This window comes from Anomaloglossus baeobatrachus, chromosome 10 (genome assembly GCF_048569485.1).
Source record: "Anomaloglossus baeobatrachus isolate aAnoBae1 chromosome 10, aAnoBae1.hap1, whole genome shotgun sequence".
Classification (NCBI taxonomy): domain Eukaryota; kingdom Metazoa; phylum Chordata; class Amphibia; order Anura; family Aromobatidae; genus Anomaloglossus; species Anomaloglossus baeobatrachus.
Window position 1 is genome coordinate 210,456,218 of NC_134362.1, and position 72,089 is coordinate 210,528,306.

General features: G+C 50.4%; 2 protein-coding genes across 3 annotated transcripts in view; both read left to right on the forward strand.

Moving 5' to 3' along the window:
- LOC142254894 (dual specificity protein phosphatase 22-A-like) overlaps positions 1 to 16,728 on the forward strand; it is a 74,414-nt gene extending 57,686 nt beyond the window's left edge. For both annotated transcript variants that reach the window (XM_075326251.1, XM_075326250.1), the window contains exon 8: positions 15,417 to 16,728. In XM_075326251.1, coding sequence (XP_075182366.1) covers positions 15,417 to 15,611 — 195 coding nt within the window. In that variant the 3' untranslated portion in view covers positions 15,612 to 16,728. The remainder of the gene's footprint in view (positions 1 to 15,416) is intronic.
- Positions 16,729 to 35,025: 18,297 nt separating this feature from the next.
- On the forward strand, positions 35,026 to 57,982 carry IRF8 (interferon regulatory factor 8). The gene is made up of 9 exons (XM_075325307.1): positions 35,026 to 35,074; positions 39,845 to 40,018; positions 43,277 to 43,460; positions 43,885 to 43,949; positions 47,527 to 47,635; positions 49,657 to 49,713; positions 52,943 to 53,323; positions 53,712 to 53,827; positions 55,903 to 57,982. The coding sequence occupies exons 2-9, from the start codon at positions 39,845 to 39,847 to the stop codon at positions 56,074 to 56,076; spliced, it is 1,260 nt and encodes a 419-aa protein (XP_075181422.1). The 5' UTR covers positions 35,026 to 35,074; the 3' UTR covers positions 56,077 to 57,982.
- The last annotated feature ends 14,107 nt before the right edge of the window (positions 57,983 to 72,089 follow it).

Here is a 72,089-nt window from a genome sequence, read left to right on the forward strand (position 1 = left end):
ACTGACCCCTGTGGTACCCCACTATGAACTGAGACCCAGTCCGAGTACGTACCATTAATAACCACCCTTTGTTTCCTATCACTGAGCCAGTTTTTAACCCAGTTACACATATTTTCCCCTATCCCCATTATTCTCATTTTATGTACCAGCCTTTTGTGTGGCACCGTATCAAAAGCTTTTGAAAAGTCCATATACACAACATCCACTGCATTTCCCTGCTCCAGGCTTGAACTTACCTCTTCATAGAAGCTGATTAGTTTGACAGGATCGATCCCTCATAAACCCATGTTGATCTCTGTCATAAGGGTATTTTTCTTGAGATACTCCAGTATAGCATCTCTCAAGAAACCCTCAAGGATTTTACCAACCGTAGAGGTTAAACTTACCGGCCTATAATTTCCCGGCTCAGTTTTTGTCCCTTTTTTGAATATTGGCACCACATTTGCTATGCGCCAGTCCTGCGGTACCGACCCTGTTATTAAGGAATCTGAGAAGATTAAAAATAATGGTCTATCTATCACAGAACTCAATTCCTGTAGTACTCTGGGGTGTAGCCATCCGGGCCCGGAGATTTGTCACCCTTAGTGATTTCGAGGCGGCGGCGTACTTCCTGCTGGGTTAAGCAGGTAATATTCAAGGGTGAATTTATGGTATCACTGGTCATGTCATCTGCCATGGCATTTTCTTGTATAAAAACCGTAGAAAAAAAGTCATTCAGCAGGTTGGCTTTACCCTCATCCCCTTCCACCATTTCACCAAGACTATTTTTAAGGGGGCCAACACTATCGCTTTTCAGTTTTTTACTGTTTATGTAGTTAAAGACTATTTTAGGATTATTTTTACTTTCTCTCGCAATGAGTCTCTCTGTCTCAAACTTAGCTAACTTAATTTGCTTTTTACATATTTTATTTAATTTTCTATAATTATATAATGCCTCATCACTACCTACCCTCTTTAATTCTTTTAAGGCTTTCTGTTTTTCTTTTATTGCTTCCCTTACAGCTCTATTTAGCCATAGGGGTTTCCTCCTATTTCTAGCATGTTTGTTCCCATAGGGTATATTTTCTGCACAAGCCCTATTCAGGATGCTCATAAAAGTCTGGGGGGGTTGTGTTTTGAGCACTTATGTATGGGGGTTGTGTTTTGAGCACTTATGTATGGGGGGTTGTGTTTTCGGCACTTTTATGTATGGGGGGTTGTGTTTTCGGCACTGTTATGTGGGGGGGTTGTCTTTTCGGCACTGTTATATGGGGGGTTGTGTTTTGAGCACTGTTATGTGTGGGGGGTTGTGTTTTGAGCACTGTTATGTATGGGGGGTTGTATTTTCAGCACTGTTATGTATGGGTGGTTGTATTTTCAGCACTGTTATGTATGGGTGGTTGTGTTTTCGGCACTGTTATGTATTGGGGGTTGTGTTTTCGGCACTTTTATGTGTGGGGGGTTGTGTTTTCGGCACTGATATGTATGGAGGGTTGTGTTTTGAGCACTGCTATGTGGGAGGGTTGTGTTTTGAGCACTTATGTATGGGGGGTTGTGTTTTGAGCACTGTTATGTATGGGGGGTTGTGTTTTCGGCACTGTTATGTATGGGGGGTTGTATTTTCGGCACTGTTTATGTATGGGGGGTTGTGTTTTCGGCACTGTTATGTGTGGGGGGGTTGTGTTTTCGGCACTGTTATGTATGGGGGGGTTGTGTTTTCGGCACTGTTATGTGGGGGGTTGTGTTTTCGGCACTGTTATGTGGGGGGTTGTGTTTTCGGCACTGTTATGTATGGGGGTTGTGTTTTCGGCACTGTTATGTATGGGGGGTTGTGTTTTCGGCACTGTTATGTATGGGGGGTTGTGTTTTCGGCACTGTTATGTATGGGGGGTTGTATTTTCAGCACTGTTATGTATGGGGGGTTGTGTTTTCGGCACTGTTATGTATGGGGGGGTTGTATTTTCAGCACTGTTATGTATGGGGGGGTTGTGTTTTCGGCACTGTTATGTATGGGGGGTTGTGTTTTCGGCACTGTTATGTATGGGGGGTTGTGTTTTCGGCACTGATATGTATGGGGGTTGTGTTTTCGGCACTGTTATGTATGGGGGGGTTGTGTTTTCAACACTGTTATGTATGGGGGTTGTGTTTTCGGCACTGTTATGTATGGGGGGTTGTATTTTCAGCATTGTTATGTGGGGGGTGTGACGACATGGACTCTCATGGGTTAAAGTTTCTTAAAATTCAGCCAGACAGGATGATAGATTGTTTATAGACGGGGGATAAGTCCCTCATTGTTTTTACAAGACTCTTTTGGACTCATGTAATTGTGTTGGCCACTGAAAGCCAGACGTATTGTTCTTATGTGTCCTAAGTCATGTTTGCTTAGCTATTGTTTCTCCAGACTCTTTTCCAGTAATCATTGTATTGTAGTTGTGTATTGCTAATGTGATTACCTTAGCAGCCATTGTGTAGTCGGTGACTTCCAGACTACATGTATACCCTTAGTCTTTCTGTAGACATCATTTGGATGAACATTGTCCATGCAGCTTGAGAATTATCCAATGGGAGAGGCGATCTTGTCCAACCAATCGATGAGGACGCAGTGTATCCAAGTGGAAGGCTGTGGCTATAAAAGGGATTTCTTTAAGCCACCAGGTGGTTGATGGATGCTGATGGATCCAGTCTAAGCTCTTAGGAGCTGACTAGAGGATCAGGATATCTTATGGGTTCAATCTAGGGACTCCGGTTCCGGTTGGAGACCATATCCACAGTCTAGGGATTTCGACCCCGGCTGCCAGGATTATATCATCATACCATGACTACCTAAGGAGGACACTCAGGTTGGGACAGTTCAGTCACCTGTTAGAGACTTTGCAGACCTCACACAGCTTCATACATCTGGCATTATTCTTCTCTCGATGGGTGTCCACCAAAAGCGGGGTGCTGCTGGATTGGAGTAAATAGCCCTGGAACCTCTGAGGCAAGGACATTCTAATCCCTGGTGAGCAGCGGAAGGGTGAGACTCTGTTGCCTGTTACATTTGTGTGTTTTGCTGGTTATGTGTTATGTGCTGTTAATTGTTTGGGGATCCAATAAAGTCTAATTATTGTGGTTCCCTCACCCTGTGTTGTCTGAGTAGTGTTACGCCCACGGTTAAGGAGGCCGGCGTTCAGTTGGGATGAACCCTGAGCCACGCTGTCTTTCTAAAGGCGGTGGGTTTTAGTGGACGAGAGCACCCACTGAGCCCCGTGTCTCCACATGGGGGTTGTGTTTTGAGCACTGTTATGTGGGGGGTTGTGTTTTCGGCACTGTTATGTATGGGGGGTTGTGTTTTCGGCACTGTTATGTATGGGGGGTTGTGTTTTGAGCACTTTTATGAATGGGGGGTTGTGTTTTGAGCACTGTTATGTATGGGGGTTGTGTTTTGAGCACTGTTATGTGGGGGGTTGTGTTTTCGGCACTGTTATGTATGGGGGGTTGTGTTTTGAGCACTTTTATGAATGGGGGGTTGTGTTTTGAGCACTTTTATGAATGGGGGTTGTGTTTTGAGCACTGTTATGTGGGGGGTTGTGTTTTCGCCACTGTTATGTATGGGGGGTTGTGTTTTCAGCACTGTTATGTATAGGGGGGTTGTGTTTTGAGCACTGTTATGTATGGGGGGGTTGTGTTTTGAGCACTGTTATGTGGGGGGTTGGGTTTCGGCACTGTTATGTATGGGGGGTTGTGTTTTGAGCACTGTTATGAATGGGGGTTGTGGTTTGAGCACTGTTATGTATGGGGGGTTGTGTTTTGAGCACTGTTATGAATGGGGGTTGTGTTTTGAGCACTGTTATGTTATGGGGGGGTTGTGTTTTGAGCACTGTTATGTATGGGGGGTTGTGTTTTGAGCACTGTTATGTATGGGGGGTTGTGTTTTGAGCACTGTTATGTATGGGGGGTTGTGTTTTGAGCACTGTTATGTATGGGGGGTTGTGTTTTGAGCACTGTTATGTATGGGGGGTTGTGTTTTCGGCACTGTTATATATGGGGGGTTGTGGTTTCGGCACTGTTATGTATGGTGGGTGTGGAGACACGGGGCTCAGTGGGCGCTCTCGTCCACTAAAACCCGCCGCCTTTAGAAAGACAGCATGGCTCAGGGTTCATCCCAACTGAACGCCGGCCTCCTTAACCATGGGCGTAACACTACTCAGACAACACAGGGTGAGGGAACCACAATAATTAGACTTTATTGGATCCCCAAACAATTAACGGCACATAACGCATAACCAGCAAAACACACAAATGTAACAGGCAACAGAGTCTCACCCTTCCGCTGGCTCACCAGGGATTTAGAATATCCGTGCCTCAGAGGTTCCAGGGCTACTTACTCCAATCCAGCAGCACCCCGCTTTTGGCGGGCACCCACCGTGACTGGAATAACTCCAGATTTAGGAAGATGGCTGAGGTCTGCAAAGTCTGTACCAGGTGACCGATTTGTCCCAACCTGAGTGTCCTCCTTAGGTAGTTCTGGTATGATGATACAATCCTGGCAGCCGGAGTCGAAATCCCTAGGCTGTGGATATGGTCTCCAACCGGAACCGGAGTCCCTAGATTGAAGCCATAAGATATCCTGATCCTCTAGTCAGCTCCAAAGAGCTAAAGGGGGCTTTACACGCTGTGACATCGCTAAAGCGGAGTCGTTGGGGTCACGGAATTTGTGACGCACATCCGGCCGCATTAGCGATGTTGCTGCGTGTGACACCGATGAGCGATTTTGCATCGTTGCAAAATCGCTCATCGGTGACATGGGGGTCCATTCTCGATTATCGTTACTGCAGCAGTAACGATGTAGTTTGTCGCTCCTGCGGCAGCACACATCGCTCCGTGTGACACCGCAGGAACGAGGAAGCTCTCCTTACCTGCCTCCCGGCCGCTATGAGGAAGGAAGGAGGTGGGCGGGATGTTCCGGCCACTCATCTCCGCCCCTCCGCTTCTATTGGGCGGCCGCTCAGTGACGTCGCTGTGACGCCGCACGGACCGCCCCCTTAGAAAGGAGGCGGTTCGCCGGTCACAGCGACGTCGCCGGGCAGGTAAATATGTGTGACGAGTCTGGGCGATGTTGTGCGGCACGGGCAGCGATTTGCCCGTGTCGCACAACAGATGAGGGCGGGTACCCACGCTAGCGATATCGGGACCGATATCGCAGCGTGTAAAGTAGCCTTTAGACTGGATCCATCAGCATCCATCAACAACCTGGTGGCTTAAAGAAATCCCTTTTATAGCCACAGCCTTCAACTTGGATACACTGCATCCTCATCGATTGGTTGGACAAGAGCGCCTCTCCCATTGGATGAATCTCAAGCTGCATGGACAATGTTCATCCAAATGAGGTCTACAGAAAGACTGAAGATATCAACATGGAGTCTGCAAGACACAGACTCAACAATGGCTACTAACGTAATCACATTAGCAATACACAACTACAATACAATGATTACTGGAGAACAATACGTCTGGCTTTCAGTGGCCAACACAATTACATTGAGTCAACAAGAGTCTTGTAAAAACAATGAGGGACTTCTCCCCCATCTATAAACAATCTATCATGCTGTCTGGCTGGATTTTAAGAAACTTTAACCCATGAGAGTCCATGTCGTCACAGGGGGGTTGTGGTTTCGGCACTGTTATGTATGGGGGGGTTGTGTTTTGAGCACTGCTACGTGGGGGGGTTGTGTTTTCGGCACTGTTATGTGGGGGGGTTGTGTTTTCGGCACTGTTATGTATGGGGGTTGTGTTTTCGGCACTGTTATGTATGGGGGGTTGTGTTTTCGGCACTGTTATGTGGGGGAGTTGTGTTTTCGGCACTGTTATGTATGGGGGTTGTGGTTTCCGCACTGTTATGTATGGGGGGTTGTGTTTTGAGCACTGCTATGTGGGGGGTTGTGTTTTCGGCACTGTTATGTATGGGGGGGTTGTGTTTTCGGCACTGTTATGTATGGGGGGGTTGTGGTTTCCGCACTGTTATGTATGGGGGGTTGTGTTTTGAGCACTGCTATGTGGGGGGTTGTGTTTTCGGCACTGTTATGTATGGGGGGTTGTGTTTTCGGCATTGTTATGTGGGGGAGTTGTGTTTTCGGCACTGTTATGTGGGGGGGTTGTGTTTTCGGCACTGTTATGTATGGGGGGTTGTGTTTTCGGCACTGTTATGTATGGGGGGTTGTGTTTTCGGCACTGTTATGTATGGGGGGTTGTATTTTCGGCACTGTTATGTATGGGGGGGTTGTGTTTTCGGCACTGTTATGTGGGGGGTTGTGTTTTCGGCACTGTTATGTATGGGGGGTTGTATTTTCGGCACTGTTATGTATGGGGGGGTTGTGTTTTCGGCACTGTTATGTATGGGGGGTTGTATTTTCGGCACTGTTATGTATGGGGGTTGTGTTTTTGGCACTGTTATGTATGGGGGGTTGTGTTTTCGGCACTGTTATGTATGAGAGGTTGTATTTACGGCACTGTTATGTATGGGGGTTGTGTTTTTGGCACTGTTATGTATGGGGGGTTGTGTTTTTGGCACTGTTATGTATGGGGGGTTGTATTTACGCCACTGTTATGTATGGGGGGTTGTGTTTTCGGCACTGTTATGTATGGGGGTTGTGTTTTCGGCACTGTTATGTATGGGGGTTGTGTTTTTGGCACTGTTATGTATGGGGGGGTTGTATTTTCGGCACTGTTATGTATGGGGGGTTGTGTTTTCGGCACTGTTATGTATGGGGGTTGTGTTTTCGGCACTGTTATGTATGGGGGGTTGTGTTTTCGGCACTGTTATGTGTGGGGGGGTTGTGTTTTCGGCACTGTTATGTGGGGGGTTGTGTTTTCGGCACTGTTATGTATGGGGGTTGTGTTTTCGGCACTGTTATGTATGGGGAGTTGTGTTTTTGGCACTGTTATGTATGGGGGGTTGTGTTTTCGGCACTGTTATGTGTGGGGGGGTTGTGTTTTCGGCACTGTTATGTGGGGGGTTGTGTTTTCGGCACTGTTATGTATGGGGGGTTGTGTTTTCGGCACTGTTATGTATGGGGGGTTGTGTTTTTGGCACTGTTATGTATGGGGGGTTGTGTTTTTGGCACTGTTATGTATGGGGGTTGTGTTTTCGGCACTGTTATGTATGGGGAGTTGTGTTTTCGGCACTGTTATGTATGGGGGGTTGTGTTTTTGGCACTGTTATGTATGGGGGGTTGTGTTTTTGGCACTGTTATGTATGGGGGGTTGTGTTTTTGGCACTGTTATGTATGGGGGTTGTGTTTTCGGCACTGTTATGTATGGGGAGTTGTGTTTTCGGCACTGTTATGTATGGGGGGGTTGTGTTTTCGGCACTGTTATGTGGGGGAGTTGTGTTTTCGGCACTGTTATGTATGGGGAGTTGTGTTTTCGGCACTGTTATGTATGGGGGGGTTGTGTTTTCGGCACTGTTATGTATGGGGGGTTGTGTTTTCGGCACTGTTATGTATGGGGGTTGTGTTTTCGGCACTGTTATGTGGGGGGTTGTGTTTTCGGCACTGTTATGTATGGGGGGTTGTGTTTTTGGCACTGTTATGTATGGGGGGTTGTGTTTTTGGCACTGTTATGTATGGGGGTTGTGTTTTCGGCACTGTTATGTATGGGGGGGGTTGTGTTTTTGGCACTGTTATGTATGGGGGGTTGTGTTTTCGGCACTGTTATGTGGGGGAGTTGTGTTTTCGGCACTGTTATGTATGGGGGGGTTGTGTTTTCGGCACTGTTATGTATGGGGGGTTGTGTTTTCGGCACTGTTATGTATGGGGGGTTGTGTTTTTGGCACTGTTATGTATGGGGGGTTGTGTTTTCGGCACTGTTATGTATGGGGGGTTGTGTTTTCGGCACTGTTATGTGGGGGAGTTGTGTTTTCGGCACTGTTATGTATGGGGGGGTTGTGTTTTCGGCACTGTTATGTATGGGGGGTTGTGTTTTCGGCACTGTTATGTGGGGGAGTTGTGTTTTCGGCACTGTTATGTGGGGGAGTTGTGTTTTCGGCACTGTTATGTGGGGGAGTTGTGTTTTCGGCACTGTTGCACGCACCGTACGTTGTCTCTGATATTACTCAGTGTTTGTTGTTGTTTGCTGTGTATTACACCCGCGGTGGTCACATGATTCTGACTTTGCTCCTTTTCGGTCACACGAGGGGTTACAAATCCTCTAGAGATTTTCCCGGGTCGTGATCCGTTCACCATAAACTGAGCATCACATGAGCAATAACTGCTGACGAGGATTGCGACACCATCCAGACGAAGCCTTTCTGGTATTGTGACACTTGTGGATGTCCCCGCAGCGTACGCAATGCAGCACGCACAATGCAGCGCGCACAATGCAGCGCACACAATGCAGCGTACACAATGCAGCGTACACAATGCAGCGTACACAATGCAGCGCACACAATGCAGCGTACACAATGCAGCGCACACAATGCAGCGCACACAATGCAGCGCACACAATGCAGCGTACACAATGCAGCGCACACAATGCAGCGCACACAATGCAGCGTACACAATGCAGCGTACACAATGCAGCGTACACAATGCAGCGCACACAATGCAGCGTACACAATGCAGCGCACACAATGCAGCGCACACAATGCAGCGTACACAATGCAGCGCACACAATGCAGCGCACACAATGCAGCGCACACAATGCAGCGCACACAATGCAGCGTACACAATGCAGCGTGCACAATGCAGCGCACACAATGCAGCGCACACAATGCAGCGTACACAATGCAGCGTACACAATGCAGCGCACACAATGCAGCGCACACAATGCAGCGTACACAATGCAGCGCACACAATGCAGCGCACACAATGCAGCGCACACAATGCAGCGTACACAATGCAGCGCACACAATGCAGCGCACACAATGCAGCGTACACAATGCAGCGCACACAATGCAGCGCACACAATGCAGCGCACACAATGCAGCGCACACAATGCAGCGCGCACAATGCAGCGCGCACAATGCAGCGCGCACAATGCAGCGCGCACAATGCAGCGCACACAATGCAGCGTACACAATGCAGCGCACACAATGCAGCGTACACAATGCAGCGTACACAATGCAGCGCACACAATGCAGCGCACACAATGCAGCGCGCACAATGCAGCGCGCACAATGCAGCGCGCACAATGCAGCGTACACAATGCAGCGTACACAATGCAGCGTACACAATGCAGCACACACAATGCAGCGTACACAATGCAGCGTACACAATGCAGCGTGCACAATGCAGCGCGCACAATGCAGCGTACACAATGGAGCGCACACAATGCAGCGTACACAATGCAGCGCACACAATGCAGCGTACACAATGCAGCGCACACAATGCAGCGCACACAATGCAGCGCACACAATGCAGCGCACACAATGCAGCGCGCACAATGCAGCGCGCACAATGCAGCGCGCACAATGCAGCGCGCACAATGCAGCGCGCACAATGCAGCGTACACAATGCAGCGTACACAATGCAGCGCACACAATGCAGCGTACACAATGCAGCGTACACAATGCAGCGCACACAATGCAGCGCACACAATGCAGCGTGCACAATGCAGCGCGCACAATGCAGCGCGCACAATGCAGCGTACACAATGCAGCGTACACAATGCAGCGTACACAATGCAGCACACACAATGCAGCGTACACAATGCAGCGTACACAATGCAGCGTGCACAATGCAGCGCGCACAATGCAGCGTACACAATGGAGCGCACACAATGCAGCGTACACAATGCAGCGCACACAATGCAGCGTACACAATGCAGCGTACACAATGCAGCGTACACAATGCAGCGCACACAATGCAGCGCACACAATGCAGCGTACACAATGCAGCGCACACAATGCAGCGTACACAATGCAGCGTACACAATGCAGCGCACACAATGCAGCGCACACAATGCAACATACACAATGCAGAACATACATAATGCAGAACATAGACAATGCAGCGCACACAATGCAGCGCACACAATGCAGCACACACAATGGAGCGCACACAATGGAGCGCACACAATGCAGCGTACACAATGCAGCACACACAATGCAGTGCACACAATGCAACATACACAATTCAGAACATACACAATGCAGAACATACACAATGCAGCGCGCACAATGCAGCGCACACAATGCAGCACACACAATGGAGTGCACACAATGGAGCTCACACAATGCAGCGCGCACAATGCAGCGTACACAATGCAGCGCACACAATGCAGCACACACAATGGAGCGCACACAATGCAGCGTACACAATGCAGCGTACACAATGCAGCGTACACAATGGAGCACACACAATGCAGTGCACACAATGTAACATACACAATGCAGAACATACACAATGCAGAACATAGACAATGCAGCGCACACAATGGAGCGCACACAATGGAGCGCGCACAATGCAGCGCACACAATGCAGCGCACACAATGGAGCGCACACAATGCAGCACACACAATGGAGCGCACACAATGCAGCACACACAATGGAGCGCACACAATGGAGCGCACACAATGGAGCGCACACAATGGAGCGCACACAATGGAGCGCACACATGCAGCGCACACAATGGAGCGCACACAATGCAGCGCACATAATGCAGCGCACACAATACAGCGCACACAGTGTGATTGTCTGAGGTAGAGAACCCCCTCCATTGTGGGGTGCACTTTTCGGTCTCTCTGGGCTACGCTCATCATGTTGCAGGGTCCAGAGCGGCCGCTGTCAGAGTAGGAGCTGATGCCCATCACCTTCCTCCTGAGGCTTCTACCACCAGAGAGAATCCTCTCCTTAGTGAAATCTCAGAGCTCTGTTATGCAGATTTTGATCTTCATGATCGATATGCGGGGTCTGTGCAGTGTGAATGTGCGGGGTCTCTGCTGTGTGAATGTGCGGGGTCTGTGCTGTGTGAATGTGCGGGGTCTGTGCAGTGTGAGTGTGCGGGGTCTGTGCAGTGTGACTGTGCGGGGTCTGTGCTGTGTGAATGTGCGGGGTCTGTGCAGTGTGAATGTGCGGGGTCTGTGCAGTGTGACTGTGCGGGGTCTGTGCAGTGTGAATGTGCGGGGTCTTTGCAGTGTGAATGTGCGGGGTCTGTGCAGTGTGAATGTGCGGGGTCTGTGCAGTGTGAATGTGCGGGGTCTGTGCAGTGTGAATGTGTGGGGTCTGTGCAGTGTGAATGTGCGGGGTCTGTGCAGTGTGAATGTGCGGGGTCTGTGCTGTGTGAATGTGCGGGGTCTGTGCAGTGTGAATGTGCGGGGTCTTTGCAGTGTGAATGTGCGGGGTCTGTGCAGTGTGAATGTGCGGGGTCTGTGCAGTGTGAATGTGCGGGGTCTGTGCAGTGTGAATGTGCGGGGTCTGTGCAGTGTGAATGTGCGGGGTCTGTGCAGTGTGAATGTGCGGGGTCTGTGCAGTGTGAATGTGCGGGGTCTGTGCAGTGTGAATGTGCGGGGTCTTTGCAGTGTGAATGTGCGGGGTCTGTGCAGTGTGAATGTGCGGGGTCTGTGCAGTGTGAATGTGCGGGGTCTGTGCAGTGTGAATGTGCGGGGTCTGTGCAGTGTGAATGTGCGGGGTCTGTGCAGTGTGAATGTGCGGGGTCTGTGCAGTGTGAATGTGCGGGGTCTGTGCAGTGTGAATGTGCGGGGTCTGTGCAGTGTGAGTGTGCGGGGTCTGTGCAGTGTGAATGTGCGGGGTCTTTGCAGTGTGAATGTGCGGGGTCTGTGCAGTGTGAATGCGCGGGGTCTGTGCAGTGTGAATGCGCGGGGTCTGTGCAGTGTGAATGTGCGGGGTCTGTGCAGTGTGAATGTGCGGGGTCTGTGCAGTGTGGATGTGCGGGGTCTGTGCAGTGTGAATGTGCGGGGTCTGTGCAGTGTGAGTGTGCGGGGTCTGTGCAGTGTGAATGTGCGGGGTCTGTGCAGTGTGAATGTGCGGGGTCTGTGCAGTGTGAATGTGCGGGGTCTGTGCAGTGTGAGTGTGCGGGGTCTGTGCAGTGTGAATGTGCGGGGTCTGTGCAGTGTGAATGTGCGGGGTCTGTGCAGTGTGAGTGTGCGGGGTCTGTGCAGTGTGAATGTGCGGGGTCTGTGCAGTGTGAGTGTGCGGGGTCTGTGCAGTGTGAGTGTGCGGGGTCTGTGCAGTGTGAATGTGCGGGGTCTGTGCAGTGTGAGTGTGCGGGGTCTGTGCAGTGTGAATGTGCGGGGTCTGTGCAGTGTGAGTGTGCGGGGTCTGTGCAGTGTGAATGTGCGGGGTCTGTGCAGTGTGAGTGTGCGGGGTCTGTGCAGTGTGAGTGTGCGGGGTCTGTGCTTGGATCGCTCTTTTTTGGGTTCTCCTTCGCTCGGGGGAACATCGCGTGTCTGTGGCTGCGCTGATCACCGGCAATGGCCGAGCCGAGTCAACAGGAAAGGAGAAAACCTCAGTGTGCAGAACTGCAGAAGGTGGAAGATGGTGAGTGGCGGAGGCTCCTGTGCCGCAGACACCGCCGGGGACCAGGTGCCGCAGACACTGCCGGGGACCAGGTGCCGCAGACACCGCCGGGGACCAGGTGCCGCAGACACCGTCGGGGACCAGGTGCCGCAGACACCGCCGGGGACCAGGTGCCGCAGACACCGCCGGGGACCAGGTGCCGCAGACACCGCCGGGGACCAGGTGCCGCAGCGGAGGCCAGGACTGCAGCTTCTCTATAATGAAGGGGAAGGGGCTGGACATTGTTACTTTGTCATATACATGTCTCCCCTGGTATAGCTTTCCTGTATTCCTGCAAAGACCCCACATGTAGCCGGGGTGCTGCCGCCCCGCTGCTTATTGGGTGTCATCCGTCACTCCAGCTCTACTCCCCGCTGAGCTCCGCCTCCTCCTGCTGGATGGACAGCCTCACTTTAGGCAAATGGCAGAGCTGAGCGGGGAGTAGAGCTGGAGCGACAGAGGCTTCAGATCTACACATAGCTCTTCAGCCTGATTTATCAATAACAGAGCAATGGATCGGCCATGTAGGGTATTGATAGCGCCACATGCACATATACAGTGCTGGCCAAAAGTATTGGCACCCCTGCAATTCTGCCGAGAATACTCAGCTTCTTCCTGAAAATGATTGCAGTCACACATTCTTTGGTATTATCTGCATTTATTTTGCTTACAATGAAAAAACACAAAAGAGAATGAAATAAAAATCAAATCATTGATCATTTCATACAAAACTCCAAAAATGGGCCAGACAAAAGTATTGGCACCCTCAGCCTAATACTTAGTTGCACAATCTTTAGCCAAAATAACTGCGCACAACCGCTTCCGGTGACCATCAATGAGTTTCTTACAATGCTCTGCTGGAATTTTAGACCATTCTTCTTTGGAAACTGCTCCAGGTCCCTGAGATTTGAAGGGGCCTTCTCCAAACTGCCATTGTTAGATCTCTCCACAGGTCTTCTATGGGATTCAGGTCTGGACTCATTGCTGGCCACTTTAGTAGTCTCCAGTGCTTTCTCTCAAACCATTTTCTAGTGCTTTTTGTAGTGTGTTTTGGGCCATTGTCCTGCTGGAAGACCCATGGCCTCTGAGGGAGACCCAGCTTTCTCACACTGGGCCATACATTATGCTGCAACATGTGTTGGTAGTCTTCAGACTTCATAATGCCATGCACACGGTCAAGCAGTCCAGTGCCAGAGGCCGCAAAGCAACTCCAAAACATCAGGGAACCTCCGCCATGTTTGACTGTAGGGACCGTGTTCTTTTCTTTGAATGCCTCTTTTTTTTCCTGTAAACTCTATGTTGATGGCTTTTCCCAAAAAGCTCTACTTTTGTCTCATCTGACCAGAGAACATTCTTCCAAAACGCTTTAGCCTTTCTCAGGTAAGTTTTGGCAAACTCCAGCCTGGCTTTCTTATGTCTCGGGGTAAGAAGTGGGGTCTTCCTGGGTATCCTACCATACAGTCCCTTTTCATTCAGACGCTGACGGATAGTGCGGGGTGACACTGCTGTACCCTCGGACTGCAGGGCAGCTTGAACTTGTTTGGATGTTAGTCGAGGTTCTTTATCCACCATCCGCACAATCTTGCGTTGAAATCTCTCGTCAGTTTTTCTTTTCCTTCCACATCTAGGGAGGTTACCACAGTGCCATGGGCTTTACACTTCTTGATGACGCTGCGCACCGTAGACACAGGAACTTTCAGGTGTTTGGAGATGGACTTGTAGCCTTGAGATTGCTCATGCTTCCTCACAATTTGGGTTCTCAAGTCCTCAGACAGTTCTTTGGTCTTTCTTTTCTCCGGGCTCAATGTGGTGCACACAAGGACACAGGACAGAGGTTGCGTCAACTCTAATCCATGTCAACCCCCTGCAAGTGTGATTTATTATTGCCAGCAGCTGTTAGGTGCCACAGGTAAGTTACAGGCGCTGTTATTGCACAAATTACAGAAGCAGCACAGGATTATTCACACAGCGCCAATACTTTTGTCCACCCCCTTTTTATGTTTGGTGTGGAATTATAGCCAATTTGGCTTTATCACAAATTTTTTTTCTTTTCATTGAAGACAAATTAAATGAAGATAATACCAAAGAATTTGTGACTGCCATCATTTTCAGGAAGAAACTGAATATTATCTGACAGAATTGCAGGGGTGCCAATACTTTTGGCCAGCACTGAAATTAGCGGGAGGGGGGGATCCTGCTGATGGACTCCCTTTATAGCGGTCTCGGCTTTGGACAATCCCCTCGCTAATTGCCTTCTGCACGGACCCCCAGTGATCAGCTGTAATCAGAGGGGACCTGGCAGTGTTTAATCCCCCACAGCGCCACCACAGGGGACACTTAGCATTGCACTGCGTCCGATCACATCAATGGTCTTGGGTGCATCGTGAGACGTTCCTGCAGGACTTTGTCCATTACTTTTATAGGGTATAAATAAACTCAATTTGGCTACCTGGAAACCATCAGCATGCAGGGTGCGTGAGTGACCACCGGAGGTTACATGTACACATGAGCTCCGGATCCTCATTTTTGCTCCCCTTTTGTGCCTTTAGTATTTGCGCCTTATTCTTTGTTCATTTTGTGACATTTTTAAAGTTTTGTTTTCTTTCTTAAAACTTTTTATTTTTTCTGGACAACTTTATCCAGATTCTCCGGGCTGCACCGCGCGGCGAGTGCGGGGGATTGTGGCGAGTGCGGGGGATTGTGGCGAGTGCGGGGGATTGTGGCGAGTGCGGGGGATTGTGGCGAGTGCGGGGGATTGTGGCGAGTGCGGGGGATTGTGGCGAGTGCGGGGGATTGTGGCGAGTGCTTGGGATTGTGGCGAGTGCGGGGGATTGTGGCGAGTGCGGGGGATTGTGGCGAGTGCGGGGGATTGTGGCGAGTGCGGGGGATTGTGGAGTCACTTTGCTGCTTTCCGGGGTCTAATGTCAGATTTTGTCCCCGCAGTACAGAATGTGGCTGCTGCAGGAATATGGAAGAAGCTCCTTCAAGGACCGGGAGCGGCTCCTGGGATTAGTGTCCGAGCAAGAGCAGAAGGAGCGAGCGAGGCAAGCACAGGAGCGCTGGGCCAACCGGCCGCAGATGGACTACACTCTGCCGTACAAAGCCTATGGCTCCAAGAACAGGTGGAGCAGCGTATAGGACCACTGGGGCAGCGGAAGAATAGTGACATGGTAGATTGTGGACCTCACTGGCCGCTGCGGGGGAAAACCAGGGGGGGGATCAGCAATCAGCAGCTACACAGACTGACAGCTCATCACTTAATGGTTCAATACTTCACCAATCCCACCGGAAGAGAGGCCACGGCCTAGCACTGCGTCCACCTGCCCCACCACTGTGGCCACCACCTCACCACTGCAGCCACCACTGCGGCCGTCTGCTGCAGCAATACAGCCACCTCCCCAGCACTGCAGCCACCTCCCCAGCACTGCGGCCACCTCACCAGCACTGCGGCCACCTCACCAGCAGTGCGGCCACCTCCACAGCAGTGCGGCCACCTCACCAGCAGTGCGGACACCTTCCCAGCGGTGCGGTCACCTCACCAGAAGTGCTGCCTCCTGTCCCAGCACTGTGGTCACCTCACCAGAAGTGCGGCCATCTATCCCAGCAGTGCAGCCAACTCACCAGGATAGTGGATATCTCACCAGAAGTGTGGCCATCTGTCCCAGCAGTGCGGTCACCTCACCAGTAGTGCCACCACCACCCCAGCACTGCAGCCAGCTCACCAGAAGTGCAGCCATCTATCGGAGCAGTGCAGCCACCTCCCCAGCAGGGCGGCCACCTCACCAGCACCGCAACCACCTCACCAGCAGTGCGGCCACCTCACCAGCAGTGCTGCCACCTCCACAGAAGTGTGGCACCTCACCAGCAGTGCTGCCACCTCCACAGAAGTGTGGCACCTCACCAGCAGTGCTGCCACCTCCACAGAAGTGTGGCACCTCACCAGCAGTGCTGCCACCTCCACAGAAGTGTGGCACCTCACCAGCAGTGCTGCCACCTCCCCAGAACTTTGGACACCTCACAAGGAATGCGGCCATCTGTCCCAGCAATAAGCCACCTCCCCAGCACTGCAGCCAGCTCACAAGAATTGCGGCCACCTCCCCAGCAGTGCGGCCTCCTTCCTCCGTGGCGTGAGAATATCAGCACTGGGCACTTTAGTTTTGGGTCACTGACCTCCACCTCCATATTCTGAAAATTATTTGAACTTCCCTTTTCTTAGAAAATTTATGAAGTTGCAATAAAATGTTATTTGCACAAATTTCTTTTACTTTCAGAAGTCGCTGGTGAATGTGACTGGTAATTGCCGGACCCCCCCCCCCCCCCCCGATATTCCGCCGGCTCCTTATATACAGTGTATACAGTGTATCAGCTATAGTCGGGTTATCAGTGTATCCTTCTGTGGCTCCAACACAAGGGACAAAGCTGACAACAGACACGAGTCCATCACGTCCTCGCAGAGACCGACCCAGAGGAAGACAAGCCTCCATCAGGCGGGGGCTTACTGCCCGAAATCAGGGGACGCGTCCCCCCTGCTACAAATCAGGCATCAGACTAAATCATTGTGTTACCATCCAAATCTCCAGAATTTACTACCCATAACTTGTAATATAGTCTCGTAGACCGGCATCGAGCACCATCTACAACTCATTAAGTGAATTGCGGCGTCTTGTAATGTCAGGGCATCTTCTAATGGGGTGGTTTTCTCATGTTGGGGCGGTTCCTAATGTTGGGGCATCTTCTAATATTTGGGGGTCTCCTAATGTTGGGGGCTCTTCTATTGTTGGGGCGTGTCCTAATGTTGGATTGTCTCATGTTGGGTCATCCCCTCATGTTGGGTCATCCCCTCATGTTGGGTCGTCTTCTAACGTTGGGTCGTCTTCTAACGTTGGGTCATCTTCTAATGTTCGGTCGTCTTCTAACGTTGGGTCATCTTCTAACGTTGGGTTGTCTCCTCATGTTGGGTTGTCTCATATTGGGTTGTCTCCTCTTGTTGAGTTGTCTCCTCATGTTGGGTCATCTAACGTTGGGTCATCTCCTAACATTGGGTCGTGTCCTCACGTTGGGTCGTGTCCTCACGTTGGGTCGTGTCCTCACGTTGGGTCGTGTCCTCACGTTGGGTCGTGTCCTCATGTTGGGTTGTCTCCTACTGTTGGGGAATCTCCTAATGTTGGGTCATCACCTCCTGTTGGGGCATCTTAAGTTGGGGTGTTTCCTAATGTTGGGGTATCTTCTAATCTTCGGGCGTCTTCTAATGTTGGGGCGTCTCCTAATGTTGGGACGTCTCCTCATGTTGGGATGTCTCCTAATGTTGGGGCGTCTCCTCATGTTGGGATGTCTCCTAATGTTGGGGCGTCTCCTCATGTTGGGACATCTCCCAATGTTAGGACGTGTTCTAATGTTGAGGTGTCTCTTAATATTGGAGGGGGGGGTCTTCGAATGTTGGGATGTCTACTCATGTTGGGACGTCTCCCAATGTTGGGACGTCTCCCAATGTTGGGACGTGTTCTAATGTTGAGGTGTCTCCTATTGTTGGGGCATCTTCTCATTTTGGGACATCTTTTAATGTTGGAGGTCTCCTAATATTCGGGTATCCTCCTAATGTTGGGGGGTCTCCTAATGTTTGGGTGTTCTAATGTTGGGGGGTCTCCTAATGTTGGGAGGTCTCCTCACGTTGGGTCGTCCAGCTCATGCTCCATCCACTGTAATATGTGATCAGTAATTGTGTCAGGTCCCCTTTAAGCTGCGTCCTTCCGCTCTGCCATTTCGGGTCTTCTCACCTGCCCCCACCATTTGCCAAGGTAAAAATGGCTTTTGTGGCTTTTCGACCCATCATAAAGAAACTGCAAAAAAAGGATCCGAGACCCCCGCCGGCTTCTCCTTCACACTTTCAGGTTCAGAATGGAGCAAAATTAGCTGCGATGGAAGCGAGTAGGAGATGAATTTCCAAAAAACATCACCTCCCCGGAGCTGCAGACCAGGCTGAGTTTCGATGTGGTCACGGTAAAGGGATATCCAGGTAGTGAAATGAAACCTGGATGATATTTTGGTGCTGCGTGTAGGGGAAGTTGGCAGCCCCCGTCGCGTGCTCCGCTCTGCTGCATCTTCTCACATCTTTTCCATGTATTTTGCTCTCGTAACTTCCCCTTTTATTTTTCCTTGATCTGGATTTTTCTGCAGTTTTTCGTGCTCGGGTTCTGCACCTTTTTTCTAAACCAAACCAGTGTCGGCTGCGATGATGATATTTTATATTTCCTTGTCGCCCTCCGACGTTTGTGTCAGATGGAAAAGGACTGGTGATAGCGATAATTTATCCTGTATAGAGTTCACTGGTCCAGGTTTTTCCTCCTCTCTCTATACAGACACATCTGCAGGTTTTTCCCTCCACTCTCTATACAGACACATCTGCAGGTTTTGCCCTCCGCTCTCTATACAGACACATCTGCAGGTTTTGCCCTCCGCTCTCTATACAGACACATCTGCAGGTTTTTCCCTCCGCTCTCTGTACAGACACATCTGCAGGTTTTTTCCTCCTCTCTCTATACAGACACATCTGCAGGTTTTCCCTCTGCTCTCTATACAGACACACCTGCAGGCTTTCCCCTCCGCTCTCTATACAGACACATCTGCAGGTTTTGCCCTCCGCTCTCTATACAGACACATCTGCAGGTTTTGCCCTCCGCTCTCTATACAGACACATCTGCAGGTTTTTCCCTCCGCTCTCTGTACAGACACATCTGCAGGTTTTTTCCTCCTCTCTCTATACAGACACATCTGCAGGTTTTCCCTCTGCTCTCTATACAGACACACCTGCAGGCTTTCCCCTCCGCTCTCTATACAGACACATCTGCAGGTTTTTCCCTCCGCTCTCTGTACAGACACATCTGCAGGTTTTTTCCTCCTCTCTCTATACAGACACATCTGCAGGTTTTCCCTCTGCTCTCTATACAGACACACCTGCAGGCTTTCCCCTCCGCTCTCTATACAGACACATCTGCAGGTTTTGCCCTCCGCTCTCTATACAGACACATCTGCAGGTTTTTCCCTCCACTCATTATACAGACACATCTGCAGGTTTTTCCCTTGCTCTCTATACAGACACATCTGCAGTTTTTTTCCTCCTCTCTCTATACAGACACATCTGCAGGTTTTCCCCTCCGCTCTCTATAGACACATCTGCAGGTTTTCCCCTCCGCTCTCTATACAGACACATCTGCAGGTTTTTTCCTCCTCTCTCTATACAGACACATCTGCAGGTTTTCCCCTCCGCTCTCTATAGACACATCTGCAGGTTTTCCCCTCCGCTCTCTATACAGACACATCTGCAGGTTTTCCCCTCCGCTCTCTATACAGACACATCTGCAGGTTTTTTCCTCCTCTCTCTATACAGACACATCTGCAGGTTTTTCCCTCTGCTCTCTATAAAGACACATCTGCAGGTTTTTCTACTGTTTTAGGTCAATTAAGAAACAAAATTATTTCTATTTGCCAAATGTCAGAATAATAAGAGAATGTTTTCCGGCATTTTTCTTCCTTTCTGCACAGTGACGTTTCCTCCAGGTCATTAGTATTTGGTGGCATTGCCCTTACACTGTGTGACTTGGGGAAAACGTTTTGGATCCTTCTAGAAGCTTCTCACAATAGTTTGTGGGATCTGGGCCGATTCCTCCTGACAGATCTGGTGTAGCTGAGCCATGTTTGGAGGTCGCCGCTCGCTCCTGCCTTTTCAGCTGTGTCCATACATTTCCCATAGGATTGAGATCAGGGCTTTGTGATGGCCACTCCAAACATTGATTTTGTTATCCTTAAGCCCTTTTGTAACCAGTTTGGCAGTAGCTTCGGGTCATTGTCCATTTGGAAAACCCATTGCCGCCCAAGCTGTAAGTTCCTTGCTGATATCTTGAGATGTTCTTCAATATTGCACATAATCTTCTTTCCTCATGATGCATCTATTGTGTGAAGTCACCAGTCCCTCCTGCAGCAAAACAACCCCACACCATGATGCTGCCGCCCCCCGGGTGTCACAGTTGGGATGGTGTTCTTAGGCTTCAAAGCTTCTCCTTTGTCCTTCAAACCTAATGATGGTAATTATGGCCAAACAGTTCAATGTTAGTTTTGTCACACCACAGGACATCTCCAAAAATTAAGGTCTTTGTTTTGTTCAGTTGCAAACCTTAATCTGGCTTTTTCTGTGTCTTTTGGAGTAATGGCTTCTTCCTGGCAGAGCGGCCTTTCAGCCCATGTTGATACAGTCCTCGTGTCACTGTGGATAATGACACAATCTTACCAGCTTCCGCCAGCATCTTCACAAGGTGTTTTGCTTTTGTTCTTGGGTTGATCTGCACATGTCTGACCAAAGCACATTCATCTCTGGTGCACAGAACCCGTCTCCTTCCTGAGCGGTATGATGGCTGGACATGCCCATCTTGTTTGTACTTGTGTATAAGTGTTTGTACAGATGAATGAGGCACCTTCAGGTATCTGGAAATTGCACCCAAGGATGAACCAGACTTGTGCAAGTCCACAATTCTCTTCCTGAGACCTTGGCTGATTTCTTTTCACTTTCCCGTGATGCTGCACAGAGAAGCCGTGTGTTTCAGGTGCATTACAATACATCCACAGGTGTGTCTGTAATTAACTCAGATGTTGCCAATAAACCTATCAGAAGCTTCCAAAGACATGACATCTTAATAAAGTAATAAAAATGCCTGAAAACATTCTCTCTGGAGGGAAACTAAGGGTTTCAGCTGTATTTGTTTGTTATGGGGTTTCCACCTTCTCAGCCTTCTCCTTGGTGATATCTTGTTATTTGGAGCAGAAGACCGGTTTCATTCCTATTGATTCCTCCTGGAGTAAACTCTGAGGATTAAAGGTGCAAATAGGGTTTTATCGGATGATCAGTTGTCCAGAGAGCGATTCACTACCTTGCTGTAGTTGTGCGATCCCGAGGAAAAAGCTGAAGATGGTCTGACAAGTAGACGCAAGTAACAAGGCGTGAGAAGGAGGCGCAGGTAACAAGGTGTGAGAAGGAGGCGCAGGTAACAAGGTGTGAGAAGGAGGCGCAGGTAACAAGGCGTGAGAAGGAGGCGCAGGTAACAAGGCGTGAGAAGGAGGCGCAGGTAACAAGGCGTGAGAAGGAGGCGCAGGTAACAAGGCGTGAGAAGGAGGCGCAGGTAACAAGGCGTGAGAAGGAGGCGCAGGTAACAAGGCGTGAGAAGGAGGCGCAGGTAACAAGGCGTGAGAAGGAGGCGCAGGTAACAAGGCGTGAGAAGGAGGCGCAGGTAACAAGGCGTGAGAAGGAGGCGCAGGTAACAAGGCGTGAGAAGGAGGCGCAGGTAACAAGGCGTGAGAAGGAGGCGCAGGTAACAAGGCGTGAGAAGGAGGCGCAGGTCCCCGGCTGCGGGAGGAGGAGGCACAGGTCCCCGGCTGCGGGAGGAGGAGGGCGCAGCTGCCGGAGATTATCACTTATTAATTATTTACTAATATTGTTACTCTTGCCCTGTTCCTCCTCCGATCGCGGTGCGGGGGTCACAGCCGCCTGCTCTTATCTGTCATCAGAAGTAAAGAGTTTTTGTTACTTTTGCAGATAAATACATTGACATTTGTGAATGGAGATTGTTCAGTAGGAAATAGAGGATGAAAGCGTTTCCTCCGCCGTGACTCATCCGCGCCTCCGATACGATTCCTTCACGACTTCCTCCGGGTGAAGTAAGGCCATGACCAGAGGGTGACATAAAATAATATGGACACGTCTGAGCCCGGACACATCAAGTCAGAAAGGGAAGAAAAACAACATTAACGAGATTACTCCCAACAATGCGGGTTATCCAACCACTGATCCGCCAACACAAAGCGCAGGGGCGGTGCACGGACGACTGCTGCATCAGCCGCCTCTGGCAGATCAGAGTCCTCCTCTGCGGACTAGTCCGGCTCCAGCGATCTGCAGGTCACCACATATAATAGGACGCACCGCACCACTACAGCTCCATTGTGCTCCATGGTGCAGGCGCCACCCTGTATCTTTATTCATCTATTCTAGGATGATTCAGGACATTTGTGCCCCCACCCCCCTCCCCCCGTCATGTCTCCTCTGACTGGATCACGAGCCATCGAGCTGCAATTGCACAATTCACATTTATTTATTTAGTAAAAGCAGGAAACTCGGTGATGAGAATCATTCTCAGGAATCAGCAGAGTGATCTCCGGCTTCTGGCTGCAGCGGATCCATTACTCCCAGACTCTATATACAGTAAAGTCTGTACATAGGATAAACACGGCCGATATCCTGCAAAATAGCACAATACGCACAATGCCGAGCCATACATCACCAAGCACAATGCCGAGCTGTACATCACCAAACACAATGCTGAGCCATACACCACCAAGCAAAATGCCGAGCCGTGCATCACCAAGCACAATGCCGAACCATACATCACCAAGCACAATGCCGAGCCGTACATCACCAAGCACAATGCCGAACCATACATCACCAAGCACAATGCCGAGCCGTACATCACCAATCACAATGCCGAGCCGTACATCACCAAGCACAATGCCGAGCCGTACATCACCAAGCACAATGCCTAACCATACATCACCAAGCACAATGCCGAGCCATACACCACCAATCACAATGCTGAGCCGTACATCACCAAGCACAATGCCGAGCCGTACATCACCAAGCACAATGCCTAACCATACATCACCAAGCACAATGCCGAGCCATACATCACCAAGCACAATGCTGAGCCGTACATCACCAAACACAATGCTGAGCCGTGCATCACCAAGCACAATGCCGAGCCGTACATCACCAAGCACAATGCCGAGCCGTACATCACCAATCACAATGCTGAGCCGTACATCACCAAACACAATGCTGAGCCGTACATCACCAAACACAATGCTGAGCCGTGCATCACCAAGCACAATGCCGAGCCGTACATCACCAAGCACAATGCCGAGCCGTACATCACCAAGCACAATGCCGAGCCGTACATCACCAATCACAATGCCGAGCCATACACCACCAATCACAATGCTGAGCCGTACATCACCAAGCACAATGCCGAGCCGTACATCACCAATCACAATGCCGAGCCGTACATCACCAAGCACAATGCCGAGCCGTACATCACCAAGCACAATGCCTAACCATACATCACCAAGCACAATGCCGAGCCATACACCACCAATCACAATGCTGAGCCGTACATCACCAAACACAATGCTGAGCCGTGCATCACCAAGCACAATGCCGAGCCGTACATCACCAAGCAAAATGCCGAGCCATGCATCACCAAGCACAATGCCGAACCATACATCACCAAGCACAATGCCGAGCCGTACATCACCAAGCACAATGCCGAGCCGTACATCACCAAACACAATGCTGAGCCGTACATCACCAAACACAATGCTGAGCCGTGCATCACCAAGCACAATGCCGAGCCATACATCACCAAGCAAAATGCCGAGCCATGCATCACCAAGCACAATGCCGAACCATACATCACCAAGCACAATGCCGAGCCGTACATCACCAAACACAATGCTGAGCCGTACATCACCAAACACAATGCTGAGCCGTACATCACCAAGCACAATGCCGAGCCGTACATCACCAAGCACAATGCTGAGCCGTGCATCACCAAGCACAATGCCGAGCCGTACATCACCAAGCAAAATGCCGAGCCGTGCATCACCAAGCACAATGCCGAACCATACATCACCAAGCACAATGCCGAGCCGTACATCACCAATCACAATGCCAAGCCGTACATCACCAAGCACAATGCCGAGCCATACACCACCAAGCAAAATGCCGAGCCATTAGTGATGAGCGAGTACTAAAATGCTCGGGAGCTCGAGGCTCGGGCCGAGCATCTCAAAATACTCGTGTACTCGGCCCGAGCACCGAGCCCAATGTTATCCTATGGGAGACCCGAGTATTTTTCTGAAATGACCCCCGGCAGCATGTAGAAACCATAAAACTGTAAATTAAAAAAAAAAACGTGCGTGTGTGTGTAAGCGTGCATATATATATATACACGCGGAGTGGAGTGCGGGAGGGGCCGTAGCCGAGCGGGGAAGTGTCGGGCTAAAGGCACGGTCACGCTGTGCGGGCTGGCCAATCACTGCAATTCCACAAGTAACAGGGCTGTGGCATTGCAGTGGTCTGCCAGCCAATCCCTGCATAAGGGATGGCTGTAAAAAGAGCGCCAACATGAAGACCACGAGTACAGCACGAGTATCGCGAGATTACTCGGTCCCCGCCGAGTAGCCCGAGTACATTGATACTCGTGCGAGTACCGAGTAGTAACAAGCATACTCGCTCATCACTGGGAGCCATACATCACCAAACACAATGCTGAGCCGTACATCACCAAGCACAATGCTGAGCCGTACATCACCAAACACAATGCCGAGCCATACACCACCAAGCAAAATGCCGAGCCGTGCATCACCAAGCACAATGCCGAGCCGTACATCACCAAGCACAATGCCGAGCCGTACATCACCAAGCACAATGCCGAGCCGTACATCACCAAGCACAATGCCGAGCCGTACATCACCAAGCACAATGCCGAGCCATACATCACCAAGCACAATGCCGAGCCGTACATCACCAAGCACAATGCCGAGCCGTACATCACCAAGCACAATGCCGAGCCATACATCACCAAGCACAATGCCGAGCCGTACATCACCAAGCACAATGCTGAGCCGTGCATCACCAAGCACAATGCCGAGCCATACACCACCAAGCACAATGCCGAGCCGTACATCACCAAGCACAATGCCGAGCCGTACATCACCAAGCACAATGCCGAGTCGTACATCACCAAGCACAATGCCGAGCCGTACATCACCAAGCACAATGCCGAGCCATACATCACCAAGCACAATGCCGAGCCATACATCACCAAGCACAATGCCGAGCCGTACATCACCAAGCACAATGCCGAGCCATACATCACCAAGCACAATGCCGAGCCGTACATCACCAAGCACAATGCTGAGCCGTGCATCACCAAGCACAATGCCGAGCCATACACCACCAAGCAAAATGCCGAGCCGTGCATCACCAAGCACAATGCCGAACCATACATCACCAAGCACAATGCCGAGCCGTACATCACCAATCACAATGCCGAGCCGTACATCACCAAGCACAATGCCGAGCCGTACATCACCAAGCACAATGCCGAGCCGTACATCACCAAGCACAATGCCGAGCCGTACATCACCAAGCACAATGCCGAGCCGTACATCACCAAGCACAATGCCGAGCTGTACATCACCAAGCACAATGCCGAGCCGTACATCACCAAGCACAATGCTGAGCCGTACATCACCAAGCACAATGCCGAGCCGTACATCACCAAGCACAATGCTGAGCCGTACATCACCAAGCACAATGCCGAGCCATACACCACCAAGCACAATGCCGAGCCGTGCATCACCAAGCACAATGCCGAGCCATACACCACCAAGCACAATGCCGAGCCGTACATCACCAAACACAATGCCGAGCCATACATCACCAAGCACAATGCCGAGCCATACATCACCAAACACAATGCCGAGCCGTACATCACCAAGCACAATGCCGAGCCGTACATCACCAAGCACAATGCCGAGCCATACATCACCAAGCACAATGCCGAGCCGTACATCACCAAGCACAATGCCGAGCCATACATCACCAAGCACAATGCCGAGCCGTACATCACCAAGCACAATGCCGAGTCGTACATCACCAAGCACAATGCCGAGCCATACATCACCAAGCACAATGCCGAGCCGTACATCACCAAGCAAAATGCCGAGCCGTACATCACCAAGCACAATGCCGAGCCATACATCACCAAGCACAATGCCGAGCCGTACATCACCAAGCACAATGCCGAGCCATACATCACCAAGCACAATGCCGAGCCGTACATCACCAAGCACAATGCCGAGCCATACATCACCAAGCACAATGCCGAGCCGTACATCACCAAGCACAATGCCGAGCCATATATCACCAAGCACAATGCCGAGCCATACATCACCAAACACAATGCCGAGCCGTACATCACCAAGCACAATGCCGAGCCGTACATCACCAAGCACAATGCCGAGCCATACATCACCAAACACAATGCTGAGCCGTACATCACCAAGCACAATGCCAAGCCGTACATCACCAAGCACAATGCCAAGCCGTACATCACCAAGCACAATACCGAGCCGTACATCACCAAACACAATGCCGAGCCGTACATCACCAAGCACAATGCCGAGCCATACATCACCAAGCACAATGCCGAGCCGTACATCACCAAGCACAATGCCGAGCCGTACATCACCAAGCACAATGCCGAGCCGTACATCACCAAGCACAATGCCGAGCCGTACATCACCAAGCACAATGCCGAGCCGTACATCACCAAGCACAATGCCGAGCCGTACATCACCAAGCACAATGCTGAGCCGTGCATCACCAAGCACAATGCTGAGCCGTGCATCACCAAACACAATGCCGAGCCGTACATCACCAAGCACAATGCCGAGCCATACATCACCAAACACAATGCCGAGCCGTACATCACCAAGCACAATGCTGAGCCGTACATCACCAAGCACAATGCCGAGCCGTACATCACCAAGCACCATGCTGAGCCGTACATCACCAAGCACAATGCCGAGCCGTACCTCACCAAGAAAAATGCCGAGCCGTACATCACCAAGCACAATGCTGAGCCGTGCATCACCAAGCACAATGCTGAGCCGTACATCACCAAGCACAATGCCGAGCCGTACATCACCAAGCACAATTCTGAGCCGTGCATCACCAAGCACAATGCTGAGCCGTACATCACCAAGCACAATGCCCAGCCGTACATCACCAAGCACAATGCTGAGCCATACATCACCAAGCACAATGCCGAGCCCTACATCACCAAGCACAATGCCGAGCTATACATCACCAAGCACAATGCCGAGCCGTACATCACCAAGCACAATGCCGAGCCCTACATCACCAAGCACAATGCCGAGCCATACATCACCAAGCACAATGCTGAGCTATACATCACCAAGCACAATGCCGAGCCATACAGGAGTCTGGGTATGGTGATGGAGGAGTCTGGGTTTGGTGATGGAGGAGTCTGGGTTTGGTGATGGAGGAGTCTGGGTTTGGTGATGGAGGAGTCTGGGTATGGTGATGGAGGAGTCTGGGTTTGGTGATGGAGGAGTCTGGGTTTGGTGATGTAGGAGTCTGGGTTTGGTGATGGAGGGGTCTGGGTTTGGTGATGGAGGAGTCTGGGTATGGTGATGGAGGAGTCTGGGTTTGGTGATGGAGGAGTCTGGGTTTGGTGATGGAGGAGTCTGGGTTTGGTGATGGAGGAGTCTGGGTTTGGTGATGGAGGAGTCTGGGTATGGTGATGGAGGAGTCTGGGTATGGTGATGGAGGAGTCTGGGTATGGTGATGGAGGAGTCTGGGTTTGGTGATGTAGGAGTTTGGGTTTGGTGATGGAGGGGTCTGGGTTTGGTGATGGAGGAGTCTGGGTTTGGTGATGGAGGAGTCTGGGTTTGGTGATGGAGGAGTCTGGGTATGGTGATGGAGGAGTCTGGGTTTGGTGATGGAGGAGTCTGGGTTTGGGGATGTAGGGGTCTGGGTTTGGTGATGGAGGAGTCTGGGTATGGTGATGGAGGAGTCTGGGTATGGTGATGGAGGAGTCTGGGTTTGGTGAAGGAGGAGTCTGGGTTTGGTGATGGAGGGGTCTGGGTTTGGTGATGGAGGGGTCTGGGTTTGGTGATGGAGGGGTCTGGGTTTGGTGATGGAGGAGTCTGGGTATGGTGATGGAGGAGTCTGGGTTTGGTGATGGAGGAGTCTGGGTTTGGTGATGGAGGAGTCTGGGTTTGGTGATGGAGGAGTCTGGGTATGGTGATGGAGGAGTCTGGGTTTGGTGATGGAGGAGTCTGGGTTTGGTGATGGAGGGGTCTGGGTTTGGTGATGGAGGAGTCTAGGTATGGTGATGGAGGAGTCTGGGTTTGGTGATGGAGGAGTCTGGGTTTGGTGATGGAGGAGTCTGGGTTTGGTGATGGAGGAGTCTGGGTTTGGTGATGGAGGAGTCTGGGTATGGTGATGGAGGAGTCTGGGTATGGTGATGGAGGAGTCGGGGTTTGGTGATGGAGGAGTCTGGGTTTGGTGATGGAGGAGTCTGGGTTTGGTGATGGAGGAGTCTGGGTTTGGTGATGGAGGGGTCTGGGTTTGGTGATGGAGGAGTCTGGGTTTGGTGATGGAGGAGTCTGGGTTTGGTGATGGTGGAGTCTGGGTTTGGTGATGGAGGGGTCTGGGTTTGGTGATGGAGGGGTCTGGGTTTGGTGATGGAGGAGTCTGGGTTTGGTGATGGAGGAGTCTGGGTTTGGTTATGGAGGAGTCTGGGTTTGGTGATGGAGGAGTCTGGGTTTGGTGATGGAGGAGTCTGGGTTTGGTGATGGAGGAGTCTGGGTTTGGTGATGGAGGAGTCTGGGTATGGTGATGGAGGAGTCTGGGTTTGGTGATGGAGGAGTCTGCGTTTGGTGATGGAGGAGTCTGGGTTTGGTGATGGAGGAGTCTGGGTTTGGTGATGGAGGAGTCTGGGTTCGGTGATGGAGGAGTCTGGGTTCGGTGATGGAGGAGTCTGGGTTCGGTGATGGAGGAGTCTGGGTTTGGTGATGGAGGAGTCTGGGTTTGGTGATGGAGGAGTCTGGGTTTGGTGATGGAGGAGTCTGGGTTTGGTGATGGAGGAGTCTGGGTATGGTGATGGAGGAGTCTGGGTTTGGTGATGGAGGAGTCTGGGTTTGGTGATGGAGGAGTCTGGGTTTGGTGATGGAGGAGTCTGGGTTTGGTGATGGAGGAGTCTGGGTTTGGTGATGGAGGGGTCTGGGTTTGGTGATGGAGGAGTCTGGGTTTGGTGATGGAGGAGTCTGGGTTTGGTGATGGAGGAGTCTGGGTTTGGTGATGGAGGAGTCTGGGTTTGGTGATGGAGGAGTCTGGGTTTGGTGATGGAGGAGTCTGGGTTCGGTGATGGAGGAGTCTGGGTTCGGTGATGGAGGAGTCTGGGTTTGGTGATGGAGGAGTCTGGGTTTGGTGATGGAGGAGTCTGGGTTTGGTGATGGAGGAGTCTGGGTTTGGTGATGGAGGAGTCTGGGTTTGGTGATGGAGGAGTCTGGGTTTGGTGATGGAGGGGTCTGGGTTTGGTGATGGAGGAGTCTGGGTTTGGTGATGGAGGAGTCTGGGTTTGGTGATGGAGGAGTCTGGGTTTGGTGATGGAGGAGTCTGGGTTTGGTGATGGAGGAGTCTGGGTTTGGTGATGGAGGACATTACCCCTGGCTGCATTGTGCGGCTGTACAGATGGAGGAGGATGATGCTCCTGTTTATCAGGGGGCGGCTGAGACCTCGTGGCTCCAGTGATGGGAAATCTTAATATTCAGCACAAGATATTGTGGACTATGTTTTGTGGGAACAGTTTGGGGAAGACCCTTCTCTGTTCCCCATGACTGTGCCGAGTGCACGACATCTATAATGGACCCAAACCTCAACCAATAATGGAGACTGTGAGGTGGGACTGTGGTGGGGGGCACATACTTTCCTCCGTATCGCATATCTTCATAGTATAGATTACACGTCACACTCCCAGCATCTCCGCACTTCCCACATTAGAATAGAGGAATATGCAGGATCAGATACCAGGGGTGTACTCATTTACAGCCTTTTACAGTTTACCATTAAATGATTACTTTACCAAATATCAGGATTATTTGTAAACTGGTTTCCTTTTATTGGATTTGCATTGGAACACACACACTGGATTGCAGTGGAAGCTGAGCTCCATCCTCTAGGTCCTCCTAGGTCACGTTCTTTCTGGATGGTTACATCGGGGTGAACGCGGGTAAGGACATGAATTCGGGGTAGACCCCCCTATATACCACTGTAAGCGAGATAGTATGAAAGTGACGATGTGAAGAGGACATTAGAGGTCACCGGGTCGTGACTTCCCAGGATATAAGGGGAAATAGATGAAAAGCAGAAGGCGACTGATCGGAAGTGTTATTGCTCATATATAGTGGCGATTGAGTTGACAACAGCTGCATACTGGGCTAGAGAGGCGAGCGACCAGCTCCTGAAAATTCTGTAACTGCAGATTGCAAAGACATAAAGATATGTCTGTGCAGACACTGAACCTGCAGGAGATGCTGTTGGCTCTGATAATTCTGAACATTCCCCCTATATGTCTGTAAAGACACTGATCCTGCAGGAGGTGTTGTGGGTTCTGGAGATTCTGCACCTTCCCCCTATATGTCTGTGAAGTCACTGAATCTGCAGGAGGTATTGTGAGCTCTGGAAATTCTGCACATTCTCCTATATGTCTGTGCAGACACTGAACATGCAGGAGATGTTGTGGGCTCTGGAGATTCTGCACCTTCCCCCTATATGTCTGTGCAGACACTGATCCTGCAGGAGGTGCTGTGGCTCTGGAGATTTTGCACCTTACCCCTATATGTCTGTGAGACACTGATCCTGCAGGAGGTGCTGTGGCTCTGGAGATTCTGCACCTTCCCCATATATGTCTGTGCAGACACTGATCCTGCAAGAGGTGCTGTGGCTCTGGAGATTCTGCACCTTCCCCCTATATGTCTGTACAGACACTGATCCTGCAGGAGGTGCTGTGAGCTCTGGAGATTCTGCACCTTCCCCCTATATGTCTGTGCAGACACTAATCCTGCAGGAGGTGCTGTGGCTCTGGAGATTCTGCACCTTACCCCTATATGTCTGTTAAGTCACTGATCCTGCAGGAGGTGCTGTGGCTCTGGAGATTCTGCACCTTACTCCTATATGTCTGTGCAGACACTGATCCTGCAGGAGGTGCTGTGGCTCTGGAGATTCTGCACCTTACCCCTATATGTCTGTGCAGACACTGATCCTGCAGGAGGTGTTGTGGGCTCTGGAGATTCTGCACCCTCCTGTATGTCTGTGCAGACACTGATCCTGCTGGAGGTGCTGTGGCTCTGGATATTCTGCACCTTCCCCCTATATGTCTGTGCAGACACTGAACCTGCAGGAGATGTTGTGGCTCTGGAGATTCTGCACCTTCCCCCTATATGTCTGTGCAGACACTGATCCTGCAGGAGGTGCTGTGGCTCTGGAGATTCTGCACCTTCCCCCTATATGTCTGTACAGACACTGATCCTGCAGGAGGTACTGTGAGCTCTGGAGATTCTGCACCTTCCCCCTATATGTCTGTGCAGACACTAATCCTGCAGGAGGTGCTGTGGCTCTGGAGATTCTGCACCTTACCCCTATATGTCTGTTAAGTCACTGATCCTGCAGGAGGTGCTGTGGCTCTGGAGATTCTGCACCTTACTCCTATATGTCTGTGCAGACACTGATCCTGCAGGAGGTGCTGTGGCTCTGGAGATTCTGCACCTTCCCCCTATATGTCTGTGCAGACACTGAACCTGCAGGAGATGTTGTGGCTCTGGAGATTCTGCACCCTCCTGTATGTCTGTGCAGACACTGATCCTGCTGGAGGTGCTGTGGCTCTGGAGATTCTGCACCTTCCCCCTATATGTCTGTGCAGACACTGAACCTGCAGGAGATGTTGTGGCTCTGGAGATTCTGCACCCTCCTGTATGTCTGTGCAGACACTGATCCTGCAAGAGGTGCTGTGGCTCTGGAGATTCTGCACATTCCCCCTATATGTCTGTGCAGACACTGATCCTGCAGGAGGTGCTGTGGCTCTGGAGATTTTGCACCTTCCCCCTATATGTCTGTACAGACACTGATCCTGCAGGAGGTACTGTGAGCTCTGGAGATTCTGCACCTTCCCTCTATATGTCTGTGCAGACACTAATCCTGCAGGAGGTGCTGTGGCTCTGGAGATTTGCACCTTACCCCTATATGTCTGTTAAGTCACTGATCCTGCAGGAGGTGCTGTGGCTCTGGAGATTCTGCACCTTACTCCTATATGTCTGTGCAGACACTGATCCTGCAGGAGGTGCTGTGGCTCTGGAGATTCTGCACCTTCCTCCTATATGTCTGTGCAGACACTGAACCTGCAGGAGATGTTGTGGCTCTGGAGATTCTGCACCCTCCTGTATGTCTGTGCAGACACTGATCCTGCAGGAGGTGCTGTGGCTCTGGAGATTCTGCACCTTCCCCCTATATGTCTGTGCAGACACTGATCCTGCAGGAGGTGCTGTGGACTCTGGAGATTCTGCACCTTCCCCCTATATGTCTGTGCAGACACTGAACCTGCAGGAGATGTTGTGGCTCTGGAGATTCTGCACCCTCCTGTATGTCTGTGCAGACACTGATCCTGCAGGAGGTGCTGTGGCTCTGGAGATTCTGCACCTTCCCCCTATATGTCTGTGCAGACACTGAACCTGCAGGAGATGTTGTGGCTCTGGAGATTCTGCACCCTCCTGTATGTCTGTGCAGACACTGATCCTACAGGAGGTGCTGTGGCTCTGGAGATTCTGCACCTTCCCCCTATATGTCTGTACAGACACTGATCCTGCAGGAGGTACTGTGAGCTCTGGAGATTCTGCACCTTCCCCCTATATGTCTGTGCAGACACTAATCCTGCAGGAGGTGCTGTGGCTCTGGAGATTTGCACCTTACCCCTATATGTCTGTTAAGTCACTGATCCTGCAGGAGGTGCTGTGGCTCTGGAGATTCTGCACCTTACTCCTATATGTCTGTGCAGACACTGATCCTGCAGGAGGTGCTGTGGCTCTGGAGATTCTGCACCTTCCTCCTATATGTCTGTGCAGACACTGATCCTGCAGGAGGTGCTGTGGCTCTGGAGATTCTGCACCCTCCTGTATGTCTGTGCAGACACTGATCCTGCAGGAGGTGCTGTGGCTCTGGAGATTCTGCACCTTCCCCCTATATGTCTGTGCAGACACTGATCCTGCAGGAGGTGCTGCGGCTCTGGAGATACTGCACCCTCCTGTATGTCTGTGCAGACACTGATCCTGCAGGAGGTGCTGTGGCTCTGGAGATTCTGCACCTTCCCCCTATATGTCTGTGCAGACACTGATCCTGCAGGAGGTGCTGTGGCTCTGGAGATTCTGCACCTTCCCCCTATATGTCTGTGCAGACACTGAACCTGCAGGAGATGTTGTGGCTCTGGAGATTCTGCACCTTCTCCCTATGTCTGTGCAGACACTGATCCTGCAGGAGGTGCTGTGGGCTCTGGAGATTCTGCACCTTCCCCCTATATGTCTGTGCAGACACTGATCCTGCAGGAGGTGCTGTGGCTCTGGAGATTCTGCACCTTCCCCCTATATGTCTGTGCAGACACTGATCCTGCAGGAGATGTTGTGGCTCTGGAGATTCTGCACCTTCCCCCTATATGTCTGTGCAGACACTGATCCTGCAGGAGATGTTGTGGCTCTGGAGATTCTGCACCTTCTCCCTATGTCTGTGTAGACACTGATCCTGCAGGAGATGCTGTGGGCTCTAGAGATTCAGCACCTTCTCCCTATGTCTGTGCAGACACTGATCCTGCAGGAGGTGCTGTGGCTCTGAAGATTCTGCACCTTCCCCTATATGTCTGTTCAGACACTGATCCTGCAGGAGGTGCTGTGGCTCTGGAGATTCTGCACCTTCCCCCTATATGTCTGTGCAGACACTGATCCTGCAGGAGATGTTGTGGCTCTGGAGATTCTGCACCTTCCCCCTATATGTCTGTGCAGACACTGATCCTGCAGGAGATGCTGTGGGCTCTAGAGATTCAGCACCTTCTCCCTATGTCTGTGCAGACACTGAACCTGCAGGAGATGCTGTGGCTCTGGAGATTCTGCACCTTCCCCCTATATGTCTGTGCAGACACTGATCCTGCAGGAGATGCTGTGGCTCTGGAGATTCAGCACCTTCTCCCTATGTCTGTGCAGACACTGAACCTGCAGGAGATGCTGTGGCTCTGGAGATTCTGCACCTTCCCCCTATGTCTGTGCAGACACTGATCCTGCAGGAGGTGCTGTGGCTCTGGAGATTCTGCACCTTCCCCCTATATGTCTGTGCAGACACTGATCCTGCAGGAGGTGCTGTGGCTCTGGAGATTCTGCACCTTCCTCCTATATGTCTGTGCAGACACTGAACCTGCAGGAGATGTTGTGGCTCTGGAGATTCTGCACCCTCCTGTATGTCTGTGCAGACACTGAACCTGCAGGAGATGCTGTGGCTCTGGAGATTGTGCACCTTCCCCCTATATGTCTGTACAGACACTGATCCTGCAGGAGGTGCTGTGGCTCTGGAGACTCTGCACCCTCCCATACACTCTATGTGGGCGCCATCAGCCGGATGGGCGGGAGGAGCCGGTTTCCTATAAGTGCCGGCTGTTCTGCGCACTCGGCTCCCGCGCTGCTCGGTGATTTCTCACCAGTTTCTCGGAAAAGCCTCTGCTTAAAAGAATCTTAGTGTAGCCTGGCTCCGCCCCCTTCGTCCGCTTCTCTCTGATTGGCTGAGGGGCGGGGCCCTGAAGTTATTGCACCGAGAGCTGTCAGTTATCAGCAGTCAGTGCACGAGGACAAGGGAGAGCGAGGAGCCAATCACCGGCGGCAGGGTGAGCTACCGTATATACTGTATTACCGATACATGCAGGCAGGTCAGATACACAGGCAGGTGAGCTACCGTATATACTGTATTACCGATACATGCAGGCAGGTCAGATACACAGGCAGGTGAGCTACCGTATATACTGTACTACCGATACATGCAGGCAGGTCAGATACACAGGCAGGTGAGCTACCGTATATACTGTACTACCGATACATGCAGGCAGGTCAGATACACAGGCAGGTGAGCTACCGTATATACTGTACTACCGATACATGCAGGCAGGTCAGATACACAGGCAGGTGAGCTACCGTATATACTGTACTACCGATACATGCAGGCAGGTCAGATACACAGGCAGGTGAGCTACCGTATATACTGTACTACCGATACATGCAGGCAGGTCAGATACACAGGCAGGTGAGCTACCGTATATACTGTACTACCGATACATGCAGGCAGGTCAGATACACAGGCAGGTGAGCTACCGTATATACTGTACTACCGATACATGCAGGCAGGTCAGATACACAGGCAGGTGAGCTACCGTATATACTGTACTACCGATACATGCAGGCAGGTCAGATACACAGGCAGGTGAGCTACCGTATATACTGTACTACCGATACATGCAGGCAGGTCAGATACACAGGCAGGTGAGCTACCGTATATACTGTACTACCGATACATGCAGGCAGGTCAGATACACAGGCAGGTGAGCTACCGTATATACTGTACTACCGATACATGCAGGCAGGTCAGATACACAGGCAGGTGAGATACTGTATATACTGTACTAGTGATATATACAGGCAGGTGAGATACTGTATATACTGTACTAGTGATATATACAGGCAGGTGAGATACCGTATATACTGTACTAGTGATATATACAGGCAGGTAAGACACCGTATATGCTGTACTAGTGATATATACAGGCAGGTGAGATACTGTATATACTGTACTAGTGATATATACAGGCAGGTGAGATACTGTATATACTGTACTAGTGATATATACAGGCAGGTGAGATACCGTATATGCTGTACTAGTGATATATACAGGCAGGTGAGATACTGTATATAGTGTACTAGTGATATATACAGGCAGGTGAGATACTGTATATACTGTACTAGTGATATATACAGGCAGGTGAGATACTGTATATACTGTACTAGTGATATATACAGGCAGGTGAGATACTGTATATAGTGTACTAGTGATATATACAGGCAGGTGAGATACCGTATATGCTGTACTAGTGATATATACAGGCAGGTGAGATACTGTATATAGTGTACTAGTGATATATACAGGCAGGTGAGATACCGTATATGCTGTACTAGTGATATATACAGGCAGGTGAGATACCGTATATACTGTACTAGTGATATATACAGGCAGGTGAGATACCGTATATACTGTGTCTAATGCGATTATTACATCATTGTTATTAAATTATTATCTATCAGATGTAGTGATATTATGGATATTATTTGGGTAGTGTATACATTGCTATAGGTGAAGAGATATTATTGATGGCGGTGTGTATAGAGGTGGGTCACATTGAGCACATCATTATCTATGTCCTGTGATTTCTGGGTTGTTGGTGCATGGGGCAGGGCGTTGTGATTGCTCCGGTGCCGGAGGACTCCTGATTGTCCTTAGGCATTATTACTCTAGATTGTGAGCCCCAATGGGGACAGTGCTGCCAATGTATGTAAAGCGCTGTGGAATTAATAGCGCTATATAAATGAATAAAATTATTATTATTATTATTATTGTGGGCACTTCGTAGTGGCAATATTACTCCATGACCCCGTAGCTTCCGGTTGCATTCTGCTCTTATTCTTGCTCCGTGGCCTCGTAGCTTCCGGTTCTGTCTCTCTAGAGTTTGCGTTCTTCTCTTATTCTTGCTCCATTGCCCTGTAGTTTCCGATTACATCTCTGCAGAGGTTGCATTCTGCTCTTATTCATTCTCCGTGGCCCCGTAGCTTCCGGTTGCATTGTTCCCTTATTCTTTCTCCGTGGTCCCGTAGCTTCCGGTTGCATTCTGCTCTTATTCTTGCTCCGTGGCCTCGTAGCTTCTGGTTGTCTCTGTAGAGTTTGCGTTCTTCTCTTATTCCTGCTCTGTGGCCCTGTAGCTTCCAGTTACGTCTCTGTAAAGGTTGCATTCTGCTCTTATTCTTTCTCCGTGGCCCCGTAGCTTCCGATTGCATTGTTCTCTTATTCTTGCTCCGTGGCTCTGTAGTTTCCGGTTACATCTCTGCAGAGCTTGCATTCTGCTCTTATTCTTGCTCCGTTGCCCTGTAGTTTCCGGTTACGTCTCTGCAGAGGTTGCATTCTGCTCTTATTCTTGCTCCATGGTCCTGTAGCTTCCAGTTGCATTGTTCTCTTATTCTTGCTCCATGGCCCCGTAGCTTCTGGTTGCATTCTGCTCTTATTCTTGCTCTGTGGCCCTGTAGCTTCCAGTTACGTCTCTGTAAAGGTTGCATTCTGCTCTTATTCCTGCTCCGTGGCCCTGTAGCTTCCAGTTGCATTCTGCTCTTATTCTTGCTCCATGGCCCTGTAGCTTCCGGTTGCATTCTGCTCTTATTCCTGCTCCGTGGCCCCATAGCTTCCGGTTGCGTCTCTGCAGAGGTTGCATTCTGCTCTTATTCTTGCTCCGTGGCCCTGTAGCTTCCGGTTGCATTCTGCTCTTATTCTTGCTCCGTGGCCCCATAGCTTCCGGTTGCGTCTCTGCAGAGGTTGCATTCTGCTCTTATTCCTGCTCCGTGGCCCCGTAGCTTCCGGTTGCGTCTCTGCAGAGGTTGCATTCTGCTCTTATTCTTGCTCCGTGGCCCCATAGCTTCCGGTTGCATTGTGCTCTTATTCCTGCTCCGTGGCCCCGTAGCTTCCGGTTGCATTGTGCTCTTATTCCTGCTCCGTGGCCCCGTAGCTTCCGGTTGCATTGTGCTCTTATTCCTGCTCCGTGGCCCCGTAGCTTCCGGTTGCATTGTGCTCTTATTCCTGCTCCGTGGCCCCGTAGCTTCCGGTTGCATTGTGCTCTTATTCCTGCTCCGTGGCCCCGTAGCTTCCGGTTGCATTGTGCTCTTATTCCTGCTCCGTGGCCCCGTAGCTTCCGGTTGCGTCTCTGCAGAGGTTGCGTTCTGCTCTGATGATTTCTCGGTCTTGCTGGCGTCTCCTCCTGCTGCTCGGGGTTATATATTTGTCTCTCTCTGGGGTGGACGGTTCTTCACTCTGTCAATGTGTACAGTTTGGTGCAGTAACATGAAGCTTGTGGGCCCCAATGTAAACTCCCCATTAGAGCCCCGGATATCAGTCCTGGTCTTCTCTTTGGCCCGGATAAGTCTCCTGAGCCATCTGTGCTCCAGGGTCGAATGGCAGTGAACCCCCTGCACCCTCTTTATCTTCGGCCGTGGTGCCCCCTCTATCTTCGGCCGTGGTGCCCCCTCTTTATCTTCGGCCGTGGTGCACCCTCTATCTTCGGCCGTGGTGCACCCTCTTTATCTTTGGCCATGGTGCACCATCTTCATCTTCGGCCGTGGTACACCTGCTTTACCTTCGGCCATGGTGCACCCTCTTTATCTTCGGCCGTGGTGCACCCTCTTTATCTTTGGCCATGGTGCACCATCTTCATCTTCGGCCGTGGTGCACCTGCTTTACCTTCGGCCATGGTGCACCCTCTTTATCTTCGGCCGTGATGCACCCTCTTCATCTTCAGCCTCGTGCTTCAGCCTCGCGGGGGGCGACACTACCTGCCCTCCACACAGACGCACAGGAAGCTGCAGGTGGTTTTAGTTTATTTCCTCAGCTGCGGAAGGCGGCGGTGAAACGTGTTATTTCTGGGTAACGTCCATGGTCCCTTCAGATCATCTTGGCCCCTTTATCTTTCATTAACTCTTTCCCTCCCGCTCCTAAGCGCAGCAATGTGTGTGGTTTCAGCTGCACAGTCAGGTCCAGTGTGTTGGGTTGTATCTGACACTGTCTGGGTGACCTGTGTACTGGTTTTATGCTGGTTTCATTCCCTTTCTGCTGATATTGGTATTTATGGCTTCCACCTTCCTATTCCACCCGGCCGGGGATTCCTGGCTTCACGGGGAACATACCAGAGCGGCAACGAGCCAAACGCGAGCTCCATGTGCCCCTGAATCACAGATACATTGTATCGCCCGGCCCATAGTAACAATCCGGAGACATTACATTATTATATTATTTATGCTTAGTATTTGCAGCATAATAACTGGCGCTGTTTTGTTTTTTTTTTTGTTTTTTTACATTTTTGTACCTGTTTTTACAAATGTATATTTGTGCACCTGGATTGATCTTGAAAACAGTCAGCAAGCATGGGGATAGGGTTACTGAGCTCAGATTACCGGGGCAGAGGGGGCCTCCTGTATCTTAGGGGACAGTCGTGTTCCTGATGTCATACAGAAATAACACTTCTCAGACGGACACAGAACAAGTAGTAGATGCTGTGCGATTTCAGCTCTGAAGCTGCTTTTTTTTTTTTTTTTTACACTGGGTGCTGTGCAATCCTATGATATCAGGAAAGCTCACTGTCCCCGGGGGTTAGGAGCTCAGTAAGGTGAGAGGTTCGGTGCAAACCTGCCGCCTGCATAGTAAAGTCTATATGTAGCGTGGCTCCTGGGGGGACACGGACGGCACTGAGTATCGGAGCGCTCTCCTGTGTAGTAAACTCTTTATGTAGTGCGGTTCCAGGGGGGAGCGAGGATTGTGCGCACATTTCTATAACCTCATTCCGCTTTATTCTTAGATGTGCGATCGCAACGGCGGCAGACGTCTCCGGCAGTGGCTGATCGAGCAGATTGACAGCAGCATGTACCCCGGACTGGTGTGGGAAAACGACAACAAGACCCTGTTCCGCATTCCATGGAAACACGCAGGAAAGCAGGATTATAACCAAGAAGTGGACGCCTCCATATTTAAGGTACGTGACCATTATGGCGCCCGCGGGTTACACTTGTGCGTCGCGGATCTCATCTTACATTATCAGTCGCTCCCTGTAATCAGAGGCGTTTGGGGGGACAGACTGAGGAGGAACATGCTGTGAGCTGGACATGGACGATTGTGCAAACTAAAGACCAGTGACTGGAGATTCAAGCCCTGGTGGGACGCGTCAGGGATAACGTATGTTAGTAAGCGCTCAGACGGGCAAGTGTTTATTGTTTTCTGTTGCTTGTTTGTTTTCTTTTCTCTCGCCTATTTACTTTATATGGGCTGGATTTCGTCTTGTCACTGCCGTTTCGCCCTATATTGCCCCCCTACGTGTTACAACCTGGTGGAAAAGTGGGCACTCTTCGTGCTAAGGGCAATGGCGGGACAAGTATAAACCTAACAGGACGGGGAGGTTTGCCGTGGATTGACGGGTCCATGGAATTTTTTTGGGTCCCTACAAGAACCTCCGCTTATGGATCAGCGGGTCCATGAAAACTCCAAGAGGCTTGAGAGCGGTTGTCGGAGTGTGGACTGTCCATGTCCTGGGTGAAGTCGCTGAATCCTATACAGCCACAAGTCCAAGCCATGGAGGAGTATGTAAAGGCTGTGGTCCAGGCCCAGGAACGTGCCTTGGAGATGAAGCGCAAGGCTCAGGAGCAAACCACCCGCCAAATGATGGAGCAGATGGCCCTGTTAAAAGAGATGGTTGGAGAACGTCCGGAGGCAAGGCCAGCTGGAGGCCCCGTATCGTGGGGTGCCAGGGTGGTGGTACAATGCTCCCTGCAGAAAATGACTCAAGATGACGATGTGGAGACTTTCCTCATTATCTTTGAACGGGCAGCCCAAAGGCAGCAGCTCTCCACGGATGAATGGGTTGATGTACTAGCGCCTTAACTGGTGGAGAGTCTCAAAAAGCCAACCATGACCTTAGTGAGCAAGATGTGCGGGGCTATGCTAAACTCAAAGCGGAGATTCCTGCCCGCCTCAGGGTTACGACCGCCGTGAGGGCCAGAAGGTTCTGCGCCTGCGAGTACCAGTCAGATAGGTTCACCCCGGTCACAAATGTGTGACCTGTGCCATCTGGTAAAAAGATGGTTGGAACCTGATGTCTGCGCACACCGTGGAGAGGGAGGTGGTCGAGCTTTTCTTCCTGGTCCATTGCAGTGCCGGGTTGGCCAGGATGACCCCTGGAGTGCGGATCATCTAGTGGAGCTGGTGGAAAGGTTTGTTGCCTCCAAGGGAAATCTCCAGCACACGTTCCCCAACTCCTACACCGCAGGTGTCTGTCCACCCATTCTCCGTAGACGACGTCCCACCAAACAGGGGGTGGGGGAAGGGGCTGACGGGGTGAATCCCAGCTCCAGTATGGACTCTATGTTTAAAAAACCCGGACTGGGACAATTTTGGAGGTGCCAGGAATTTGGGCATGTCATGGCCCAGTGTCCTTTAGGCCCAGAGGTTATGGAATGTGACGCCGGCCGGCGCCAGTCGCTGTTTACAGCTCCATCCTGTGTGGCCACACCTGGACTAGAGACTGAGCCACATGTATGTAAAATAAGGACTATTGGACGGCCGGTCACGGCCCTGCTGGACTCAGGTAGTCTGGTGACACCAGTAAAGGACAGCCTCATACCCAAGGGTCACCTACCTGACAGGGGCCTAAGTGTGACAGGTATCCATGGTGACACCACGGTGTATTCTGTATCCATGGTGACTCCAGGGTATATCATGTATCCATGGTGACACCACCGTGTATCCTGCATCCGTGGTGACACCAGGGTGTACCCTGTATCAATGGTGACACCAGGGTGTACCCTGTATCCGTGGTGACACCAAGGTGTATCCTGTGCCCCTGCAAAAATACAGACGTCACATGGGAGAGTAGGTGGTGAAAGCCCTGATGCATAAAGTAATTTTGGGGTGGGATTTCTCCTTTGTTTTGGAAGCTATGGGGGAAACCAGAAGGAATTTCCGCTACTTGCTGGGAAACCAGAAGTCCAGGTGAAAGGGGCGGAAGCTAAATGTGCATTGCAGGGCATAGCTGGAGAAGATGACATTCTCCCCACTTCACCCGCAATACCTGAGATAGGGGAATTAGGTCAAGTGGTAGAGCACCTGCAGAGGGCGCAAGGCACATGCAGAGGGCGCAAGGCACCTACAGAGGGCGCAAGGCACATGCAGAGGGCGCAAGGCACCTACAGAGGGCGCAAGAGGCCCAAAGCCGGGGGCAGAATACATAGGAACAGAACAAAGGACTGTGAGGTCGCTCAGAGATCACAGTGGAAGGTGGACGCATTCTCCAGACTTCACTATATGGTGGCCCAAAGTGTCCAGAGGTCTGGAGAAGAAGGGGGGATCTGTAACCAGCAGACAGGAGTAATACTGGACGGAGTATAAATCTCTCAGAAAGGTAACCTGGGCAAGATATTGGTACAGCCGCTAAGCTGAGGGAGTGTACCTAATCACAGCCATATAGAAGGCTGCAGAAATCCTTCAGTAGGGGAGAGGCAGCCTGAGGAGGAACATGCTGTGAGCCGGACATGGACGATGGTGCAAACTAAAGACCAGTGACTGGAGAATATAATATATAGAAATAGATCCCTCTGTGTATAATGACTATATAATATGTAGGAATAGATCCCTCTGTGCATAATGACTCTATATAATATGTAGGAATAGATCCCTCTGTGCGTAATGACTCTATATAATATATAGGAATAGATCCCTTTGTGCATAATGACTCTATATAATATGTAGGAATAGATCCCTCTGTGTGTAATGACTCTATATAATATATAGGAATAGATCCCTCTGTGTGTAATTACTCTATATAATATATAGGAATAGATCCCTCTGTGTGTAATGACTCTATATAATATATAGAAATAGAATCCTTTGTGTGTAATGGCTCTATATAATATATAGGAATAGATCCCTCTGTGTGTAATGACTCTATATAATATATAGGAATAGATCCCTCTGTGTGTAATGACTCTATATAATATATAGGAATAGATCCCTCTGTGTGTAATGACTCTATATAATATATGTATGTATAATGTATTGAGATGCATTTGTATTTTCTTGGTAAATGAATGGGACGCTTCTGAGATGAGCAATGCCGGGGTCTTCGGATGCCGTTTCCACCACCTCTCCTTTGTGCGATCGGTGTTCTGCTTTCTTGATTGACTGGATTGGTGAATAAGGGTCCGGTTAATAAAAGGAACCTGTTTCCCCCCTCTTGTTGTAGGCCTGGGCGATATTCAAAGGGAAATTCAAGGAAGGCGATAGAGCGGAGCCGGCCACTTGGAAGACGCGGTTACGCTGCGCCTTAAACAAAAGTCCTGACTTTGAGGAGGTGACGGACAGATCGCAGCTGGATATATCCGAGCCCTACAAGGTTTACAGGATCGTCCCAGAAGAAGAGCAAAAGGGTAAGTCAATGTGCAATAAATCCCAATGAAACACAGATGCTTGCCCCGGCACGGGTGTGGAGGCCTTTACAGCTCACACCGGAGGGGTCACCTATCATTGCGGGAGTTTCGTAGGTTGTCACCTTAGTCCATATTGCTGTCCATGTCGGTTTGATCACTGTGATTTGGCTATGGACATCACAAGGATCAGACTGTGCCAAGACTGGAGATCTCGCACTATATGAATGGGAGGATTAGGTCTCCGGAAAGGTCAATGATGCGATCAATGTCTACGTCTCGTGGCTGTGGCACATTGTGACCAGATAAGATGGATTTAGTACCCTAGATAAACAGCGATCATTAATAAATTACTGGTTGTCAGTGATGTTTTTGGCATTGCTGATTGTCTTCTAGTTGACTCATATATTTGGTTTTGGTTCTTCAGCAAAGCTCGGGGGCACCTGTATGAGCGACGTCACAGAAATGGACTGCAGCCCGATGGAGATGGAGGTGAGAAGAGAAACAGTAACAATGAGGCAGTTATCGCATCGTTCTAGAAAGGATAATGCCTCGTGTGCCCAGGACCAGTGTGAATGATGTCTTACTCTGTAACTCCTCTGTATTGTAAAGCGCTGTAGACCATGTTCACACCTCCTTTCTTGTGTCTGGAGATGCCGGTCAGGTTTCTGTAGACCATGTTCACACTTCTATTCTTGTGTTTGGAGATGCCGGGTCCGTTTTTGTAGACCATATTCATAGTTCCATTCTTGTGTTTGGAGATACCGGTCAGTTTTTGTAGACCATGTTCACAGTTCCATTCTTGTGTTTGCAGATGCCGGTCAGGTTTTTGTAGACCATGTTCACACTTCCATTCTTGTGTTTGGAGATACCGGTCAGGTTTTTGTAGACCATGTTCACACTTCCATTCTTGTGTTTGGAGAAGCCGGTCAGGTTTTTGTAGACCATGTTCACACTTCCATTCTTGTGTTTGGAGATACCGGTCAGTTTTTGTAGACCATGTTCACACTTCCATTCTTGTGTTTGGAGATGCCGGTCATGTTTTTGTAGACCATGTTCACACTTCCATTCTTGTGTTTGGAGATACCGGTCAGTTTTTGTAGACCATGTTCACAGTTCCATTCTTGTGTTTGGAGATACCGGTCAGGTTTTGTAGACCATGTTCACACTTCCATTCTTGTGTTTGGAGATACAAGTCAGTTTTTGTAGACCATGTTCACAGTTCCATTCTTGTGTTTGGAGATACCGGTCAGTTTTTGTAGACCATGTTCACACTTCTTTTCTTGTGTTTGCAGATGCCGGGTCAGTTTTTTTTGTAGACCATGTTCACACTTCCTTTCTTGTGTTTGGAGATGCCGGTCAGGTTTTGTAGACCATGTTCACACTTCCATTCTTGTGTTTGGAGAAGTCGGTCAGGTTTTGTAGACCATGTTCACACTTCCATTCTTGTGTTTGGAGATGCCGGTCAGGTTTTTGTAGATCATGTTCACACTTCCATTCTTGTGTTTGGAGATACCGGTCAGTTTTTGTAGACCATGTTCACACTTCCATTCTTGTGTTTTCAGGTGCCGGGTCAGTTTTTTTGTAGACCATGTTCACACTTCCATTCTTGTGTTTGGAGAAGCTGGTCAGGTTTTTGTAGACCATGTTCACACTTCCATTCTTGTGTTTGGAGATACCGATCAGTTTTTTTAGACCATGTTCACACTTCCATTCTTGTGTTTGGAGATACCGGTCAGGTTTTTGTAGACCATGTTCACACTTCCATTCTTGTGTTTGGAGAAGCCGGTCAGGTTTTTGTAGACCATGTTCACAGTTCCATTCTTGTGTTTGGAGATACCGGTCAGTTTTTGTAGACCATGTTCACACTTCCATTCTTGTGTTTGGAGAAGCTGGTCAGGTTTTTGTAGACCATGTTCACACTTCCATTCTTGTGTTTGGAGAAGCTGGTCAGGTTTTTGTAGACCATGTTTACACTTCCATTCTTGTGTTTGGAGATACCGATCAGTTTTTTTAGACCATGTTCACACTTCCATTCTTGTGTTTGGAGATACCGGTCAGGTTTTTGTAGACCATGTTCACACTTCCATTCTTGTGTTTGGAGATGCCGGTCAGTTTTTGTAGACCATGTTCACACTTCCTTTCTTGTGTTTGGAGATGCCGGTCAGTTTTTGTAGACCATGTTCACACTTCCATTCTTGTGTTTGGAGATACCGGTCAGGTTTTGTAGACCATGTTCACACTTCCATTCTTGTGTTTGGAGATACAGTTAGGTCCAGAAATCTTTGGCCAGTGACACAATTTTCGCGAGTTGGGCTCTGCATGCCACCACATTGGATTTGAAATGAAACCTCTACAACAGAATTCAAGTGCAGATTGTAACGTTTAATTTGAAGGTTTGAACAAAAATATCTGATAGAAATTGTAGGAATTGTCACATTTCTTTACAAACACGCCACATTTTAGGAGGTCAAAAGTAATTGGACAAATAAAACAAACCTAAACAAAATATTTTTATTTTCAATATTTTGTTGCGAATCCTTCGGAGGCAATCACTGCCTTAAGTCTGGAACCCATGGACATCACCAAACGCTGGGTTTCCTCCTTCTTAATGCTTTGCCAGGCCTTTACAGCCGCAGCCTTCAGGTCTTGCTTGTTTGTGGGTCTTTCCGTCTTAAGTCTGGATTTGAGCAAGTGAAATGCATGCTCAATTGGGTTAAGATCTGGTGATTGACTTGGCCATTGCAGAATGTTCCACTTTTTTGCACTCATGAACTCCTGGGTAGCTTTGGCTGTATGCTTGGGGTCATTGTCCATCTGTACTATGAAGCGCCGTCTGATCAACTTTGCGGCATTTGGCTGAATCTGGGCTGAAAGTATATCCCGGTACACTTCAGAATTCATCCGGCTACTCTTGTCTGCTGTTATGTCATCAATAAACACAAGTGACCCAGTGCCATTGAAAGCCATGCATGCCCATGCCATCACGTTGCCTCCACCATGTTTTACAGAGGGTGTGGTGTGCCTTGGATCATGTGCCATTCCCTTTCTTCTCCAAACTTTTTTTTCTTCCCATCATTCTGGTACAGGTTGATCTTTGTCTCATCTGTCCATAGAATACTTTTCCAGAACTGAGCTGGCTTCATGAGGTGTTTTTCAGCAAATGTAACTCTGGCCTGTCTATTTTTGGAATTGATGAATGGTTTGCATCTAGATGTGAACCCTTTGTATTTACTTTCATGGAGTCTTCTCTTTACTGGTGACTTAGAGACAGATACACCTACTTCACTGAGAGTGTTCTGGACTTCAGTTGATGTTGTGAACGGGTTCTTCTTCACCAAAGAAAGTATGCGGCGATCATCCACCACTGTTGTCATCCGTGGACGCCCAGGCCTTTTTGAGTTCCCAAGCTCACCAGTCAATTCCTTTTTTCTCAGAATGTACCCGACTGTTGATTTTGCTACTCCAAGCATGTCTGCTATCTCTCTGATGGATTTTTTCTTTTTTTTCAGCCTCAGGATGTTCTGCTTCACCTCAATTGAGAGTTCCTTAGACCGCATGTTGTCTGGTCACAGCAACAGCTTCCAAATGCAAAACCACACACCTGTAATCAACCCCAGACCTTTTAACTACTTCATTAATTACAGGTTAACGAGGGAGACGCCTTCAGAGTTAATTGCAGCCCTTAGAGTCCCTTGTCCAATTACTTTTGGTCCCTTAAAAAAGAGGAGGCTATGCATTACAGAGCTATGATTCCTAAACCCTTTCTCCGATTTGGATGTGAAAACTCTCATATTGCAGCTGGGAGTGTGCACTTTCAGCCCATATTATATATAGAATTGTATTTCTGAACATGTTTTTGTAAACAGCTAAAATAACAAAACTTGTGTCACTGTCCAAATATTTCTGGCCCTGACTGTACAAGTCAGTTTTTGTAGACCATGTTCACACTTCCATTCTTGTGTTTGGAGATACCGGTCAGGTTTTTGTAGACCATGTTCACACTTCCATTCTTGTGTAAAACTGATAATTAACGTCACCTCGTCTTTCTCTTCCGTTCTCCTTTCAGACGTCTTCAGACGAGTATTTGGCTATAATTAAGCGCAGTCCGTCCCCGGCCAAGGACACGTGTCAGAAGCAGATCCTGCAGGACTGGCTGCTGTATAATCACAGTGTCGGTGAGTTTCCGTGCCGCGCGGCAGAACATGGAGCCTTTGTCAGATTCCCGGGTGTGGATCGTCTCTGACCCCGTAGGATCCGTATCTTTGCTACATTACAGATCTCCTTCCGCAGCTTCTCCCCGGTCTCTGTTGCTGCCATCTCCATACTTTGCATTCATATATCTTCTGGTTGAGGTTTTGCTTTTTGGGTAATAAACACAATCAGTAATAGTCCCAAGGTGAATGTTATAGGGGCAGGCACTGTATACAGCTACATGGTGAATGTCACAGGGGCAGGCGCTGTATACAGCCACACAGTGGATGTCACAGGGGCAGGCGCTGTATACAGCCACACGGTGAATGTCACAAGGGCAGGTGCTGTATACAGCCTCATGGTGAATGTCACAAGGGCAGGTGCTGTATACAGCCTCATGGTGAATGTCACAGGGGCAGGCGCTGTATACAGCCTCATGGTGAATGTCACAGGGGCAGGCGCTGTATTCAGCCTCATGGTGGATGTCTCAGGGGCAGGTGCTGTATACAGCCTCATGATGAATGTCACAGGGGCAGGCGCTGTATACAGCCTCATGATGAATGTCACAGGGGCAGGCGCTGTATACAGCCTCATGGTGGATGTCTCAGGGGCAGGCGCTGTATACAGCCTCATGATGAATGTCTCAGGGGCAGGCGCTGTATACAGCCTCATGATGAATGTCTCAGGGGCAGGCGCTGTATACAGCCTCATGATGAATGTCTTAGGGGCAGGCGCTGTATACAGCCTCACGGTGAATGTCACAGGGGCAGGCGCTGTATACAGCCTCATGGTGGATGTCTCAGGGGCAGGCGCTGTATACAGCCTCATGATGAATGTCTCAGGGGCAGGCGCTGTATACAGCCTCATGATGAATGTCTCAGGGGCAGGCGCTGTATACAGCCTCATGATGAATGTCTTAGGGGCAGGCGCTGTATACAGCCTCATGGTGGATGTCACAGGGGCAGGCGCTGTATACAGCCTCACGGTGAATGTCACAGGGGCAGGCGCTGTATACAGCCACACGGTGAATGTCACAGGGGCAGGCGCTGTATACAGCCTAATGGTGGATGTCAAAGGGGCAGGCGCTGTATACAGTCTCATAGTGGATGTCACAGGGGCAGGCGCTGTATACAGCCGCACGGTGGATGTCTCAGGGGCAGGCGCTGTATACAGCCTCATAGTGGATGTCACAGGGGCAGGCGCTGTATATAGCCGCACGGTGGATGTCTCAGGGGCAGGCGCTGTATACAGTCTCATGGTGGATGTCTCAGGGGCAGGTGCTGTATACAGCCTCATGGTGGATGTCACAGGGGCAGGCGCTGTATACAGCCTCATGATGAATGTCTCAGGGGCAGGCGCTGTATACAGCCTCATAGTGGATGTCACAGGGGCAGGCGCTGTATATAGCCGCACGGTGGATATCTCAGGGGCAGGCGCTGTATACAGCCTCATGGTGGATGTCACAGGGGCAGGCGCTGTATACAGCCTCATGGTGGATGTCACAGGGGCAGGCGCTGTATACAGCCTCATGGTGGATGTCACAGGGGCAGGCGCTGTATTCAGCCTCATGGTGGATGTCACAGGGGCAGGCGCTGTATACAACCTCATGGTGGATGTCACAGGGGCAGGCGCTGTATACAGCCTCATGGTGGATGTCACAGGGGCAGGCGCTACAGCCTCATGATGAATGTCTCAGCGGCAGGCGCTGTATACAGCCTCATGATGAATGTCTCAGGGGCAGGCGCTGTATACAGCCTCATGATGAATGTCTCAGGGGCAGGCGCTGTATACAGCCTCATGATGAATGTCTCAGGGGCAGGCGCTGTATACAGCCTCATGATGAATGTCTCAGGGGCAGGCGCTGTATACAGCCTCATGATGAATGTCTCAGGGGCAGGCGCTGTATAGAGCCGCACGGTGCGGACGTCCTGGGTATAAGCTCTGGCCGGGATTTCTCCGGGTTTCTAGATGTAGGAGACTGATCGCAGTTTCTGTTCCTCCTCAGGTCTGCACAGTTTAGATGGCTACACCATGTACATGAACGATTCTGCCTCTCCCGCCGGTAAGATATAAAGTCTATGAGGTTTCTGAAGTGCCGTGCCAACGCTGCGTTTTTTTCCTTGCAGATTTGGTGCAGATTTTGATGCAGAAAAAAAATCAGAGCAGGTCAATTCTTAGGGCTTTTTTTCCTGCTTTTTTCCTGCTTTTTTTTTTTTCGAAAACCAGATGCATTTTTGGTGCATTTGTCTGCCAGAAGGTGAATTTCTGCACCAAAACTGCAGCGTGTGTGTATAACTTAAAGGTCCATTTACACTGCAAGATTATCATGAATGAGCATTTCCAGGAACATTAGTCCATGATAATCTGCAATCTAATCAGCAACCAAGCACACGGCAAACCTGCAAAAGCTTGTTCGTTGGGTGAAATGATGATGATCGTTCTCAGCAGCACAAGTCCTGTTTACAGTCCTGCGGAAGAGGATGGCAGCCTGTCTGATCCCTGGAATCTCCCTGCTGACAGAGGCTGGGATCACTAGGTCACATCTATATGTGATCTCTGGAATCTCCCCACTGGCAGAGGCGGAGGCTGGGATGACTAGGTCACATCTATATGTGATCCCTGGAATGTCCCTGCTGGTGGAGGCTGGGATGACTAGGTCACATCTATATGTGATCCCTGGAATGTCCCTGCTGGTGGAGGCTGGGATGACGAGGTCACATCTATATGTGATCCCTTGAATTGCCCCACTGGCAGAGGCGGAGGCCGGGATCACTAGGTCACATTTATATGTGATCCTTGGAATCTCGCCGCTGGTGGAGGCTGGGATGAGTAGGTCACATCTATATGTGATCCCTGGAATCTCCCCATTGGTGGAGGCTGGGATGACTAGGTCTCATCTATATGTGATCCCTAGAATCTCCCCGCTGGCAGAGGCGGAGGCTGGGATCACTAGGTCACATCTATACATGTATCCAGCCTCTTGCCGAGCTGTGGGCGTCTTATCTTTATTGATATTACGGCTTTCCTGTAAATTGGGCTGTGGTTATGAGACCAGAGAGATAAGTCCTCTATTACCGCAGCTATCACAGCCGTCCTTTTACTGTAAATGGAGGCGTTATCTATCGCTGTGACCGTGACCCCGGGACATGGACACCAGCAGTCACTTTCACTTTCCCCAGTGGATACATAGTTGCAGTTTGCCGACGGACTGATACATTGTTTGTATCTGTTGTTTCCATTCATTGTTCTATTGCTTTAAAACAAAACAAACAAATAAATAGAAGCGTCTAGATATTTGTGACAACGTCATGGGAGCTTGTGGAAGGCCCCAAACTTTCCCCCCCCGACCATTGAGTCACAGAGAGGAAACACCTGCGCTCCAGTCAAGAAGGAGAACGTCCCCCGGTCACTGGAGCGCGGCGCGAAGAAACCGTAACTGCACCGTAACGCAAGAGAAAGCCGTCAGCGGAAAACAGCCGAGATCAGCAATGTATGAAGGGTCTGACTGGCCACAATGTGATCATTACTGGAGCCTCTGCATAGTCAGAAATCCGGTATTGTGCTGATCTTGTGCTGAGTTGCGTCTTGTCTTATACTCCAGTCACATCCAGAGCTGCATGTGGCAAGTTAGTTACAGGTCCCCAAAACATTGAAGAAAAGTCGTCCAAACCTGGAACTGTCGAGTTCCATGGCCGAGCAACCATGGCCGAGCAACCATCGCCAAACAACCACGGCCGAGCAACCATGGCCGAGCAACCACGGCCAAACAACCATGGCCGAGCAACCACGGCCAAACAACCATGGCTGAGCAACCACGGCCAAACAACCATGGCCGAGCAACCATGGCCGAGCAACCACGGCCAAACAACCATGGCCGAGCAACCACGGCCAAACAACCATGGCCGAGCAACCACGGCCAAACAACCATGGCCGAGCAACCACGGCCAAACAACCATGGCCGAGCAACCACGGCCAAACAACCATGGCCGAGCAACCACGGCCAAACAACCATGGCCGAGCAACCACGGCCAAACAACCATGGCCGAGCAACCACGGCCAAACAACCATGGCCGAGCAACCACGGCCAAACAACCACGGCCGAGCAACCATGGCCGAGCAACCATGGCCAAACAACCATGGCCGAGCAACCACGGCCGAGCAATCATCGCCAAACAACCACGGCCGAGCAACCACGGCCAAACAACCATGGCCGAGCAACCACGGCCAAACAACCATGGCTGAGCAACCACGGCCAAACAACCACGGCCGAGCAACCACGGCCAAACAACCACGGCCGAGCAACCACGGCCAAAAACCATAGCCGAGCAACCACGGCCAAACAGCCATGGCCGAGCAACCACGGCCAAACAGCCATGGCCGAGCAACCACGGCCAAACAACCATGGCCGAGCAACCACGGCCAAACAACCATGGCCGAGCAACCACGGCCAAACAACCATGGCCGAGCAATCATGGCTGAGTTCACAAGTCCAGGAATCATCCGTCAGATCGGATCCGGCAGAGATCCGTGCTGAAGACACAACTTTTTTGTCTGTTTTGAAAGAATTGATTTCTACCGGATCCATTTTTCAATATGGAGACAGATCTGTAACCTGACTGCTATTTATCTTCCATTTGAAAGTGATTCAGTAAGGAAAAATGGATCCTTTACAAATGCAAAAAAAAAAAAATGGATGGCTAAATAGTAATCCAGTAGCGGATCCGTTTCCCATAGACTCCCATGTTAAGAACACGGATCCTGCAAAAATCAATTCTTTCAAAACAGAAAAGAAAGTTGGTTTTGCAGTACTTTTTTTCCCAATGGATCTCTACAGGATCCGTTCTATTGGATGATTACGGGACATGTGAACTCAGCCTGATGTCCACAAACGACGTTCTGAGGGACCCGATCCCCCAATAGAAGACTATGTCCTGAGAGACCCAATCCCCCGCCAGATGACGTCCTGAGGGACCCGATCCCCCGACAGATGACATCCTGAGAGACCCGATTCCCCCTATAGAAGACGACGTCCTGAGGGACTCGATCCCCCGACAGATGACGTCCTGAGGGACCCAATCCCCCAACAGACGACATCCTGAGAGACCCGATTTCCCCTATAGAAGACGACGTCCTGAGGGACCCTATCCCCCGACATACGACATCCTGAGAGACCCGATTTCCCCTATAGAAGACGATGTCCTGAGGGACCTGATTCCCCCAACGTCTTGAGGGACCTGATCCCCCATGTCCTCATGTATTTTGTCACTCATGAGTATCCTTTCTGTCTGCAGCAATGTCACAGATGATCATCCAGTTTTACTATGGAGGGAAAGCCGTCAGTCAGGTCACCACGACTCGGCCGGAGGGATGCCGCCTGTCTGTCGGCCATCTGACCGGAGAGAAGGCTTTTGGGAGCGAGGCCCTGGAGAGCATCCGATTCCCGTCCTCCGACTACATTGCCAGTGAACGGCAGCGACACATCACCAAGAAGCTGTTCGGACACTTGGAGAGGGGCGTCCTTTTATATAGTAATCGTCAAGGGATTTTCATCAAGAGACTGTGCCAGGGCAGAGTCTTCTGGAGCGGGAACTGTATGCCGTACAAGGACCGGTCCGTGAAGCTGGAGCGTGACGAGGTGATCAAGATATTCGATACCAATCAGTATATAAGAGGTGAGCCGCAGAGTTTACGCTTTACCTTTTGTCTGAATGTTGCCTGCACCTTCAGGCTCGAGATTAACCGTTTCCTGCCCGGATGTGTTTCTGGGTCAGATCAGGATTGCTGTTTGGCAGATGGGAAGGTGCAGCCCGAATTACCTGACTTATATTGCAGGAAATGTCTCTTATCTTCATACATAAACAATGTGATGGGAAGGTGTCCAGTAGATGAGTGCAGCAGTAGCCAGATATGAGGATTGGGCAATACAGAGGTGCAGCATATCCTCCAGAATACATGGGGTGGGGGGGATCGCCTCGATGTATAGCCCCATTCTCCCCGTCTGATGAGCCTCCTGAAGGGCAGATGGCGACAGGTTTCATCTCTTCTGTTTCCTTCCTGCAGAATTCCAGCAATGTTACTCCAGTCAGCTGAGACCCCCGGACAGCAGGGTCACACTGTGCTTCGGGGAAGAGTTCCCAGATACCACCCCCGTCCACATGAAGCTGATCATTGTGCAGGTGAGAGGGGCCATATCATTAATTACCACCCGCCTCCTATAGAGGACGCCATTCCTGCTTCTCCTCCAGCAGTGATCACAGAAAGACGCAGCAAGGAAGGGGGGGGGTCTCATCAGAAAAGATGCCGGAGGATGGCGGACTGACAAAATGACAGCTCCTTCATGGCCTGGAAAAATTTAACAGCAGTCACACAACAAATTGTCCGGGTCTGGGTATAAAGCACAGATCTCGATAAGTCTCCTCTCCTTTATCTTCCCAGGTCTGGTGTATAAAGCACAGATCTCGATAAGTCTCCTCTCCTTTATCTTCCCAGGTCTGGTGTATAAAGCACAGATCTCGATAAGTTTCCTCTCCTTTATCTTCCTGGGTCTGGTCTATAAAGCGCAGGTCTCGATAAGTCTCCTCTCCTTTATCTTCCCAGGTCTGGTGTATAAAGCACAGATCTCGATAAGCCTCCTTTCCTTTATCTTCCCAGGTCTGGTGTATAAAGCACAGATCTCGATAAGTTTCCTCTCCTTTATCTTCCGGGGTCTGGTGTATAAAGCACACATCTCGATAAGTCTCCTCTCCTTTATCTTCCCAGGTCTGGTGTATAAAGCACAGATCTCGATAAGCCTCCTTTCCTTTATCTTCCCAGGTCTGGTGTATAAAGCACAGATCTCGATAAGTTTCCTCTCCTTTATCTTCCCGAGTCTGATGTATAAAGCACAGGTCTCGATAAGTCTCCTCTCCTTTATCTTCCGGGGTCTGGTGTATAAAGCACAGATCTCGATAAGTCTCCTCTCCTTTATCTTCCCAAGTCTGGTGTATAAAGCACAGATCTCGATAAGTCTCCTCTCCTTTATCTTCCGGGGTCTGGTGTATAAAGCACACATCTCGATAAGTCTCCTCTCCTTTATCTTCCCGGGTCTGGTGTATAAAGCACAGATCTCGATAAGCCTCCTTTCCTTTATCTTCCCAGGTCTGGTGTATAAAGCACAGATCTCGATAAGTTTCCTCTCCTTTATCTTCCCGAGTCTGATGTATAAAGCACAGGTCTCGATAAGTCTCCTCTCCTTTATCTTCCGGGGTCTGGTGTATAAAGCACACATCTCGATAAGTCTCCTCTCCTTTATCTTCCCAAGTCTGGTGTATAAAGCACAGATCTCGATAAGTCTCCTCTCCTTTATCTTCCCAGGTCTGGTGTATAAAGCACAGATCTCGATAAGTCTCCTCTCCTTTATCTTCCCAGGTCTGGTGTATAAAGCACAGATCTCGATAAGTCTCCTCTCCTTTATCTTCCAGGGTCTGGTGTATAAAGCACAGATCTCGATAAGTCTCCTCTCCTTTATCTTCCAGGGTCTGGTGTATAAAGCACAGATCTCGATAAGTCTCCTCTCCTTTATCTTCCGGGGTCTGGTGTATAAAGCACACATCTCGATAAGTCTCCTCTCCTTTATCTTCCCGCGTCTGGTGTATAAAGCACAGATCTCGATAAGTCTCCTCTTCTTTATCTTCCTGGGTCTGATGTATAAAGCACACATCTTGATAAGTCTCCTCTCCTTTATCTTCCCAAGTCTGGTGTATAAAGCACACATCTCGATAAGTCTCCTCTCCTTTATCTTCCCAAGTCTGGTGTATAAAGCACAGATCTCGATAAGTCTCCTCTCCTTTATCTTCCTGGGTCTGATGTATAAAGCACAGATCTCGATAAGTCTCCTCTCCTTTATCTTCCGGGGTCTGGTGTATAAAGCACACATCTCGATAAGTCTCCTCTCCTTTATCTTCCCAGGTCTGGTGTATAAAGCACAGATCTCGATAAGTCTCCTCTTCTTTATCTTCCTGGGTCTGATGTATAAAGCACACATCTCGATAAGTCTCCTCTCCTTTATCTTCCGGGGTCTGGTGTATAAAGCACACATCTCGATAAGTCTCCTCTCCTTTATCTTCCGGGGTCTGGTGTATAAAGCACACATCTCGATAAGTCTCCTCTCCTTTATCTTCCGGGGTCTGGTGTATAAAGCACACATCTCGATAAGTCTCCTCTCCTTTATCTTCCGGGGTCTGATCGCCGCTTTCTTCTCTTTTCTCTCCAGATTGAACAGCTCGGGTTGAAGCAGCTGACGGATAACTCCCTGAAGAGCTATAACACAGCAGGTCTGCATTTACTGCCGGACCCCCAAATGGAGCCAGGAGCACGTCTACTGCCGGACCCCTGCACCACCCATCAGAGGGCGTTCTACAGAGAGACCCCGCAGATCACCGTCTGACCGCCGCACGCCGGCTCCAGAGAACTATTGTACATTACAGATAGGTTTATTTTTATAAGGTTTTTACAATGATTCTTGTACAGTGTGAACTGGGGCACAGGGGGGTGACGTCTCCACCTCGCCCCAGAATGGGACTATCTTTGTTAAATGTGTGGAAATGTTCAACAAATTCTGAATAGTTTTTTCTGTCCTTTCTGCTTCATTCTCAGTCTTCATGTTTAATAGTAACTGACCCTGGATGGAAATGCTGCTTCCTCGGCCTCTTAGCTGTGTGCACCTCGTAGATATCCATCTCTCCCCCCATACCATGAACCGTCAGATCCGCAAAGTGTTCACATGGGGCAATAAGTAGAGAGGACCTGACAGTCAGCCTCCTCTGCCCCTCTAAACCCCCTGTCTCCTGGAGACCCTTTGTCTTTTTCTAGACTCCTCTATCCTCATTCAGACTCCCTTATTCCTCCATTCCAGGAGCCTCTTTCCTTCTCTGCCAACTCCTCTGTTCATCAAGACTGCACTGTCCTGTCCAGACCCCTCTGTTCGCCTCCAAACTCTTCTTTCCAGACCCTTTTGCCGTCCCCCAAACTTCTGTCCCCTTTTGTAAACCATCATTCTCCTCCAAACTCCTCTGTCTTCTCCAGACTCCTCTGTCCCTCTCCTCCAGACTCCTCTGTCTCCTCCAGACCCCTCTGTCCCTCTCCTCCAGACTCCTCTGTCTCCTCCACACTCTTCTGTCTCCTCCACACTCCTCTGTCCCTCTCCTCCACACTCCTCTGTCCCTCTCCTCCACACTCCTCTGTCCCTCTCCTCCAGACCCCTCTGTCCCTCTCCTCCAGACCCCTCTGTCCCTCTCCTCCAGACTCCTCTGTCCCTCTCCTCCAGACTCCTCTGTCCCTCTCCTCCAGACTCCTCTGTCCCTCTCCTCCAGACCCCTCTGTCACTCTCCTCCAGACCCCTCTGTCCCTCTCCTCCACACTCCTCTGTCCCTCTCCTCCACACTCCTCTGTCCCTCTCCTCCAGACCCCTCTGTCCCTCTCCTCCAGACCCCTCTGTCCCTCTCCTCCAGACCCCTCTGTCCCTCTCCTCCAGGCCCCTCTGTCCCTCTCCTCCAGACTCCTCTGTCCCTCTCCTCCAGACCCCTGTCTCCCTCTGTGGAGGGTCTGTGTAGGGCCCCTCATTGAGCTTACCCTGGGGTCGTCCTTGCAGTCATCACTGTGCAGTATGTGAGCAGTAATGTAAAGTCCATGATATTTTACCCCGTTGTCGGAGCTGCTGACCACTTCTATTTCGGGGCTTCTGACCTGAGCAGATGTTTTCGGGATTGGTGTAGCTGCGGTTCTGCACAGTGGGATTAATTAGGATTATTCAGGGGCTCCTATAAATGTGAATTTTCAGGTTTTCATATTGATTATTCCATGATTGCACTAAGGAGATAAAAGCAGCGCTATCGTACACATTGTGAGCGGTCTACACTGGGTCTGAATCAGCCTCTTCCACCTTCCTATAATAAAACCTTTCCATTCCTCTAATGTGGTCTTCCTTCAGATATCGTTACACCCCATAATCCCTGTGTTTCTTGTCAGATCAGATACACATTCGAGTGTCAGCCGACCTGTGGATATAAGCGGATTGGGCCGATATTTAGTGTAATGTGTATGGGGTCTGACTGGTCAGGATCTGGGGGTGTAAAGCCGTTCACAGTCCTGTAGGAAGAGTAACGCTGCACACCCCATTGTCATTATTGATAGATTGTGAAGATGTGATCATTCAGGGACCTCCCTCTGTAAGAAGCTGCGGGGTCTGCAGCATCGGCCTCGTTATCACTGGATGGCGGCACTATATGTGTCACTTTGTATTTATTTTGGACGTTTTGCATCTATTGCTTATCAATAAAAGATTATTGTCTTTCCTGCTGTAGAGTCATTTAATAACTTGTCCATGACCGAGTGGTGAACTGATAGAATAAAAGCAAAGGCCCTACGTACTGACTGTGAGATATGGTGACTGTCATGTGCTGTCCGCCATGTGCTGTCCGCCATGTGCTGTCCGCCATGTGCTGTCCGCCATGTGCTGTCCGTGATATGCTGACCACCATATCATGACCATAATAAACTGACCGCCATATGGTGACTGTCATGTGCTGTCCGTCATGTGCTGTCCGTCACGTGCTGTCCGTCACGTGCTGTCCGTCATGTGCTGTCCGTCATGTGCTAACCACGATATGCTGACCACCATATCATGACCATAATATACTGACCGCCATATGGTGACTGTCACGTGCTGTCCGTCACGTGCTGTCCGTCATGTGCTAACCACGATATGCTGACCACCATATCATGACCATAATATACTGACCGTCATATGGTGACCGTCATGTGCTGACTGCCATATGGTGATTTTCATGTGCTGACCGTCATGTGCTGTCTGCCATGTGCTAACCACGATATGCTGACCACCATCTCGTGACCATAATATACTGACCGCCATATGGTGACCATTATGTGCTGACCGTCATGTGCTGTCCATCATGTGCCGATCGCCTTGTGCTGACCGCCATGTGCTGACTGTGACATACTGACCGCCATATCGTGACCGTGATATGGTGACCGTCATATGGTGACCGTCATATGCTGACCACCTTATCATGACCATAATATACTGACCGCCATATGGTGACCATTATGTGCTGACCGCCATGTGCTGTCTGTCATGTGCCGATCGCCTTGTGCTGACTGTGACATACTGACCGCCATATCGTGACCGTCATATGGTGACCGTCATATGCTGACTTGGACTTCCGCACAGATTCAAATTTTTCCCCACTGGCAGCAGCTTAGTATATAGTACAATCCAGTGCTGCGCCCTGCCAAGTATAAAACTCACGCCCCGAAAATATAAATCACCTTACATACTGCCACCCGGTGATAATAAAAGATACTACAATACTTTCTATATTCACCTGATTTTGGGAACCCTTATCTATGTGGACGCGGCTGTAGTGTGGACGCGGCTGTAGCGTAGACGCGGCTGTAATATACTTTATTTTTGATTTCCTCCAAGTGTGTAAGAGAAGTTGGGAAGTCCAGGTGTGCGTGGTATGTGGGCGCAGTTAGTGTTATCGCTCAGGACTGCAGACACAGTAATCCTCATGGTAATGTTCTTTCAGGATAGGAGCGCTGGTAACCAGACTCTGATCTAGAATGCTGCAGACAGCGACATATTATCATTGTGTTGCATTGAATTGGCGACTGCTGCAGGAGCACGGCACCATCCTAATGAACGGCATTTCAGGGCCATGGAGGACAGGGAGAGGCGGCTGGGGGTGATTACGGAGAAAGCTTGAATTAAAGAAGTCAGCAAACATCTGCTTCCTGCGAGCCCCTGCACCCGCGGCTCAGCGTGTGAATATTCTGTGTCTGTTACAAAATAAACAGCCACTTCTGATTTCTGACTAGCGGTTTTCCAGCAACTGGTTGCCCAATAGGTGGTGACGGCTGAGAGTCGGGCGCTCGCATCGCAGCACGGAGCTGCAGAGCAGAAATCACTGTCACGCCCGCAAGATTTGTATCTGATGTTATAGAAATGTCTAGAAATCCTCGCTACGTTCGGGGGCGAGTGATCGCCGGCTCTTAGGGGTCTCACAAAACACACTCTACTGCTGATTAATGCCGTGATTGCGCTGCATTTAATATATATGACCCCGATGAAGGAAAGTAGAGTGTTATTATAGGAATCCACCAAGCAGCTATGCACAGGTGTACTTTATTTTTACTACTACACTGCCATGCAAAAGTCTGGGCGCCCCTGGTCAAAATGACTTATTATGAACAGTTAAGCAAGTTGAAGATGAAATAATCTCTAAAAGGCAGAGAGTTACAGATGACGCATTGCCTTTGAAATTTAGGCCAAAAAACAACTTTTATTTATCTTTTATATTTTTAAAATGGGAAAATATGCCAATGCAAAAGTTTGGGCACCCTTGGAGACTTGTGTGCTTAGATAACTTTAATATGTTAGGGTTATGGCTTGTTCTCTATCATCAGGTGATGCAAACTTCACAGCTTTATAAAATCCTGGCCTCCTCTACCCTTGTGCCAAGAAACAGCAGCCATGGGTTCTTCTAAGCAGCTGCCTAGCACTCTGAAAATAAAAATGGTGGAGGCCCACAAAGCAGAAAAGGGCTATACAAAGATATCAAAGAGTTGTCAAGTTGCCCTTTCCTCAGGATGCAGACAGCAGTGGACACATTGTTGGAGGAGAGGTCGCTGGCTCCATCTTCCAGCAATCAGTGTGAGGCACAGCAGACGCCATGATGTGCAGGGCGTAGCATCAGTGCACCGGAGGCTGGGGCAGAGCGCCAGGAAAAAGGGAGCAGGGTGAGTATGTGAGGTTTTTTTGTCATGTGAATAGGATGTTTGTGTAGTATGTATGTAGGAGGCTGTGTGGTTGCTCATAATGTATATAGGATGCAATGTGGAGGCTCCTGCTGTACATAGGAGGCTATGTGGGGGCTCATGTATATAGAAGGCTATGTGTGGGCTCATATTGTCTATAGAAGGCTGTATGAGGGTCACGCTGTATATAGGAGGCTGTGGGGGGGGGGTCTCATGCTGTACATAGGGGGCTACGTGAGGGCTCATGTTGTATATAGAAGGCTGTATGAGGGTTACACTGTATATAAGAGGCTGTGGGGGGGTCTCATACTGTATAGTGGGGGCTCATGTACATAGGAGGCTGTATGATGGCTCATGTTGTATATAGAAGGCTGTGTGGGATCTCATACTGTATAGTGGGGGCTCATTATATATAGGGGGCTCATACTGTATATAGGGGGGTAGCGAGTGGCCTCATACTATATATAGGGGCTGTGTGGGGGCTCATGCTGTATATAGGAGGCTGTGTGGGAGCTCATACTGTATATAGGCAGGTAGTGAGTGGCCTCATACTGTATATAGGGGTTGTATAAGGGCTCATGCTGTATATAAGAGGCTGTGTGGGGGCTCATACTGTATATGGGGGGTAGTGAGTGGCCTCATACTGTATATAGGGGTTGTATAAGGGCTCATGCTGTATATAAGAGGCTGTGTGGGGGCTCATACTGTATATGGGGGGTAGTGAGTGGCCTCATACTGTGTATAGGGGTTGTATAAGGGCTCATGCTGTATATAAGAGGCTGTGTGGGGGCTCATACTGTATATGGGGGGTAGTGAGTGGCCTCATACTATATTTAAGGGCTGTGTGGGGGCTCATACTGTATATGGGGGGTAGTGAGTGGCCTCATACTGTATATAGGGGTTGTATAAGGGCTCATGCTGTATATAAGAGGCTGTATGGGGGCTCATACTGTATATGGGGGGTAGTGAGTGGCCTCATACTATATTTAGGGGCTGTGTGGGGGCTCATACTGTATATGGGGGGTAGTGAGTGGCCTCATACTGTATATAGGGGTTGTATAAGGGCTCATGCTGTATATAAGAGGCTGTATGGGGCCTCATACTGTATATAGGGGTTGTATAAGGGCTCATGCTGTATATAAGAGGCTGTATGGGGGCTCATACTGTATATGGGGGGTAGTGAGTGGCCTCATACTATATTTAGGGGCTGTGTGGGGGCTCATACTGTATATGGGGGGTAGTGAGTGGCCTCATACTATATTTAGGGGCTGTGTGGGGGCTCATACTGTATATGGGGGGGTAGTGAGTGGCCTCATACTATATTTAGGGGCTGTGTGGGGGCTCATGCTGAATATAGAGGGCTGTGGTGGGGCTCATACTGTATATATGAGGGGGTAGTGGGTGGCCTCATACTATATATAGTGGGATATCAGCATACGTAATTCTGCTCAAAATTAAGTGATATAATTAATATAATATAATAATTATATGTTAATATTGATCAGAATTACTTTGTCATTTGGATCTGCCTCCACGCCAGTCACGGTTTCTCATGTGTCGCCTCAGGAAAATGAATAGCCCCCCTGCTATAGGCAATTTTTAGTACATAAATATCAATGGCTTGCCCATTCTCTATTAGTGATAGTAATAGCAATTTCTAAATACATCACTCGTGTTGTTCACTAGCACCAGCAATGTGAGCAATAAAACATAATTCTTTGCAAAATGAACCGACCTCTGGACAAAGTGACTGAGTACTGAGAGCTGCTGTGGCCCTCCAGCCCCGGGCCCCTGACCCCCTCCAGCCCCGGGCCCCTGACCCCCTCCAGCTGTGGTCAGCCCAAACACTGATTGAGAGGAAATGTGATTTATTATGATCTGGAGTTTTGTGAATAACTCTGTAAAGTGACTTTCCACCACAAGCTTCCCCTTTTGTACATGTGTTTGCTGCAGCACTGAAGGGGTTAAGGGGGAGAGGATTCTGGTGCAGAGGTTCCGCTTTTTCCTCACAGGGGACCAGGAGGCACTCAGCAAAATAGCTACAAGGCAGCAAATAAACAAGATGCTATTTCTGGAAAACTAAAGAAAATTCAGCTGCAAAACTGAAATCATCGTCTCCAGCAAAGAGACAAAAACCAGAGAAAATCAAATGTCACCGCGAACAGTGACAAATCCACAACATGCAATGGCCAGAGATTCTGGAGTCAGTGACACAGCCACATAAAGCCACAAAAAAGCCACATAAAGCCATGGGCAGAGATTCTGGAGTCAGTGACACAGCCACATAAAGCCACAAAAAAGCCACATAAAGCCATGGGCAGAGATTCTGGAGTCAGTGACACAGCCACATAAAGCCACAAAAAAGCAACATAAAGCCATGGGCAGAGATTCTGGAGTCAGTGACACAGCCACATAAAGCCACAAAAAAGCCACATAAAGCCATGGGCAGAGATTCTGGAGTCAGTGACACAGCCACATAAAGCCACAAAAAAGCCACATAAAGCCATGGGCAGAGATTCTGGAGTCAGTGACACAGCCACATAAAGCCACAAAAAAGCCACATAAAGCCTTGGGCAGAGATTCTGGGGTCAGTGACACAGCCACATAAAGCCACAAAAAAGCCACATAAAGCCATGGGCAGAGATTCTGGAGTCAGTGACACAGCCACATAAAGCCACAAAAAAGCCACATAAAGCCATGGGCAGAGATTCTGGAGTCAGTGACACAGCCACATAAAGCCACAAAAAAGCCACATAAAGCCATGGGCAGAGATTCTGGAGTCAGTGACACAGCCACATAAAGCCACAAAAAAGCCACATAAAGCCATGGGCAGAGATTCTGGAGTCAGTGACACAGCCACATAAAGCCACAAAAAAGCAACATAAAGCCATGGGCAGAGATTCTGGAGTCAGTGACACAGCCACATAAAGCCACAAAAAAGCCACATAAAGCCATGGGCAGAGATTCTGGAGTCAGTGACACAGCCACATAAAGCCACAAAAAAGCCACATAAAGCCATGGGCAGAGATTCTGGAGTCAGTGACACAGCCACATAAAGCCACAAAAAAGCCACATAAAGCCTTGGGCAGAGATTCTGGGGTCAGTGACACAGCCACATAAAGCCACAAAAAAGCCACATAAAGCCATGGGCAGAGATTCTGGAGTCAGTGACACAGCCACATAAAGCCACAAAAAAGCCACATAAAGCCATGGGCAGAGATTCTGGAGTCAGTGACACAGCCACATAAAGCCACAAAAAAGCCACATAAAGCCATGGGCAGAGATTCTGGAGTCAGTGACACAGCCACATAAAGCCACAAAAAAGCAACATAAAGCCATGGGCAGAGATTCTGGAGTCAGTGACACAGCCACATAAAGCCACAAAAAAGCCACATAAAGCCATGGGCAGAGATTCTGGAGTCAGTGACACAGCCACATAAAGCCACAAAAAAGCCACATAAAGCCATGGGCAGAGATTCTGGAGTCAGTGACACAGCCACATAAAGCCACAAAAAAGCCACATAAAGCCTTGGGCAGAGATTCTGGGGTCAGTGACACAGCCACATACAGCCACATAAAGCCACAAAAAGCCACATAAAGCCATGGCCAGAGATTCTGGGGTCAGTGACACAGCCACATACAGCCACAAAAAAGCCACATAAAGCCATGGGCAGAGATTCTGGAGTCAGTGACACAGCCACATAAAGCCACAAAAAAGCCACATAAAGCCATGGGCAGAGATTCTGGGGTCAGTGACACAGCCACATACAGCCACAAAAAAGCCACATAAAGCCATGGGCAGAGATTCTGGAGTCAGTGACAGCCACATACAGCCACAAAAAAGCCACATAAAGCCATGGGCAGAGATTCTGGGGTCAGTGACACAGCCACATACAGCCACAAAAAAGCCACATAAAGCCATGGGCAGAGATTCTGGAGTCAGTGACAGCCACATACAGCCATGGGCAGAGATTCTGGAGTCAGTGACAGCCACATACAGCCATGGGCTCTGTATGGCCAAAAGGAGACAACTTTCCAATATGTTTCAATTCCTCAATCCTCACAATTATCAAGGTCTCTGATTGCTGTGAGTGGATGGGAACATTCCTGTCATTATCACAGCTGAAGCTTTGTTACAATTCTATTTATTCTCAAGCAATCCTGTGTGAGATAAACAGCAGCAGTATGGCTCCTCTCCAATTCTCATTGTGTTACATCTTTACCAGCGCTGATACATTGTATCACACCAGCTACTCCACTCACATGGAAACTGGAGAGGAACTGAAAGAAAGTATTTTTCATTTACAATTACATTTTATTTACAAAACAAACAAAAATAAAATAGAAAGTAATTGAAAATATACAGTTAGTCATGGGCATGAGCCTCCGGTGGGCAGATCCAGACTCCGCACAGGGAATAGTTACACACCGCCGGTGAGGAGCCGGGGACTGAGACAATGAATGTCAAATTGATAGGGATTGTGATGCAAGGGTCCATATTATCCCGCCTGGACATTGCTGTACCCATAGCCAGGGTCATACACTGACCCAGATGATGGGGTCCTCTCTGCAGTATTATCAGGGTCCATACGCTGCCTCAAATGATGGGGTCCCCACCCATACCATTATCAGGGTCCATACACTGCCTCAAATGATGGGGTCCCCACCCATACCATTATCAGGGTCCATACGCTGCCTCAAATGATGGGGTCCCCACCCATACCATTATCAGGGTCCATACGCTGCCTCAAATGATGGGGTCCCCACCCATACCATTATCAGGGTCCATACGCTGCCTCAAATGATGGGGTCCCCACCCATACCATTATCAGGGTCCATACACTGCTCAGATGATGGGGTCCCCACCTGCACCATTATCAGGGTCCATACGTTGCCTCAGATGATGGGGTCCCCCCCCCGCCATTATCAGGGTCCAGGCCCGGATTGGGGGAACGCAGCATTACTCAACCCTTTCACGTGCAGATTTCTGCCCCTCAACACTGTCCACACTCCGCAGAGAGGAAGCAGCTTCACCTACAGAACACACAGGAAATCTGCACAATACAGAATGTTTTCACTTTTATCTCCATAACTGCTCTGAATATAAGAAGAAAAACAGAACTCCGGAGACAAGATACATGATGGGAATGTAGTCCTATATACAGTGCCTTGTGAAAGTATTCACCCCCCTTGAATTTTTCAACCTTTTCCACATTTCAGGCTTCAAACATAAAGATAAAATGTTAATGTTCTGGTGAAGAATCTACAACAAGTGACACAATTGTGAAGATGAAGGAAATTTATTGCTTATTTTAAACTTTTGTAAAAAAGAATAAACTGAAAATTGTGGCTGTGAGGTAAATCCGGAGAGATGACGATAAATCATGACATTCAAGTCATGTCAGGAAGCCCTCTCCTGGTGTCACTACCCCCTTCCCTTCACACAACTGGTTTAGCAACAAATCCATGGCCATGTCCTGTGATATGGAAATTAGGTGGCTTAGGGACAATGGACACAGGATGACTCCCTGCCGTCACCCTGTAGTAGGAGCTGCTAGCTAGTTAGCAAGGCTATGGAAATAGCCAGACAGAACGACTCCAGTAAAAAATGGTTCATATCTCGCAAGCCATATTTCCGATAAATATGGCAACCATAAAAATGGTGTCTCCGCATGTGGACGATGCCGGCACCCCCTTTTTATGGGAACAGGACATTGGGAAATGCCCCAGGCGTGATATCAGCCAATGGGGAACTGGCAGACAGGTCATGAGTCCCCTCGTTCTGTAGCTAAATTCATAACTGTCGCAATGAGAGCATTGGCGTCTGCCTACGACGCTCCCAGGCAAAGTTATAGCCAAAATCCCCTTTGCTGGATAATTCTGATCCATGCAGGGGGAGTGGCAGTGCTTCCCTGTGAGGTCACTAAGGTAGGAGGGGACCTGGATCTGCCCAGGTTGATAACCCTACTTCGGCCATTTTCCAGCGTTCTTCTGCTCGGGGGCCTGGTTGGGACAGACCTGTGAGAGAGTTCCTGGAAACCTGGTCTACAGCGCCCCCCTGTGGCCAGACGCACAAGGTAACTGATTGAATTGCATACCTGTTGTAAACCATGCTTTATCTGTAACTGTACTCTGACATATGTATATTCTGTAGATTCCCTATTGTATATATTGTAGTTTCTAGTGTGCTTTAGGCGATTAAATTATATAATTAATCTTGGGCTGTTCTGTTATCTCGATCTTGAATCCCACGTCTGTGTGTTCGGCTAATAGTTACCGTAAATCGGTTGGTGGCAGCGAGTTGTGCCAAGGATTATTGTGGGGAGGCCAGTGAGATTCGGGAAGATATTATATATTCCGCCCGCGGAGGTCGGGGGAATATATACCTTACTCTCACCGGGGACCCTTCAATAATCGGCATAAGTAGTATAGCGGCCTCCTTGCTTATCGTCGGGCAATTCCATAATTGGCCTGACTATAAGAGGGGCGCTAGAGAGCGCGTCACGTGCTCTGTCTGTCGGTCGGGAGGCATAAAGGAGGGGTGACCCCCACTTGTTACCCCCCGATTGTGACGTACTGGTAGCCAGCGCGGGGGATTTCTGAGTGACCCCCCCGGTGGTTTGTGACATATTGGTGGCATAGCGGTGGGATCGAGATAATAGTGTGTGTGAGTGTGAGACCCATACTCCCAGACACTAAAGACTGCCTGCAGCAGCTGTGGCTGCTGGGGTCTTCAGACTAGCTCAACACTAGAGTGTCAGAGTGCAGATACTGTAAGGTGTGTGGAGGCATCAGGTGTCAGTTCTGTGTCAGTGACCAAAAGTCTGCAAGAATGGCTGATGGCACCAGGAGCAGAGCTATGCAACTGGCCAATGCTAAAGCAGGAGCCGAAGAGAGGGAGGACGGTGCTGTGGACAGCAATGAGGAGGTTGCCCACGAGTCCTCCAGGAGCTCGACGCCAGAAAACAGCTCTGCAGAGGACATTGCACAACCGGGCACTGCTGGACAAGATGAGGAGCAGCTCGCCCAAGGGTCCTCAACGAGCCAGATGCCAGCCCTCCGCTCTGCAATGGACAGTGAATCACCAGGCTCCGCAGCGGGCCGCAGATCACCACGTGCCATTCCACCGAGCCTGGGAGGCTCGGATAGCCTTCTTCAAATGGCTATGGCCCTACGCCAGGCTGGAGACCGGGAGGGCTACAAGGAACTCATGGCCGAGCGTGAGCGGCAAGCAGCGCGTGAAGAGCGCCAGGCAGAGCGTAACTACCAGCTGCAGCTAGCTCAGCTCCGGCCCTCATCAGCCACCCGTGACCTTCCAGACACCAAACTTCCAAAGGTCCGTGTTGAGGACTTCCCAGTGCTGGAGAAGGATGGAGACTTGGACTCTTTCTTGACTGCTTTTGAACGGACTTGCTTGCAGCATCATCTGAACAAGGACCAGTGGGCCAAATACCTGACCCCCCGTTTAAGGGGTAAGGCCCTGGATATCCTTGGGGACTTGCCTGCTGAGGCGGATCAGGGCTACGACACCATCAAGCGGGCCCTGATCCAACAGTACAACCTCACCCCGGAGTCCTACCGCAAGAAGTTCCGGACGCTGCAGAAGGGACCAAAGGACTCCTGGGCTGACCACCGGCGGGCACTTGCCCGAGCTGCCGACCACTGGACCCAAGGCCTGCAGCTTTCCACCGGACCGGAGATCCTGGACTTGTTCATCACGGAGCAACTCTTGTGGAACTGCCCTGAGGATCTCCGCCAGTTCATCCGAGACCAGAAGCCAAAGGGATCCACGGCTACAGCTGCCCTGGCAGATGACTACACCAACAATCGGGCTCCTGAAGCCAGGAGAGCAGCCACCAGCAGCACCTGGAGAGGGGGTAAGATGAACTCTGCGACTGCCCCACCTGCCCCTAGACTGCAGGGGGTGTCCCCCTCAACTCCCCTCTCCAGGCCCGTGGCAGAACCAAGACGGTGCCACCAGTGCAACCTACCTGGACACTTCAAGGCCATGTGCCCTCAGCGTCCCAAGGCCCCGGCTCCGTCCCCGTCCCAAGGGCCGCCCAAGGTGTATTGTGTGGGTGGTGGTAGGTCCCTGGACAGCTTCCAACCTGTCACCGTCGGCCAGTCTGTGACCATAGGACTGCGAGACAGCGCCTCGGAGGTGACTCTGGTGCGGCCTGAGATGGTGTCCCCCCAAGACTTGATCCCTGGAAAAACCCTCGCTGTCTCCGGGATTGGAGGCATTGACCCGGCGCTGCCTGTTGCTGACATTTATGTGGACTGGGGCGCAGGGCGAGGGGTGAGGGAGGTGGGGGTAACTGATCGGATCCCTGCAAACGTGCTACTTGGGACAGATTTGGGGCAAATAACCTCCCAGTTTGGCCCCGCCCCAAAGGCTGAACCTTCAGCCAGTGCTGACATGACTCCTGACAATGTTAATGTGTTATCTATGAATGATGTAAGGGAGGAGGGAGTGAACTCTGATATTTCTGCTTGCACAGACACCATAGACACACACACAGCTGCAGCTGTGACAGGGGAGGGGGTCAGAGAAAGGTGTGACAATGCCTCTACAAGTAACCAGCCTGTGAGCTGGGATCTGTTGCCCTCTGCAGGGATAAGCAGAGAGCAGGGTGCTGCAGGGGGAGGACCAGTGTGTGGGGTGGGGGCTACCACAGCAAATGTGGGGTCCCCAGAGATTTCACACCGGGGTTCTGTTGCTGCAGGAGGGGAACAGGCAGGTGAGATTGGGGCCGGTCCAGGAGCGGAAGTGCTCCCAGGTAAGATCTCGGTGCATGGTTCCCCCACAACCGGGGTGTCAGGAAGCCAGGTAGGTCTGCCTGAACCGGCGACTTGGTCAGGAACGGAGGAGGAGCAGGCACGACCCACGGTCGCAGCGGCTGTGGCCGCTGTCACCCGCAGTGGGAGTGCTGGAAGCCAAGGGGCCTCCCGGAGGTCCGATAGCTCTTCCCCTTCTGACCAAGTGGCAGCCGAGTCAGGTGGAGGCCAGGACACAGGTCCCGGGGTACTGACTGAAGATGTGACAGTCTCGTCGATTCTGGCCACATCTAGTCAGGAGTTTCAGGCAGCGTTAGAAGCTGACGACAGCCTGAAAGCTCTAAAGGAGCAGGCGGCACAGCCTCCCTCGGACTTGGACCCGAAGCGAGTGGTCTGGGACCAAGGACGGCTGTACCGGGCCATGGTCCAGCAGGGTTCACCGGAGGCGTGGCCCAGGGACCGACAGTTGGTGGTACCCTATCCGTTCCGGACGGAGTTGTTGCAGATCGCACATGAGATTCCGATGGCCGGACACCTAGGGATCGCTAAGACCAAGGCCAGGTTAAACCAGCATTTCTACTGGCCAAAAATGGGGGCCGATGTGGCTGCCTACTGCCGTTCGTGTGAAACCTGTCAGAGAGTGGGGAAGGCGGGGCCACGCCCCAAAGCCCCACTGGTATCTCTGCCAATCATCGATGAGCCTTTCAGGAGGGTGGCTGTGGATCTGGTCGGCCCGCTGGCCATCCCCAGCAGCTCCGGGAAACGCTTCATACTGACGGTAGTGGACTATGCCACCCGGTACCCAGAAGCAGTGGCCTTGTCGTCCATTCGGGCTGACAAGGTGGCCACCGCATTGCTGGAGATTTTCTCCCGAGTGGGTTTTCCCCAGGAAATGCTCACCGACCGGGGGACCCAATTCATGTCCCAGCTGATGGAGACCCTCTGTAAGCAAGTCCAGGTGCGACATCTGGTGGCCAGCCCGTACCATCCACAGACTAATGGCCTGTGCGAGCGGTTCAATGGCACCTTAAAGCAGATGCTTAAGATGTTGGTCGACTCCCATGGGCGTGACTGGGAGCGGTATCTCCCACACCTGTTATTTGCTTACCGGGAGGTTCCACAGGCCTCAACAGGATTCTCACCGTTTGAGCTCCTGTACGGGCGACGTGTGCGGGGCCCCCTGGCTCTGGTGAAAGAGGCTTGGGAAGGGGATTTGGCCACCCCTGGAGTGTCGGTTATCGAGTATGTCATGCGCTTCCGGGACAAAATGCAGGCCTTGACGCAACTGGTACACGACAATATGGCTCAAGCCCAGGCCGATCAGAAGCGTTGGTACGACCAGAACGCTTGTGAGAGGACCTACCAAGTGGGTCAAGAGGTGTGGGTACTGGTCCCCGTACCACAGGACAAGCTTCAGGCAGCCTGGGAAGGCCCATACCTCGTGTACCAGCAGCTCAACCCTGTGACGTACCTGGTCACCCTGGACCCTGCCCGTGGAAGGCGGAAGCCCTTCCATGTGAACATGATGAAGGCACATCATGAGCGGGAGGCATGTGCACTCCCTGTGTGCAACCTGCCCGAGGAGGGAGAAGCGGAAACCCTCTTGGATATGCTAGCCCAGGTTAGGGCAGGCGGATCCATTGAGGATGTAGAGGTTGGCCACCAGCTCTTGGAGGACCAACGGTCCCAGCTGTGGGCCACCCTACACCCCTTCCGGGGGTTGTTTACCAACCAGCCCGGAAGGACTGACTTGGCTGTCCATCACGTGGACACTGGGGATCATCCCCCGATCCGGCGTTCAGCATATCGGGTCTCCCTGGAGGTGCAGCAACACATGCGCCAGGAGATTGACGAGATGCTGGAGCTGGGGGTGATCCAGGCATCCAACAGCGCTTGGGCCTCGCCTGTAGTCCTCGTCCCTAAGAAGGACCGAACCACTCGGTTCTGCGTGGACTACAGGGGGCTCAATGCGGTCACGGTCGCCGATGCGTACCCAATGCCACGCATCGATGACCTGCTCGATCAGTTGGCCGGGGCTCAGTACCTGACCATCATGGATCTGAGCCGGGGATATTGGCAGATCCCCCTGACTCGCAAGGCCAGGGAACGCTCTGCCTTTATTACCCCATTTGGACTGTACGAGTCCACGGTGATGCCATTCGGGATGAGGAATGCCCCTGCCACTTTCCAGCGGATGGTCAACACCCTGCTCAAGGGACTTGAAGGGTACGCGGCCGCGTACCTAGATGACATTGCCGTCTTCAGTCCCACCTGGGAGGACCACCTAGAGCATCTAGCACAGGTGCTCAGGCGGATCCACCGGGCAGGTTTGACCATCAAGCCGGGAAAGTGTCAGCTGGCCATGAGCGAGGTCCAGTACCTCGATCACCGGGTAGGTGGGGGAACGCTGAAGCCCGAGCCTGAGAAAGTGGAGGCCATCGCATCCTGGCCCACCCCCAGGACCAAGAAGCAGGTGATGTCCTTCTTGGGGACCGCTGGGTACTATAGGAGGTTTGTTCCATGCTATAGTAGCCTGGCAAAGCCCCTGACGGACCTCACCAAGAAGAAGCTGCCCTCTGCAGTCGATTGGACAATGGACTGCGAGACAGCCTTCCGGGCCCTAAAGGACGCCCTGTCCAGCCCGCCCGTGCTACAGGCAGCCGACTTCACGCGGCCGTTTGTAGTACAGACCGACGCCAGTGACTTCGGCCTCGGTGCGGTGCTCAGCCAGGTGGACTCTGCGAGCCAAGAGCACCCAGTCTTGTACCTGAGCAGGAAGCTGTTACCAAGGGAAGTTGCCTATTCCACGATGGAGAAGGAGTGCCTGGCCATAGTGTGGGCCCT

What these genes read in the sequence shown, in the direction of transcription:
- IRF8 (XM_075325307.1), top strand. Translation starts at nt 39,845, where the DNA reads ATGTGCGATCGCAACGGCGGCAGACGTCTCCGGCAGTGGCTGATCGAG. An exon ending in CCCAGAAGAAGAGCAAAAGG is followed by an intron (nt 43,461 to 43,884) that starts GTAAGTCAATGT and finishes TTGGTTCTTCAG; the next exon opens with CAAAGCTCGGGGGCACCTGT. An exon ending in TGAAGCTGATCATTGTGCAG is followed by an intron (nt 53,828 to 55,902) that starts GTGAGAGGGGCC and finishes TTTTCTCTCCAG; the next exon opens with ATTGAACAGCTCGGGTTGAA.